Source organism: Parasteatoda tepidariorum, chromosome 9 (assembly GCF_982258835.1).
Source record: "Parasteatoda tepidariorum strain Cologne lab strain chromosome 9, Ptep-v5.0, whole genome shotgun sequence".
Taxonomy (NCBI): Eukaryota; Metazoa; Arthropoda; class Arachnida; order Araneae; family Theridiidae; genus Parasteatoda; species Parasteatoda tepidariorum.
In genome coordinates this window covers 18,629,682-18,701,770 of record NC_141763.1, presented here as the reverse complement: position 1 = coordinate 18,701,770, position 72,089 = coordinate 18,629,682, and the positions used below count along the sequence as shown (strand labels likewise).

At 31.9% G+C, this 72,089-nt stretch overlaps 2 protein-coding genes across 3 annotated transcripts in view; one reads left to right on the top strand and one right to left on the bottom strand.

Moving 5' to 3' along the window:
• LOC147803363 (uncharacterized) overlaps positions 1 to 7,531 on the top strand; it is a 17,455-nt gene extending 9,924 nt beyond the window's left edge. The window contains exons 2-3 of the mRNA XM_087150980.1: positions 4,984 to 5,194; positions 6,509 to 7,531. Coding sequence (XP_087007106.1) covers positions 5,075 to 5,194; positions 6,509 to 7,156 — 768 coding nt within the window. The 5' untranslated portion in view covers positions 4,984 to 5,074 and the 3' untranslated portion in view covers positions 7,157 to 7,531. The remainder of the gene's footprint in view (positions 1 to 4,983; positions 5,195 to 6,508) is intronic.
• Positions 7,532 to 13,706: 6,175 nt separating this feature from the next.
• On the bottom strand, positions 13,707 to 66,379 carry LOC107436605 (uncharacterized protein CG3556). Of its 2 annotated transcripts, XM_043056662.3 has the most exons (11): positions 66,148 to 66,377; positions 60,922 to 61,103; positions 58,151 to 58,340; positions 40,786 to 40,905; positions 35,880 to 36,099; positions 33,697 to 33,944; positions 31,955 to 32,133; positions 27,653 to 27,845; positions 24,892 to 25,063; positions 21,391 to 21,530; positions 13,707 to 13,873 (listed from the first exon to the last, which is right to left on the bottom strand). In XM_043056662.3, exons 1-11 carry the CDS (start codon positions 66,200 to 66,202, stop codon positions 13,806 to 13,808), a joined length of 1,767 nt encoding a protein of 588 aa, XP_042912596.3. In that variant the 5' UTR covers positions 66,203 to 66,377; the 3' UTR covers positions 13,707 to 13,805. The 2 variants fall into 2 exon arrangements, with proteins under 2 accessions (XP_042912596.3, XP_087007105.1); XM_087150979.1 differs by lacking the exon at positions 21,391 to 21,530 and having other exon boundaries at positions 66,148 to 66,379.
• Positions 66,380 to 72,089: the final 5,710 nt, after the last annotated feature.

The following is a 72,089-nucleotide window of genomic DNA, read 5'->3' as shown; positions in this document are numbered from 1 at the left end:
AAAAGGAGAAAAAATTTACAAATTTACATTAGAAACAAAATTCCGCAAGGCCGCAAGACTTTCAATACTTTTGACCAGTTCTGATAAGACAGGTGGCCAACTAATTGAAAGACGTCTCAAATCAGTCTTTAAATTCATTCAGGCACTCGCATAGAGACTACAGTGAAGAAGAATATGTTCAGCATCTTCATCAGCATCACCGCAAGCACAAATTCCACTGGTCTGCAGATGGAAACGAAATAAATATCTCTTAAAATTTTACTTGTAGCTAATTTGGACTTGTAGTGGCTGACACGTTAATATGGCGGTCTGATACTCTAAGCCTAAATCAATGGAACATTGGACTTCAAACACTCAAAAATGGAAAAATTGGCCACCCGGAGGCCGGAAAAGACTCACCAGGAATGCCTTGTGGGTTTACATGTTGAATTTAATTAACTTCGGGGTGAAATAATGGATATTTATCTCTTTTAGAAGATGTTTTTGAGGACTCCATAGAAGTTGTTGTTTCGTTGGTGGAGATCTAGATCAGCTTTTCTCTATGGTATACTGCCATACAAATCTTTAAGGTTACCATTGGCCTATGGTATACTGCCATACAAATTTCTGTGGTTGCCATAGGCCAATAGTGACGTGCCATACAAATCCTTATGGTTACCATTAGTCTATGGTATACTGCCATACAAATCTTTATGGTAGCCATAGGCTTTTAGGGTTTTGCCATACAAATCTCTATGGTAACCATAGGCGTATGGTATCTTGCCATATAAATTTCTATGGTAGCCATAGGCTTATGGGGTTGTGCCATACAAATCTCTATGGTAGCCATAGGCTTATGGTGTTGTGCCATACAAATCTCTATGGTAACCATAGGCGTATGGTATCTTGCCATACAAATTTCTATGGTAGCCATAGGTTGCCATAGATTACCATAGGCTTCTCTATGGCAAATTTTCCTAAGGGAAGCCAGGTCATGATTTCTTTAATAATTAAAATTTTTTAATTCTTTTAGCTTGTTCGGGGATAATTTCATTTTACTGCTGTCATATATCAATATCAAAATCAAGGTTTACATTCTCATTAGTTTTCGATTTTAATTCCACTTAGGTTCTTGCAATGTTTTTTTGCATTATCTTACATACGTTAGGGCTTTATATTTTTATTTTGTGTTTAATATTTGCTTGCCATTAAATTGTTTTTTTATCATGTCTCTGTGTTTTACTATCTTACAACTAATATTTCTTAAGTATCCACATATATTTGTACAATGTTCTGTTACATATTTATACATAGCTTAGGGTCATCACTTAACTAGATTTGCTGGATTACTGGTTGAAAATTATTTTGCTTCAACATCATCAACGGGACAGTCCCTGGCTAAATCATCTGCTGCTGTTACCAAAAGCAGCTTTTAACAATTTAATCTTTCCTTAAGTTTACAACTTTTTCGTCATAGCGATTCCCTATACCCAAATAACTTTTATTTACTATCCCTGACCAATTGTCAATAGCAATAATTAATTTTACCAATTTTAATCATGTCTTAGACATGTTTTGTATTTTCCAATGTTTCTATATTGCGTTCTCTTTTCTAACTGTGCTTAACACAATTATATATAAATTTTCTGAGTTTTTATATCCCTCACTAGTAGGGGATCAACTAATTTAGCCTGTTTTCCATTCTTAGCTTTTCATAGTCTAATACCATCTTTTTTTTATAGATAAAATTTTGTTCACATGCCACCACTGGTTGCATCGTTACAGATTCGGTTTTTGTCCCGTTTGGTCTATTTTAAACTAATTTCACTTCGACCAATAGCCCCACTCTTTATCTTTTGAGTTTTCATAGTATTTTATTGTTTTAGTAGTCTGTTTAATTTTAAGTTTAGTATCACATATCAAAATTTAAAAAATTTTCATACTCGCTCCGACAATTTTTTAAATTCGCTTTCTTTTAGGTTCTTCTAATGTCTGACGCTTATCTAACTAATTATGATCCCAATCAATCAAATTAACGTTTTTTATACTCGCTCCGACCTCCAGACCCACTTTCTATTTTCTTGTTTTTTACAGTTTTAACAAATATTGGTTGCCTGTACTCAATAAATTTTGTTCCTATTCAACATAACCAATATTTTCCCCACTCACTCCGACCACCGGGTCCATTTTCTAACGGTAAGTACTAACCGTTTAAAATTTATTTGAATAAGAACAGCATTCAGAAAGGATTCTGCATGTGAAACAGGGGAAGTTTATCAAAGAAATTTTAAAAAAAAAAAGCTTTCTGGATATATATTTATTCTACAATTATTAAGTTTTGCATTTTTAATATCCCTTGCGAAAGATTCTTGCAAGTAATTATTTTTTGATCTATGGTAAAATATCAACGAGAAATGTTGCCATATGCTGAATGGCAAAGGTGTACCATAGCCTATGGAAAAATATTTCGTCACAAACTGTAGCACATCTTAGTTTTATGGCAAAAATTTGCCATATAAAAAAATGCGATAAGATATTCCTATGGGGTTTTGCCTAAGGTAAAATTTTGCCATACAGTTTTGCCATATACGTATGGCAAAATTATGCCATACATGTATGGCAACAATTTGCCATAGAAAATGCCATTAAATATTCCTATGGGGTTTTGCCTATGGCAAAATTTTGCCATATACGTATGGCGAAATTTTGCCATATAAAAAAATGCCATAGGATATTCCTATGGGGTTTTGCCCATGGCAAAATTTTGCCATACATGTATGGCAAAAGTTTGCCATAGGATATTCCTATGGGGTTTTGCCTATGGTAAAATTTTGCCATACACTTTTGCCATATACGTATGGCAAAATTTTGCCATACATGTATGGCAAAAGTGTATGGCAAAATTTTACCATAGGCAAAACCCCATAGGAATATCCTATGGCACTTTTTATGGCAAACCTATGGCAAATTTTCCTACGGGCCCTGACAAAAAAATTAAATTTTGGTAACACCATTAATTAAAGAGGAGAGTCATCTTTTCAGGCTTTCGAAATTTGTTAACCTTTCTTCCATTTCAAATTTTTTTACATTTTTTAAATATTTTAAGGGCAAAAAAAAGTGAATTAACAAACAAAAGAAAAAGTTTTGAAGTTTCCATTTGTTTAGTTCAATGAAAAGACTTTTTGTTTTTCAAATGTTTGGACAATTTTTGCTGACACTTTTTTTTGCGAAACTGCCTGAATTATAAAGCAGGAAGAAATGTACTGAGTTGAGCTAAAGGAGCACACAGGGTGTGTTATAATCACCACCCTGAATATATATTTCTTCAATTATTGTTAAAAGTGAAATAGAAAAGAATATGTACTCATTATGGTTCGTAAATGAATTCATTGAGTAAGAAAATCACTACTGAAATTTAGGAACCTTTTGATTACAAGGAGAAAAAAAAGAGTTAAGGAGATGATTATTCGAAACACTTGGAACTTTTAAAGCAAACAGATTTTCATTTCTTTTTAGGCCAGCTATCATCCCTAAGAATTCAAAAGACGATAGAGTTTTTTTTATTTATTTATTTTTCCTTGCTTAACCATTATTGTAGGATTTTAAATAAATGCATTGTGGGGTCGTATCGAATTTCCCTGTTTAGTGAAACGTATTATTTATGGGTATTTAGAAACTATCGATTAAAAAAAACTTTGGTTTTCATTCAGTATTTTATAAGTAGAACTTCAACAATATAAACTTTTGACTGAATATTTCATTAATTGTTTTCTAACAATCAGATGCAGATCTTTAAGTTTTAACAATAAAAAATCTAATCAAGAGTTCAGTGTATAAAAAATTTCATTATTGCTTAACAATTAAAATACGATGTAAGTACATGTTTAATAAATTATATTCATTGTTGAAAATTTGCAAAAATACTTTGTAAAATCATTTTTGATCATTCTAACTTGTGCTTTCGTGATTGATTGTGCGCTTTAGAGTTCTTGCTAAACAGCAAATTTATTTGGGAAATTTTTTTCTGCGCTTTGAGAAAGAAGTTTTGAGAAATGGGTGATCATTTTGATGAAAATGATCATGATTTGGGTCAAGAAGAACCCATGCTCCCCGATTCATCCGGGCAGCGGTACCAACACAAAAGAGATGCCATGAAAATTTTAGAGGCTAATCACTTCGTTTGCATCGAAAAACTTGGGTCTGGCGCTTTTGGTGACGTATACAAAATGATGGACTTCTCTGGCCAAGAAGTTGCCGTCAAAGTTGTATCCCTTGAAGTCACTAAAAAAAGTGAAGTTGAAATTTGGCCAAAAATGCGTCACCCAAATATTATCCCCCTCTTGCAATATTTTAGCCTCAATGACCCGGATGTGGGTGTTTTTGTAATGCCCGTACACCGGGGCACTTTGAAAGATGCAGTCCAAAACGAGCACTTTTTGAATCAAACATTTGCCGTAGACTGCCTCAAATCATGGCTTCATGACACTCTTTGTGGCTTGGCTTATTTGCACTCTAACGAGGCATGTCACCTGGATTTAAAATCCGATAACATCTTGATCTCGCAAGATTATAGAGGTGTCATATCTGACTTCTCTTGTCTTGCACCTGCGACGAAGGCAATACCAAGGTGAGCCCTTTAACATTTGTTTAATATTGGTCAAAATGTATTGCCTAAAATGTATTTAAATTTTGAGATTAAATTATGATTCTATTCAGTTTTTTTAGTATTAGTAGATTATATTATTATTAAATTATTATTGTATTAATATAAAATAAATATATTATTATTTATTATATTATTTTATATTATCAAAAGTGCAGTGAATCAAAAATATAATATGTATTTCAATAATTGAACCGAAGTTTGTTAAAAATAAATTACCGAAGTATATATTGTTGAAATTTTTATTAGTTTCACTAATTAGTTTCAAATCATAGATTTGTCCTGGGTTACTTTTGTCTCTGGGTGAGGATTTTACGTAATAATTTAATATTGTTTTTCAGGGATGAACTTGGATTGCCGAGTGTGTATAGACCTCCAGAAGCTTGCCTGTCACTCGGGGGTGTGACAGAAGTTGATGGCAAGGCTTTTGACATGTGGGCGTATGGAGTTATGGTCTTGGAGCTGTTTACCAACAAAGCTCTGAGCAATGCCATAACCTGCGCCGGTAATTGGAACAGGGATATTTATCCTGTTCTGTTCAACATTCTTCAGGTGAATATTTATATATGTCTAGAACATTATTTAATTGTTCTTTAAGGTGGTAAATAATTATTTTTGGTAACTTAAGTAACATATTCTACACCAAATTTGTTAACAAAAATTTTTCTACGATAAATTAACACCCAAAATTGGCTCAAAGTATAAAATTATGATTTGATCAGTAATTCTAAAGATGATGGAAAAATTAAAAATTGAAAACATAATTAATAAAAATATTTTTTCAATAAAAACTAGTTTTTTTTAATTTTCTTTTGTTTAAAACATAAACTTAATTTTATGGTGAGTATATTCGTTAGTAGTGCGATAGTTTTATTCAATATTTGATATGAATGATCTAATGTTACAAATATCAAATGTTGCACAGTTATTTAGTTTTTGTGTAGATACAGTGTGCCACAAAAATTTAGATACGCTCAAAATTTATCGATACATTTCAAAATAATATATATTTTTCGACTTTAAATAATTACTGCAAATAAAATAAACAGGTATGAGAAGATTCAAAGTAAAATAATAGGTCAAAAATTAAATCCGACAAAAAAAGTTACAATTTTTGCACCAAAAGGCAAGGGAACTCCTGGATCAAACTAGCCTTCATGGAGGAATTTTGTTTCAACTAACCAGTATTTGCGTTACATGGAGAGGAAACATGGAGAGGTTACACGGAGAGGAATTTTGCCCCAAAAATTTAGACACAGAACTCGATAAATTAAAAAGTTTTAACATTCCCAGCTTTAATTATGAATCTTTGAGGTTATATTAAAATTTTCATCATAATACCCAAGTCAAGACAGAATTCGGAGGTTAACAACTGCAAATAAGTTTATTCCATGAATTTTATTTTAAATAAACCACTCAAATTGAGTTACATGCAAAATCTCACACCCTGGTAAGAATTACAAATCACAATTATGGGAAAGGCGTAATATAGAGAAGATAGGAAAATTCGAAAATCAGCTTCAAAGCACAATCATGCAACTAATGGCATCAAATTTCGACTGTTTTGATTACTTTGATAGAGATTTTCAAAATTCTTCATTTTTCATATATTTCCTACGTTTTTTAAAAGCTTTTTTACACCCAAATTCAAAAGTATGAAAAAAATAGGAATAAATACCGAATTTTTCAGATTTTTTTTTGATATTTTCGTAATAATGTTCTTTTTACTTATTCGCTTATTAAAGAAACGATTTAAAATGATTCTAAGATGCTCTTACGAAATTTCGCAGTCCAAATGTAATTTAAAAAAATTCTGTTTTATCGTTCGAAAATTCATTCATAATAAAATAAAATTGTATTTTTTAGGAGGATGTTTTCACGAGCTTAATGCTTGGAATGTTTTTCGAGACGGGCATTGCAAATGGGCAAATAAGACTTGCCTTAAATTTTATTCACATCTTTTTGATGCCCGATCGACGGAAGAGGTGGTGTGCCGGAAAGGCAATTGACCACTGCTTCTTTGAAAGTGGTGGCCAGATTGGAGCAGGGCCAGATCTAAAATGGCAAAATTTTGGTAGCGAGGAGAACCAAGTGATTAGCATAGATAGAAATCACGGTGTGAAACGAGTTGCTGACGTTAGCTTAAAGGCCCTGCAAGCAAAAAAAGCTAACACTCAGTGGAAACAACCACTTGAAAAAAACCAACTCATAGAATGTGAGAATTGTAAAGTGCTAAAACGCAAAAATGCAGCATTGGAACAGGAAGTTCTTGAGCTAAAAAAGTTTTTGGCAATCGATGAATTTGCAAAAAATAAGAAACCTGTTCCGAAAAAGAGGGTCATTTCTGGAAGCACTCAAACCTCAAATCGTCCACAAATAATAGCTATTCAGGAGGATTTGCGTGAGCACACCTCAAATAATAACAGCGCACTTCAGAAGGACACGTTCATGAGTTGGCTGCGGAAAAAAATAAATGCTTGCAAAAACAGAATACTTCGATTTCATTTCAATTAATTAGAATATCAACTGAATAACAGAATCGAAGCATATCTGGAAATAGCCTATAGATTTTCACACAATGTGTTCAGATATTCAAAGCAATAGAATGAAAGATTTAACAGGAGTGTGCTGTCAGGGAGAGAAATCTGTCTTAAAATTTGTCTAAGAAAGACTCTCCTCGTTAAAATGAAAAAAAAGTTTTAAGAACAATATATCACGTCATACGCAAAGGCTGCAGACAAATTGGTTTTGAAGGACTAAATGATTTTTATAATTGAAGTGCCGGAGTAACCTCATATCACAAGCTCTGTTGCAAAGAAAATATGATGTAGCAGATTTTGAATGAGAATGCTTGGGACTTAGTGGAAAACAAACATTGAAACAAAGAAATTGAAATGAGAAAAAGTAACTAAATGAGAATGTATGGGACTGTGTAGTACTACTTCAGTAGACATGTTCTATATACAGTAGACTATCAATTGTGATAGGATATCAGATTCAGAAATCAGATTCAGAAATTTATTCAATGGAGGCGATTGTATGCTTCAAGATGCTTGATTCTCTATAGATAACTTAGCAGAGGTTAAAAAAAGAATGTTTGAGAGACTTAATAGAAGAAAATCTTTGGTCTTCAGCAAGCCAATAATAATAATAAAAAAAGGCTAAAAAAAAAAAGAAAAAAAAGAGCTAAAAGGTAAAAACAAAAAAAAAGAGCTAAAAATAAAAACAAAAAAATACCTTTTTTCATCAAACTCTGCAATGAGTAAAAAAAAATTGAAACAAAGCTAAAGCAAAAAAAAATTGAAACAAAGCTGAAGCAAAAAAAAAATTGAAACAAAGCTAAAGCAAAAAAAATAATAAATATATAAATAAAATTTAAAAAAATATCAAATGAGAATTGTTCTTTTGCCTTTACCAGACCATATATTGAGCAAAAAAAAAAGCTAAAAGATACTAAAATAAAGAAAAAATGACTTTTTTTCTCCAGCAGACTATGTATTATGTAAAAAAAAAAAAAAAAAAAAAAAAACTGAAGCAAAAATAAATAAATAAATAAATAAAATAAAAAAAAATGCCAAATGAGAATTGTTCTTTACCCTTTAGCAGACTATATATTGTGCAAAAATGACCTAATGAGAATGTATGAGACTATGTATATAGATAAAAGAAACATTGGTCTTCAGTAGACGTGCTCTATGTTCAACGAACAATCCTATGTGTTCAGTACTCAGGAACGAAAATCCTACCCAATGCATGACAGTCTTTACAGAAATTTGTGCTGATTGTTGATGTTTCCAAATAATTTGATCCTTATCATAAAGCAAAAATGACCTAGCAGAGGTTGAAAGAGAATATGTGGGACTTGGCAGAAAACAAACACTGGCCTTTTCTAGAAATGTTCTATATCCAACAGACTGTAAAGTGTGTTCAGTAATTATGGAAGAAAATTCAGAATGTAGGAGATGAATATCCTTAACGGAAGTATGGCGCATCTCTACACATGATTGGCCAAATAGGCATCCTTACAGACAGACGTTACAATTAGTGCTTAAACTTTAATGGAAGAAGAAACACATTGTATCTAACATTATGTTCTGCGAAATGTCTTATAATTAGTTAAAAAAAAAGCGTAAAGCAATTTCAAATATTAGTACAATCATTCATGTAAAAAAAAATTAAAGTTAGAAATAAAAAAAACCAACCTAAATTGATGTGTCTAGAGTAGTTTTTTTTAATAAAACCAATTTTCATTATTGCAATTCATATCTAGTGTTGAAATACCTTCAAACTATCATATTTAATATTTAATTTTTTACAGGATGGTTAATTTTGTACGTATTAAAAAGCCTACAAAAACCTATAAAAAAATCTTCACAAAGTGAAATTGGCACAAGCTTTTCTTAAATCGAAAAAACCTTTATAACACCTGCCGCTTAGGCTCAGGTAGAAAAGACTTTAAAAAAAGTTCATAATTTATAATTATTATTAGATTTCTTTATAAAAGCTGCAGTTTTTGTAAAGATAAATCATAAATTTTGTAAAGAATTTCTTTAAAGTTTAAAAAACTTTTTTCAAAGTTGCAGTTTTTATGTAAGTTTTCTTTACCTGAACCTAAGCTGCAGATTTTATGAAAATTTATTGCTGTACTGAAATTTTTTGCCAATTCTCTTAATCTTTTGGGAAGGTTTCTTTAAAAGTTTTGTGCAGATTTGTTTTACATATTGGATCCCTTTTTTGGAACAACAGAATGGAGTTATTGATGGCTTAATTATTTTTAAAAACAGAATTAGTTCTTTGTTTCGATATAATCATAATTTATATCACCAAATAGAAATAAGCTTCAATCGAAATTTAAAAACCTTTCCAACTACCTAAACTAAGTTCAGTGGGGCGAGAGCGCAAGGAGGACCAAGTCCAACTGTACCTATCCCAGTTTTCTTGATCTTAGGCAAGAGCAGACGTTTCGGTTTGGTGGTCAACCGAAAGCAAAACCCCTTATTGTTTAGCCCCAGTTCATGTTTGGTACGCATTTTATAGACCAACTGAAAAGATGAAAGGCTGGGTTCACCTTGCTAGTTTCGTTCAAACTACCTAGCTAGAGGGATGATACGACAGTAAAAGTTATAAATGTTGTCTAAAAAGAGGAAGCAACATTTTGCCGATTTATCAAAACTTCAATCGACATTAATAAAAAAATGAATAAAATAAAAAGTTTTAAAAACTACACGTTTCAAGTAAGCTAAGAGAGAGAAATTTTTTTTTCAGAGCTAAAATGAAACATTACTTTTGGAATAAAACTTCTACCACTTCCGACACTTCTCTCGAATAAAATAGATCGCCAATGTACTCTCTTTTCAATCGCCATCCACCTATGTTTTGACTGTTATGACAGCAACATTGCGCAAGCTGTTCCTTATAGTCAATCTTTAAGGAAGCTTTCAAGTCGGCAAACGAGGAAACCAACGCATTCTGATTTTATATTACGACTACGTGTGAGTAAGTTCCAAGATCAAATCCATTGGTAGCTTAAGAACCCATGTTCACAGTATATATATATATATATATATATATATATATATATATATATATATATATATATATATATATATATATATATATATATATATATATATATATATATATATATATATATATATATACAAATACACTATTTATACGGGCTTTTATCTGGGCAAAAAGAGATACAATTATTATTCTACGGTCTCTAATTCATACGCCAGTCCAACTTTTGGGTGGTAGTGCTTAATTATTATCGAAATCTTTCTCCACCCTACTGTATATTTGCATCCTACGTGAATTATTTTTAGTGTATCATAAAAATAACTTTACTGGCTCTTATGAATATCGTATCTTACTGTAACTCTAAATTGTAGTGTTACTGAATAAAACATTGCAGGTGATTATTTTTTAAAAAGTATTGTAAAGAAATTTTTGGCGCTTAATTAACTAGGGACTACCTCAGGTTGTTAAGGGAATTGGAGCAATTAATGCAACACCATTTTACTGAAAGGAAGTTTTCACCTCTTTTGATGTTAAGATACATTAATATTTTCTGCAATATATCTGTTCTATAAATGACACATGTTTCAATGGTCTCCTGACTGTTACAAACAAAATTTCATCCTAGTAGAGAATTCATCATCAATGGAAATTTCAACCATTTTCCGACAAGGTAGATTACTTAATAAATGGATTTCTGTGCTCGTTAAGTTACAATCGTTTCCTAAATTGTGCAAGTGAAAAGTTTAGTCAATTTATCGCCAATCAAAATTAAGTACTTTTTAAAAAAATCCGTATTTCTGGGTTCTGGAGACATACTAGATTTCTGTGACAGTTAAGCTACTATTGTTTCCTATATGGTGTAAATAAAATGTATAACCAATTCATCACTAATCAAAATCAGGTACTTTTACAAAACATTCATATTTCCGTGTTCTGGAGACATACTGAATTTCTATGCCTGTTAAGTTACAATCGTTTCCCAAATGTTGCAAGTAAATGTTTAGTACCCTCCAACCCACTGATTTTTGTTTCATTCTGTTACAAAGATTCCATAAATATACATATATGAGTAGTTGCAGGACACCTTTTATAGTTATCAAACAGTTATTTTGTAAACCTTAGGGAAAAAACTAGTTTTAGAGATAATATTTATTTCTCAAAGGTATTGAATTCCATGCTTTTCTCCGGTGTCTTTTAGCTCAATGAGGTTAATTTTTATTAGAGAACAATTTTTATAGTAAGAACACTTCACCTTGAAAACAGTTTTCTTAACTTTTATTAAGTTCTGCTGTTTGATTCTTAACCTTTCGGATACAACAATTAACATTCAAACATGGCGGTTAGCAGGGTGCAAGAAAAAAAAACATTATACATATTTTATTTATTACCCATTGACAAAATGGGTCTAGGTTTGGATTTGATGGCGTCCACACACTTTTCATCTGTGTTCAAGAGTAATAGTAAGCAGTGCGCATGCGTCGTCATTGCATGCGTTGCTATGGCAACAGCTGATGTTTTTCTTTTTATTTCACTAGCAAGCATTTTTATTGTTTTTACATAATAATAATTTAAAGTATTTTTATATTCCTTTTATTATTAACATATAACATTACTGGCTTAACTGTGATTTCAATGTAAATATGAATGCCGAAGAAGTAAAAGTATTTTCTGACGTCTTGAAACACGCACATAGGCAGGATTTGAAAACCAATTCGATGACAAACATCAATTGAGACAGTTTTTGCAACCCATGATTCGAAATGTTGTGGCGTTTAAACGGTGTCAATCCAGAAAGAAAAAGCATATAACCAATGGGTAACCAGTGATCGTAATAACACGATCACAATTTTCATATGTTTTTTTTTTTTAAATTTTATTTTTATTTGTTTAAAATATGCAATCGATTTTTCTATACAAGCTACAGTTTTTATGCAGGTTAAAAATTTATTACTAACCAGGGTTTTTTCAAACTCTCGCAAGTGGATACTAAGTGTTCCCCCTTCAATGGCACGTCGTTCGTCAAATCCAAAAACATCAACATTGGCCTCCAGGAAAAGCTAAATGAAATAGAAACGTGGTGCCTAGACACAAAATTTAAAGTAAACAGATGAAAATTGAAACTACTGATTATGCAACTTAAGAGAAAAAACATTCTCCGATTTTCTTTTCTTCTTAACTTTAACGAAATTATCTCCATTTTTTTAAAAAGGGAAAAATCTTGGTCTGGTAAAAACAGCGAATTCCATTGGAAAGTATCCTGTCAAATCAATTATCAATAAAGCACAAACAGCCTGTCACAAATTATAAATTCTTCTTCAAAACTTTAAAATGGAACTCAAACGCTTACTCTACATCTATGTTCCGACCCATCCTAATTTACGCATCTCAGGGCCAGTGTAACATCTCCTATTCACATTTAACGAAATTCAAAAGATGCCAGAATAAAATACTCCGAAAAATAACCCAAGCTAGATGGTTTATCCCAGGGCTCGAAAAACCACCCGTCCGCCCGTCCTCGGTGGTCAAAAATTCCCCGCGGACAACGAATTTCTCGAATCTGACGTCCGCGCGGACGACCATTTTCCCGTTAATGTTGGTGATACATTTTCAATTTTTGTTATCTTACAAGAGTCTAGCGCCTCACTTCTAAAATGACTCTCTAATCTAGAAATATAGCAACATACTGCGCATGATTTAATTGATGTTTTCTCTGTCTCCCGTACTGCAGCGGTTGAAAGGGATTTTTCAACAATGAACTTACAAAAAAAAAAAAAACATTACGTACTGGTCTTAAACAAGAAGCGTTAAACGCAATTATGAACATCTACCTAAATGGAAAACCCCTTTCAGAGTTTTGTGCAGAAACCTTTGTAAATCATTAGCTTGACTGTGGAACTGGCAAGCGTCATGTTTGATTCATTTAAAAAACGCAGTACCCTTGGATAAATTGATATTCCAGATAACTTGACATTTGCCATTTAAATTATTTCATTAAAGAAATAAATTATTTTATAAAAGAAATACTGGGTTCCTATTAGTAACCTATTATTCCTTTTATTACTGTATAATGCAATCCTAGTATTTGTAATCCTAGTAACTACTAATTCATGTTGCAATTTATATAAATGTTTGTAATAAATAAGAGAAAATTATATTTTTATTTATTTAGAAGCGACGGGTTAGTTTCAAAGGAGGACGGGTACATTGTTGGACAAGACGTCCTCGGGGACGGGCAAAAGTTTTGAATTTTTTCGAGCCCTGGTTTATCCGAAATAAGAACATACATCGCGATCTCAATAAATGATTTTTTAGACCATCATATTGCACAGCTTAATTTCAAATTTATCGTAAAAGTCATAAACTGTGATACCGCAGGATCTAATAAAAATTTGACATTTAAAAGAAGCCACAAAAACAAATTAATTTTAAAAAAAAATTTTGGTTTTATTCCTAAAAGATTAATTGATGAAATTTTAATTTTGAATTGTCACCAAAGATTAACAAATAGTTTGGGTTCAACATGCATATTAACTAAACTTAATGCAAGCAGAAAATGACTTTTTAATATATTTCTCTACAGTTCAATATTAGTACAATTTTTCTAGCTTAACAAAAAATTAATCGTTGAGATTTTATTCTCTCAGAATTGAGCTTTCTTGTACCACATGACGAGATGCTCTTTATCCTGCATAACAAGTTGATCTGGACCTACAAAAAGAAAATAATAATATTTTTCTAGAAGTTCATAAAAAAATGAATATTTTAGTAAACCTAACACAATGATGATAAATTAAATCCATAATCTTCCTAACAGATTAAGTATTGTTAAACACAGGGTTCTATCAGTCCTTATACATAAATAAGAATAGTAACAAAATGAAGTAAATAAGGTGTAGTTTAATAATTTCGTATTCACCACTACAATTAATATTTCCGAATAAACATATGTAGTCACAGAACTCCACTAATATGTCTAATTTAAGATATTTGCCTTGTTTATTTGAAATCTCATTTTTAAGATGGGTTTCTTATACTCTTAGTTTTCATTTACATGAAAAAAGTGTTATATTTAATGATACAATGCTAGAATTGATTTCCAAATAAACTAGATAGTTCTATTCACCAAAACACAAAGATGTACACAGTAATGTTGAGTTTTGGATTTTAAATTTAGACTTTGTGCATTTTTAAATGTAAAGCGGTAGCTAATAGAAAGATGTTTTATGACTAATTTAAAATATGTGTTTTTCATTTCAAGACCACTTTTCGTTCATTAGTGGGTTAATAAAGCTAAAATGATATTTTCTCCCTCCCGGTGGCTTTACCTTAGTAGATTAAGCAGAACACGCTTTTAGAAGATCATCCCAAGAACGATCTAATGAACGTTTTCTAGGAGAAGATCTAAAATACCCATTTCCTCTGTCGAAATTTCAGAATGCTACCTCAAACTGTTCTGGTCTTATAAGATACACAGACTAACTCTTCATTTTATTACAGATGACTTTCCTGTGGATAGAATCACTGTAAAGGCATCACTGTTTTATAAGCATATAACGCAGGAATCGACGGGAAGTACAAAAATTAAAACATATTGCTCTACGAAAACTGAATGAAATAGAAACCTGGAGCCAATGTGAAAGTTTAACACATTGAATGCCATGGGGGGTTTTAAATACGGTGATATGATCTTTCAGATCTCGGGGTTTCATTCATTACAAAACGCCTTTAACATAAAATATATTTAATAACAAGAAGGATGTTGATGATGTTACAGTGTTATGGAGGAAAACTGTGTAGAAACTAACTGATTTTACATTGCTGCGCAGAGCGCCATCTATTGAGTATTAGAAATAATTAATATGGAGAAATAAATAATATTAACACACTTCCCCCCGATGAACTCTTAGTTCATAACAATTTAGTCATTTCATATATTAATCAAAGTTATTTTTCTCAAATGTAAGGTACCAATATTTAAAATATAATATAATCTTACCTTTTACAATATGAGCCCTTCTTAATTATATAAAGATTATAATGCAATAATATTAATTGAATTCTTAAAATAATATGTTTCATGAGCATTAGTTCAAACCTTTAACAAATAAATGAAATTATTTAAATTTGAGTAAATATCAATTGATGAAATTAAATTATCATATCATGAATAATAAATCAAGCAATTTTCACAACACAAATTCTTTCACATGCAAAATATTTCAATTTTAAACAAACAAACATTTAAACAAGAAAATATATATGTATGCATGTTTTCTTTAAATCAAAAAGTTCAAATAATATCTTAAGATAAACTTAATTTGTAAGTTAAATGAATATCTTAAGTAATATTGTAAAATAAAATGTTCAAATAATAATAAATGTGAATTTAAAGTTCAAATAGAATGTTCATATTAATTTAATTGTCCACTTCTAAATTATATAATAAATTTATAGGACGTTTTATTATTGACGTATCTGTTTTCAAAGCACATGCTCTTATTTTGTTATCACGTCCTTGAAATGTTTCCACAATTTTTCCAAGTTTCCACATGCTCCTTGGAAGTTTGTCATCATGAATCAAAACAATATCATTTACCTTAAAATTTTGATTACCTTTATCCAAATTTACATAATTGACAGCTCTTAAATTTAAAAGATAATCCCTTTTCCATTTCTTCCAAAATAGATTTATAAGTCTTTCTCGATATTTAAATTTTTTAATTATCATTTTTTTGTCAATCATGCAGTCAATACCGGATAACTTGACTGACGGTAAACTTATTAATCGTCTTCCAAGTAGCATGTGGGATGGCGTTAGAGGAAAAGTTTCTGGAGAATCTGTAGTCACGTAAGTAATAGGCCTCGAGTTAATCACAGCTTCTATTTCACATAGAACTGTTTCGAGTTCTTCACTAGTCAAAGATGTTTTCCTCAGTAATTTCCGAAGAATGATTTTCATTGAACGAACCATTCGCTCGTAGAATCCACCCCACCAGGGTGCTCTTTCAACGATGAATTTCCACATTATTCCTTTTGAGGAATAAAACTCACTCACTTCAGAACTGCTCAAAATAGTCCACATTTTTTTCAATTCAAACTCTGCTCGTTTGAACGTCTGAGCATTGTCTGAATAAATTACAGAACACAGTCCTCTTCTGGAAATGAAGCGACGAAAAGCAAGTAAAAATGCTTCAGTTGTTAAACTGGAAACAATTTCCAGGTGTATCGCTCGTGTAACTGCACAGGTGCATAGCATGATGTAAAACTTACTGTCAGAGTCCTTCACAAATAAGGGTCCAGCAAAATCCAGGCCAGTAACTGAAAATGGGGGTGACTGTTCTATTCTGTCTTTAGGAAGAGAAGCCATAATTTCTCTTCCTGATCGAACATTGAATCTCTTACATAAGACGCATCTTCCAATTATTGACTTAATAAATTGCCGACCTTTCGGAATCCAAAACTTCTCTCGTACCTGCGTTAGTGTGTCTGAAATACCAGAGTGTAGGGTCTTTTCGTGTGCTTCCTTCACTATCAGTTCTGTAAATTTAGTTTTTGATGGTAATAGTATAGGATGTTTTTCATAATAGTTCAAATTGGAGTGCTGTAGTCTTCCACCCACAAGTAGAATCCCTTTGTCAGAAATGAACGGATTTAAGTCTCTGATTTTTGAGCACTTCTGTAAATGTTGTCCTTCCTTTAAGCAATCTATATCCTTACTGTAGTTCTTTGCTTGTACGTGTCTCAACCAAAGGTTTTCAGCTTCTTCTAATTCTTCTGCAGTTAAATCATTTTTGATTCTATCTTCTTTCTTCACTCTCAAATTTGTTATAAATCTTCTAATCCAGGCTGTTATTCGGTAAACCTTCTTAATAGAACTAAATTTGTGGATATCGAAAATTGAATCGTGAACATTATTTTCACTTCCATAATTAACTGCAATAAATTTTGATCTCTTTTCTCCATCTACATCTGATCTTCTAAAATTTTCTTCGTTTTTCGGCCATTTTTCTTCGCTTAATGTCAACCATGTTGGTCCATTAAAAATAGTTGCACTTGAGAGCAAATCATTAGCACTGCATCCTCTTGATATGATGTCAGCTGGATTATCGTTTCCCTTTATGTACTTCCAATTAGAAGGATCTGTTAAAGTTTGGATCTCACTTACTCTGTTTGAAATAAATGTCTTCCACTGATTTGCATTTCCTCGAATCCAACTAAGGGCTATGGTTGAGTCAGAATATAGTATATAGTTGTTATTTATTTGAAACACTTTCCTTAAAGTATCCAATAATCTGGAACCTATAAGAGTGGCCATCAGTTCTAATCTTGGTAGACTCAACTTCTTCAATGGTGCAACGCATGCCTTTGAAGTAACAAAGCTTACGCAAAAATTTTGATTTCTTTCATATCGAATATATGCAATCGCTCCATACGCCTTCTCACTTGCGTCACAAAATATAATTATCTTATAATTCCCTACTTCGGAACAGCTATCTTCTTCATGAAAATAATATCTTGGTAGTGAAAGTTCCTTTAATACATTTACTTCCTTATACCATTTTTCCCATTTCAGTCTTAAAATGTCTCCGAATTCCTCATCCCATTCTAAGCCTTGTTCCCATATTTCTTGAAGAAGAATTTTAATTCTAATCGTGAATGCTGTTATATATCCCATTGGATCAAATAATTTCGATGATATGCGTAATACGCTTCTCTTAGTATTTTTCACATTTTCCAAAGAGTCAATTAAAGAACTTAAATCTAAATTAAATTCATCCCTTAAAGTATTCCAAATTAATCCTAAAACCTTTAAAGGTACTGTTTCTTCACTAGGATATTTTTCAAATTTCGTGTCTTGCCATTTTTGGCATAACTCCTTAGAATTACTCTTCCACTTCCTAAGATTTATTGATGCATCCTTTAATATTAATTTAGTGTCCCTGGATAATAGTAGTCCATCTTCAATCGTATTTGTACCAGTAATAAGATCGTCGACATACAAATTTTCATTTAAAACCTTACACGCCAAAGGATGAGATTCTTTATAATTTTTGATATGATACTTTATTGTTCCAGCCAGTAAAAATGTTGATGATTTTACTCCGAAAGTTACGGTTCTATTGCGAAAAACCTCAATTTTCTTGGGAGGGAATTGCTCTGACCAAAGAAATCTAAGATAGTCCCTATCATGTTCATCAATTAGCAATTGTAGGAAAGCCTTTTCACAATCAGCAATTATTCCTATCTTAAACTCGCGAAATTTTAATAGTAAAATTAAAAGATTGGGGTTTAGATTGGGACCCGATAATAAGTTATCATTTAGAGAGTAGCAATTTTTTTCTTTAGCCGAAGCATCAAAAACTATCCGTAACCTTGTAGTTTGTTTATCATTTCTAATTACTGGATGATGAGGTAAGTAATAAACCATATTTGGAACTATTGATTTATCATTAACAGGTTCTATTATTCCTTCCGATAATTGTTCTTTAAAAATACTAGCATAATTATCATGCAAAGAAGGATTCTTATTAAAACGCGATGTTAAACTACTTAACCTTCTTTTAGACAAATTAAAATTGTCAGAAATGTTTACCTCATCTTTAAATGGTAATTTAACTACGTATCTGCCATCCTGAAATTTTATATTTTGTTCAAACTGTTTTAAAGTTTCTTGCTCTAAAGGTGTATTCTGAATTTTATCATTTATGCCTAAGCTTTCAATATCCCAAAATTTCCGTAACTGTAAATTTATATCATCACAAGAATTATTTTCATTAGTTAATTCCTCACAATTAAATTTTTCCTTACAATAACATAAATTTTCAATGATAGAGTCATTTTTTAAATCTGAATGAGTAATCCCAGTTACACTTCCGCCGAGTAATGTTTCGACATAAAACAAATCTTTAGTCAACTCCTTTATGTACCCAGTGTGGAGTTTCCAATAATAATCTGCTCCAATTAATATATCAATGGAATTTATTCCTTTCGAAAGGCATAAATCAGTAAGAGCAAAATCCTCAAGCAGCAACTTTATTTTATTATTATGCGGTGGGAAAGAAGCACGTGTTATGGTACTTGAAACCAATAATTCGAACTCTGACCTTCGAGTAGGATATTTTTTATTGCTTATACTCGCCTTTACTATATCAAATGTTTTTTCTTGCGGTTCACGGCTTCCAAAAGTATAAACTAATAAATTTTCCTTTCTTATTATCGGGAGATTAAGCTTTTGAGCTAATTCTCTAGTAATGAATGACCTCATTGATGCGGAATCAAATAAAATATTTATCTCCTGCGTTTTATCTGCCAAATGTAAATTCGCAACACATGTTTGTAAGAACACTGATTGAAATTCCCCCTTTTGTCCCTCTTCGACATGAGAAACGCTGGCTACAACTGTATTTTTCTCTGCGGTTTCTTGCGAACTTTCGTTTTGAGTTTTCGGAATTCCAAAACAAATTATTTCGTGATGAGATTTACTATTACATTTTTTACAAGGACTAATTTTACTCCTACATTGTGAACTTAAATGTGATTTACGGAAACATTTAAAGCAACGACCTTCGCGCATTAATCTATCTCTTTTTTCAGAAACCGACATTTTTTCACAAATAAATGAATCATGTTCTGATTTACAAAATACACAATTAAATTTTACATTAGTAGCCAATGCTGAAGCTGTGGGAATATTCGATCTGAACTGTTTTTTGTTATTTATTACTTCCCTGGAATTATAATAATTATAGTGTTTATTTTTCTTAGCATTATCATGGAATAATGTAGATGATTCGCGTACTTGAATTTCTTCCTTAATAAATTGAATTAATTCCGAAACATTAAATTCTGATTTTGATTTTCGTTTGCGGTTGTATTCTAAAGTTAAATCTTCTGGTATTAGTTTTAATAATATAGGGCATAATAAATGTCCATATGTTCCAGAGACTACATTTAAGCTTTCTAAGGATCTAATGTTTACTTCTAAATTATCATATAAATTCCGTAATGCTCTAATATCACTAGAATTTTTTACGGGATCAAGATTTAATAGACGATTCATATGACTATTAATCACTAAATCTTCCCGCCCAAATCTATCTTTTAACAATTCTATACTTTTGGTATAATTTTCTTTAGTCAAAGCAAACCCTTTAATAGCATTTAATGCAATTCCACCCAGTAAACTCTTTAAATAAGTAAATTTTTGTATCTCAGTTAAACTTTCGTTTTCATGGATCGCGATTTCAAATTGATTCCAAAATTCAAGCCATAATGTTGTTTCTCCGTAAAATTTGTTTATGGTTAGTTTTGGGAGTTTAACTGCATTACTTATTTCTGGTACAAATTTAGATTGTGCGCTGTTAAATGATTCTTCTCCTCCTCTACTTTCTTTATTGTTTTCTTTCAAAAATCTTGCGATTCTAGATTGCCACTTTATTATTTTTTCCGAATATTCTTCAATTCCAGTAATTTCATTTTCTATTTCCTCACTTTCAATTAGTGGTTCAATTCGATTATTTATTGCTTTCAAACTTTTATTTTTATCAATTAACTGTTCCTTATAATCTATTAATTCTTCGATCTTTTCTTTAGTTTCAACATTATCATCATTCATCAAATTTTCAATCTTTGTTATTATTCGAGTTGTTAAAGAGCGAATTGTTTTTCTTTTGTTTTTCAAATCATCGTATGAATCCATAATTTAAATCAATTGCACTCACCTTTAATCAAATTCTTAGCTCCAGGTTGGTGCGCCAATTTTAAATACGGTGATATGATCTTTCAGATCTCGGGGTTTCATTCATTACAAAACGCCTTTAACATAAAATATATTTAATAACAAGAAGGATGTTGATGATGTTACAGTGTTATGGAGGAAAACTGTGTAGAAACTAACTGATTTTACATTGCTGCGCAGAGCGCCATCTATTGAGTATTAGAAATAATTAATATGGAGAAATAAATAATATTAACAGGGGGTTACCAGTGACCGGCACTGAGTTTGTTCGTACTGCCACGGAGGTCACCGGTGACCGGCGAAGACAAGATAATTAGAAACACATAATTCGAGTAAATTTTTAATTTTTTTAAATAATATTATCGTTACTAAAATGGTTTGAAGAAATTAATGGTAGTAAACTAACGCTTTTTAAAATATTTTGACTAATTCGGAGACATCTCCGAAGTAGTAAATTAGTGTAAATTGTAGTTTATGAACGACTTACTCAAAGTGTAGTGGTTAAGAGTTGCATTAATAGTTTCTTGGCCTTGATAAAGAGTCCAGAAATAGCCTCCTTCAGGATCATTAATTGCTTTATCAATTTGATACACATACATCATGCCAGAAATCTTTTTGTATTTAAATCTGTAAAGAAATTAATACAAAAATTAATATTCGACTGAAATACCTTGCACTAACTTATGCATGTTTGTTTAAGCATAGATACCGGCTAAGATGAAAAAATAATTTTGTTAAAAGAAACACATTAATAAACATGTTATGGTTTTAAGTGGTGGCGAAATTCGACAAATTAAAAATTTATTCGTCTCTTCACTACCACTGGGAAAAATCTTCTGCAAAATTCGGTTTGATATCTCTTTAGGAACTGTATAATTTTTTTATGACCTCCGTGATTTTTCATAACTCTCTCGATTCACGAAGAGTTAAAAAAAAAGTATATTTTTTTTAAGCTGCATATTATCATTGCGGATCACACATGTATTAAAGTGACACTAAATAGTGGTAGTTATGAGCAGTTTATTTCTCCAAGCTAAAGATAAAAATGATATGTTCTTGCTACCAGTACTTAGTCTTTACCGAAAATTAGCAGCCTTAAACCGTAAAATCTGCTCTGCAATCTCGCCCGCCTGTATTTAATCCAAATATGAACACTTACGGTCAAATAAAAAAATGTACGACCCGAGGTCGAAAAACATCTAGTTATATCTCACTTTTGCTACCACTTTAACACGTTCACACCGGGAAAAGTGAAAATACTTTACTTTACTTTACTTTATTTAAAAACAACTGGGCACCTGGGCCGCGCAGCGGCCCCTATCCCATTCATCATGAAATTACAACAATGAGGTAAAAACATTTTGAATATAAGCAGTCGTTGTGGTAGCTTTACAATAATATTACCATGATTAGAGAAAATACAAACTTGAACAGAGATATTTACAGTAATTGCCATGAAAATATGTACAGAAAATATAACGTTGATTTGAAAAAATTACAACTTGAACAAAGATATTTACATTAATTGCCATAAATATGTACAGAAAATTTAATATGAGCATTAATAAATGATGATTATGTATATACAAAAGTCGTGATTCAAGAACGTGAAGATTTAACATAAATTTTCGACAAGCCTTAGTGGCGCCATCTAGTATGCTCAACTTTAATTTGAAAGGGCAGTATGCAGTATTTATTTATAATATGTATGGGAAATTAGAGTTCAAATAAAAGTTCAAATCAAGTAAAAAGAAAAAAATTTTACTGTGCAAGAGTGGCTTCCCCCATAATCCTTTGAAACAGTTGAAGCACTTCTTGATTTTTTAAAAGTTCTTGCAATTCTTTAATTATTGTAACCAGCCTTTGAGCAAGTCCTGTTATTGTTGGTGGTATGGCACGTGTTCCCCTCCTGCGGGGACGGGCTCTGCACCCCGTGTAGTTGGCTGTATGAGAGTCTCCGCAATTGCTGCACTTAGGTTGTGTATTTTTATCTTTTTGGCACTCGTATGATCGGTGTTTGGCGGCGCACTTTACACATCTTGATGGTGAATTACATGATCTTTGACTGTGGCCAAATTCTTGGCAGTTGTAACACTGGATTGGATTTTGCCCGCCTCGGAACCTTTCAATACTGACCGCGATACTTTGTATATTGGTGATAGAGAAAATTTGTCGATTAACATCTGTTTCTGTGAGAATTGTAAGAAAAAGTGGGAGGAGCCTGTAGGTCCCGCACACTTTTCTCTTAAACTGAATTATCTTTTGCGTTATGATGTCTGACTTCGCCAGTTGCTGGGAGATATGATCAGTACAGAATCCAACTGGAAGACCACGAATAAGAACTTTTATATGCTTAATTGGTTGAACTTTTGCTGGAGTTGTGGGTGGAAGTGAAAATACTAGTACAGGAAAAGTGAAAATACTGGTACGGGAAAAGAGAAAATACTGGTAAAAGAACTATTTCAATATTAGATAATATTCGGGAGGAGTTAATCTATTCTCAACAATAACAATTCACTGTAAGGAAATTCATCACGGCGAAGAAGCAATTCAATATAAAATTTGATCTGTTAAAAACAATTGGTAATTACGGATTTTTATTATTCCCGGAAAAAAACTAAAAAATGAAATTTATTGTTGCCGGTTTTTACTCCGGTGCGCTGCTAAGATGAGACAATCTAGCGTGACCCACCGGTGGGTCACCCCGGCGTGAACGTGTTAAAAAGATTTTCAGACAGTAGGAACGTTGTTGGTAGAAATTAGAAATGCATAATTTCAGACCAAAGTATATGCATTTACATCAGTAATATATTTTGGGGGGCAAAAAAAAAATACCTCTAGGAAAAGTTCTACGCAATAACAATAAGGGTTAAAAAGAAGCTGTGCAATCCTTTTCTAGCAATAGATTTGGAAAAATCAACGATTTAAAAAGAAAAAATTGTTGTGTACATAGATTGAACTTCTCACGGGGCAAAAATAAATGGACCAAAATTTAAAATATGAAACGAACTACAGGTTTGATAAATTTGTTTACGTTGCAAGAATGTAGTGGTAGACAACATTATTCAAAAATGAATTTATTAAATCCATAATTAAGTGTTAAATCATAAATTAACCCACATGCAGACTAAAAGAACATCACAAAGATACAGCTGGTGTTACGACGGGATTTGAACCGGCTACCTCCAAAATTTAGATACCTAATTTTAACATATTTTATCATTAAAGCGTTTAATTAAAATGAAACATTAATATTTAGAATTATGACATTAAAAAATAGATCATGAAATTGGAAGAAATTCAAGCATTAATAAATTTTATTTTTGTAGTTCAGGATTTTAATAATTTATTTATTTTTATTTTGAATTTGATTTGTTCACTTTTTTTTTTATCTTCAACATTTTTGTCTGCTCTTCTTTTCGAAGTGACGGGACGGGTATTGATTTAAAAGTTCTTAGAAAACAGAATAAACATATTGTGTTTTTATTTACAGCAGGCTAAATTCTTCTAGATAATTTTCTAATTCCTCAGTTGACATTTTTAGCGTTTTCGGGGGTAACAAAAGAATTAAGTTTTTCATTTTTGTGTTTCAGAGAATTCTTGCAAGTTGCAATCGCACAAGCTGATATTGACTACAAATGTTAAATTTGTGTAATCAGATGCGATGAAAATAACATCATAAAGTAGAAAAAAAAATATATGAAAATAAATCACAAAAAAAGAATGCCGGAATGCTAGTTACATGCGAAACACTGTTTTAATAGTAAGAAGTTGATGCAGCGCCGTGACGTCACTGTCTGAAATGGTAAACGCTTCAGAGGAGTGATCCTTCTGTTCTCTCAGACCATTTAACCAATAAAAAAAGTGATTAATTAATACCCGCATAGTTTAGAGATAATAAAAACTTTTAAAACATTGAAATAGAGCAAGTTTTTATCCCGTCGTCCCTGAAGGAGATAACAGAGAGGACAGAACTTAAAATACTTACGTGTATTTTGGATCTTCTGTTTCAGCTAATTTCATCACTTCATAAGCCGTGTAGTTCTCTGGAACTCTTAGGGAAATCGTATGGATCACATCTTTTTCGTCTCCCACGTAAAGTGAATACTGGACACGCATTTTTGGACCTGTATAGTCTTTTGTTTCAGAAGCTTGGTTATCTGGAAGATTAACAATTGGTTAAAAGTAGAAACATTGATATGACACTGGAATATTTCCTTTCATTTTACGAAATTTGAGAAATATATTAAAAGTAAACAATTTAACGATACCAAATTAAGAGTTATAGTAGTTGGACAAAAATATGCTAACATTTCTACACTGACTCTATGTATATAATCCTTTTTTTAACAGCAACTGTTTTGAAAGATTTTACCTAACAAAGCTGTAAGCTCAAATTCAAAGATTATGCTTGATGCTTTTAGAATTGGTGCTCGTCGCATGCATACAAAATTTGAATCGATATAAAATAGGCGAGGAAATTGACAGGCATTTTTTATGTTTAAATACCAGCAATTTCAAAATCAATCTATAAAATTGGAAAATTTATAAAAGAATGCTTTTTAATTACAGTGGTGATTAAGGGTGGTTAGGTATAGTGCTAATAAAGAAAGGAAAATAAGCTCTTAACTTCCTACACTTGTTTTGATCGATGCAAAGTTTGTATGAATAAAGAGGACACCAATTTTTGCAAAAGCTTCAAACGCGATTTTTGGAATCGTACCAATGGTTTCGTTATGTAAAATCTTCCAAGATATTTGCTGCAAAAAAGAAATAATGTTTACATTGAGTTAGTATAGAAGTGTTTTCGAAATTTTGTCCAAACCCTGTATCTGAGCAGAAATTTGTCTTCTCACAAGATACTTTGAAATGTTATCGAGCCATCCACGAAACCGTATTTAATTTATATTAGATGTCAATAGCTGGTCAAACTCAACTTATGACTGGAAAAAATCATACTGGTTTTGATGCTTTTGTCTTTTCACGTTATCTATGAGTCAGTTTTGCTTCACTTAAATATAAATTGTCATCAAGGTTTTTAAAAAAGCAGATTAAGTGTTTTTGTAAGTACAGGATTAACCGATGAAGAAATTTCTTCTTGTAGTACTTATACCTTTATACCAAGTTTAAAGAGAATTTCTTTTAAATGCACAGACCTTAATCTGCAGCCTAAACAAGCTCGGGCACTTTTTAGCTTTTATATAAAATTAGAAATTATTAAGTAAAATACATTTTCAATGGGTTATTTAAAAAAATTGCTTATGTCATCTACGAGCTGAATGTTTATTTTATAAAAGATTAATTAAATCTTTAATTAAGGATTTATTAAATCTTTGTTTTGATTGCTTTGTTCATACAATTGAAAACTAATAAGTCTTTTTAAATTTGTGCACTTTTCTACTTTAAGCATATAAACTTATGTTTTTCTTTCTTTTTTTTTCTTTCTTTCTAATGCCCGCCTGTGTTAACATCCGTCAATTCAGGCATCTACAGGGCGATTTTGTTTACCTCTCTTACAGGGGCACTATATTAGGTGGGCCAACGTCGCTCCCACAGTAAGGACAGATAGTACAGAACATCCATACCTTGCCCGGGATTCGAATCCAGAACCTTTCTGATGCAAGGACCGTTCCCTGCCCCCTACACAGGCCGGTCGGCAAATAAACTTATGTTAAGATACGTAAATCAAATTAAATATATTTTTATTTTAGTGTGGCGTTTGTTCATACATCGTTTTTAAGAAAGAAATGTACCCTTTGCACCCCTAGGGTGCTTATCTAGCTCAAGTGCCAAATTTAAATTACGCACTATGTTAATTGTTACAATTTTTACATCCTAATGTTTAATGACCACTATGTTTAGTGGTTTTTAGATATTACAGCTTGCGCCGACCGGCCTGTGTAGGGGTTTAGGGAACTAGTCTTGCACCAGAAAAGTTCTGGTTTCGAATCCCGGAGAATGCATATATGTTCTTTCATTCTCTGTACTATCTGTCCTTACTGTGGGGAACAACGTTGACCCAACTAATAAAGTGCTCTGAAAAAGTGGTCAACAAATCTGAACTTCAGATGCCTGTAAGACGAAAGGTCATTCTCCAGGTGGGCATTGAAAAAAAATTATATGCATGGATGCTAACTTTGAAAAATTTCTTCTAGTGATAGCAAAATTTATATTTTTATGAATAATTCTTTAATAGATTTAAAGTTAGATTTGAAGTTATTTTTCACACCACTTCATGTAAATGGTTCAAAAGTTTATAAAAACGCTACTTTCATACCTGCCAATTCTTCCGGAAGATTTAATTTTACAATTTATCTATTAGCCTCATTTATACGTTTAAATTAAGCTTGTAGTAACAAATTTGATTTAGAGTGATTGAAACTACCGTTACGTTTAATACAAACATACATACAGGAATTACAGGACTTCAATTAATGTTCTTAATATTGGGCTGAATTTAAATGAAAAGTCTTCTCACAGTTCAAATTTTATTTTGCTATAGCTAGAAAAAAGCTTCTTGGAAGAGCATAGAAGTTGGCAGGTAAAGTTTTGTCTTGTAAACTTAAAGTGATTTCTTACACCGTTGAAAAAATACGGAGTGCAAAAGATAAAATTTTTGAGTCTTAGTAATTTAAACTTTTTGGTTGATTTATGTTCATATATTTTCAATACAGAAGACACGTTTCTTTAAATCTAATAGTGGCTGATTCGATTGGAAAAAAAAAGAGATGATTAATTAAATATATTACCATATCCATTTCTTCTAGGATTCAAAGTGCAATTAACCTTTGAGATGTCACTTATACTTTTTGCATTGAGAACAGGAAGAGTTAGAGAACTAGAGACAACATCATGAGGAGAAGACAGTTGCTCTAATAGATAATGAACAGTTGCATTGAGCTTCCAGTCTTTTTCATACTCCTGACCACTCGATATTAAAGCCTAAAATGTTTATTACAGGCAGTGTTAACAATCTAGGTAAATGAAGAACTTGGCGAAATATAATGTATAATGATATGCCACGTTTTTATTAAGCAGAAGGTTTTAAAGAGTCCTTTTGATGAAAATCATAGTGCTTTCCATGTCGAAGTAAGATGTTCTGAGTATTGGGCTGTCTGTTATTAGGAAATTTCAGAAATTTGCAATTAGTACCAAACTAGAAACAACGCTAATGAATAGTTTAAAAAAGAAAGACTAAAAATTTGAGAAAGTGGGGTATCAATTAAATACCCCAAACCCTAGGAATGTATCCTTGAGTTTCAATCATGTGAAATTATAAAAATCGCATATACGCTGCCTCTTAAGTTTTGAAAAATCATATTTCTTTGATTATATTAGCACGCACATCCCGAAAATTTTGGTTCTCATAAAGAAGCCACTTGATTGTGGGGATAGAGAAAGAGTGAATCGAGATAGAGTATTTTCAACCTTTCGCTTCTCCTTGTTATTTTAATGGAAGATAATTGATGCTGGAATTTTGAAGCTAAAAATCTTAAAATAAGGTGATTTATTTGGCCGTATTCACACAGAAAAAATTGTTAAGGGAGGACCATATCCATTTCACATGTAAGTTGATTATGGCTTTTTGGAATTACAATATTTTTTTAATTATATAAATGAGCTTTTTGAATGCTCTTCTTTTCATTAAAATATCATATTAATACCGATTATTTCATTCCATTAATTCTAAAATCCAAATTTATACTTTCAACTGTATCTTACAAATATATATGAATAAGATATAAACGAATATATAAACGAATAAGAACCCAATTAAAACTAAAAATATGAGTATATATAATTATTCACTTTCAATATATAATTTTTTTAACGTTAGTGCTAAAATGTAGTAGGTTAAAATTATTTTTCCTTTTCTTTTTCGTTTATTTACGTTTTTTGCCTTTGAAAGAAAAGAACTCTTCTAACATTAAACTATTCCAATTTATTCTGACACTAAACTATTCTTTAACACTAAATTATTAGTTCTTTAATATTATCGTCAAGTGTTTTTCAACTGAAATTGCCAGAGCTCTTTAATGTTAAAACCGCGCTAAAAAAATCTAAAAAATTAAAGCTGTTTAACCTTATCACAGCAGCTCTAATGTTAAAATAAAATCAGTTAAAAAGAAGGAAACGGATTTTTTTAAAAATTGAGATAGAATTTTCTTTTCTTTTCAATTTTTATTTTATTTTTCGTCTGCTTGTCATGTCTGAAATCATTTCTTGTAATTTTTTTCAAACATTTCAAGTATCTTAAAAGATATTCGCAATTTTACAAATACTATTAAAAAATTTTATATCAAAATAAAAGTTTAACGGGTTTTTTATGTACATCAATACTGAAAAATCGATAAAAAAAAATTACTATACAGTGATGTTACAAATAAAATATTATTATTTTATTTCTACAGATATCTTTGAAAACTTCTAAATCAAATTATGATAAGTTTTCTCAGACGATACATTTTTCTGTTATAAATACCATTCAAAACTCTGTTCTTAATTTCGTAAATTTTTTAACAATTTTGAACAGTTTTCACACTTTAAAACAGTTAAAATTCTAAAATAAAATTTAATTTAGTAAAGTCTTGTCAAAAAATTATAAAATATTTACCTGTTCTGCTAATTTTAACGCTCTTGAAACTTTTAGCTTTCTTCCATTGCCTTTATAAGTACAAAACACGAATCGACTGAAGAATGTAAGGCATATTAACTGCCACATGCTTCTCTTATTTCTCCTACAAAATCGTTTGAATGAGAGGGACCTCTGATATTTGAAGGGAGATGGGGAATGTAACAGCGGGCTTGCCCTATTTGTATTACAGCTCTATGCATTTAATATTGAAATAAGAAGTTTAAGATCTTTAATATATTACAATGGACAAATATATTTTGTTTATCTCACATAATATCTAAAAATATGAAATAATTGAAAAAAAGAAAGAAAAGAAAACACTCCTGAAACGCAAACCTTGAGTACTAGAGGTTTAAAATAACTTATCAGGGTAAACTGGTCCCTTATCCACAGTCTTATTCAGAGAATAGTTTCCGTTTTTTTTAAAGTAAACAGTGCTAATACAATTGTTTCATAAATAATATTTATATGGAATAAAAAAAACATCCACACCCACAATGATGTATTGATGATACAACTATCTAGGGTAAACTTTGAATCCATATGTTACAAAGAATTTTTGAAAATAAAGTAATAATTAAAGGGAAAAAAAAAACTTTCCTTTCATTTAAATATAAAAAAACTTTTTTAAATAAACGTATTTATGCCTCTTCCAGAGATGCCAACTGCTCCGGACACGCCAAACTAATTAAAAAAACGGCAAATATTCGACTATTTTTGCTTGCTTTTTAAAATAACATCGTGACATAAATACTATAAAGTGGTGAGTAATATAAGCCTACGAATTATTTAGAAATAGTGGTGGATAAAAATCTACTAAATTGAACTTATTAAACCAAGAATCACAATTGATAAACTACCACTTTAAAATATATATTTGCTGACCGGAGAAAGTTGGCGTCTCTGCACTTCATAATGAAATAGAATAGTAATCGTTAAAACTCTCCAACTGTTACACAATTTGCGTAAGAAAATATTTTATTGAGTGGTAGTAAGGGAATGTATTTATAATGAAATAAATTAGAAATAAAATAATTTTATACAAGATTTTAATAATTTTAATTGTTGTATACAAAATGTAGTAGCTATTCTTCAAGCATTCCAAGAATGACAAAAGACTAATACAATTCTATTCGTTGTAAAAGTTTTGCTTTTATTTATTTGCACCTGGGAAGAATTATTCGCGGAAAAAACAGCAAGTTTTGGAGGGGTATAGTCTTCACTGTTGGCAAATGACATTCAGTTTAATAGTTACGTAAGACGAACTTATGCTTTAACTATTCAGCTATTATTTTTAAACCTAACCATGTGGTAAAGCAGATTTTAACCCTTGTTACGTTTTATTGCTGGCATTGAAAAGTCGATTTTCCTCAAATCTTTGGCTTTCAGAGTTTAAGGTGACAAGGGACTTTCAAAGAAGCAAAAATTTGTCAAAAAATCGATATTTTACATTTTATATTTTTGAAATTTAAACATTTAACTGAACATTTTTAAAGAAAAATTTCTGGAATAAGAGCAAAATTGATGAAGTTATGGCCATTTCAGTTTTGACCACGCCCCTTTTTTTAACCTTTTTTTGTCTGCAGGTAACTGTTAAAATTAGTTTAGTTTAAAATTAATTTAAAATTAGTTGAATATTTTGTTAATTTTTTTAAAAAAATTTAAAGTATATAATTATTAAACTAGTTCATTAGACAATATTTATAGGTATTTATATAAAAAACAAGAAATATTTGTTCAGATGCAAAATTTGCAATGAAAAAGTACTAAAAGTCATTTTTCTCAAAATGTCTTTTTTGAGAAATTTACAATTTTCAAACTGTTCCAGCGTAATGAATTTTCATTCTATTGACCTGAGAATTTAATGCTAAATATTTATGAATATTATTAACATTTTGTTGGAAAAGTTTTTTGAATTACGTGAATAGTATTTTTTTTATACCTGATATTTTATAGAGGTATCATGATTTTTTTCTAAAAATGTAGGTTTTTTATTGTTTTTTTAATGTTACTTGTTTCTATAATAAAAAATAAAAAAAGTACTTCCAACAATTTTTTCAATATTACATAATATGTAATATTTTAAAAGAATTTTGTCATTTTGACGAAATTTCAGACGCGAGGAGTAATATAAAAAAAACATAAAAAATTGAAAAATTTAAATTTTTCAATTTCTTAAATTTTGAAATATTTTTTTGAAATTTTGTATAAAAGTTGTTTTTAGCAATATAAATGTATCCTGAAAATTTCAAGCAAATCCCTTGATAATTTCAAAAAAAAAATTGAAAGCCCTTTGTCGCCTTAATTCCGTTTACTATTTCAGTTTATCGCTATAATTTAGTGTATACCTGTTTTGCAATGAGGACTTCAACATTCTAAAGAATTGTTTTGACATAATAAATGCAAAAATTTCTACCTGGGTTATCAATGAAGTTGTATGCAGATTTCCAAAACTTCCATCAGAAAGTTGAGTCTCCTTAAAAAGTTTAATGACGTTTTCATAATTGGTTTTTAAACTGCTATATTCAACTTTATTCAGCAGTTTCGTTTGGTTCTCATAACACGAAACTGCCATTACAGCAAATGCTTGATAGTCTGTGGAATAAAATTTAGTTTTTATTCATTGCAGTATTCATAACAATGCAGTGAAAACGTAACACTACTCAGAATAACTAATGAATTTAAAATAGAAAGTGACAGCAAATTTATAATAAGATAGAATGCCTCGTTCTTTTATATAAAATCAAAAACGACTAAAAATGAGATTTTGTTCCATTTCCGAAGACAATAAGAAAATCACCTAATTGTAATCAAAGCCAATGTTGTTCATTTAATTGTTGTTATCGGTACTACTGGTAATATCTCCTATTGTTAAAAATGATGAATAGAAGTAGTTGCTATTAAATAGTTGCTATAGTGGCTACAAGTTGCTATAGTTGCTACAAGTTGCTATTAAAACAAAAATTAGGCTGTTACTTTTCCATCATAAAAACATTATTTGTTTCAGTTTTTTACTTAACAATACAGTGTTTTTAGCCTTGCAACTTCATATGAAAATGTAACACAGCTATGCCAATCTGACAAAATTTTCTGAGAATTTTTGATTTTATAAATAATATTAACTATTTCATGTGTCTATTATAGCCCGATTCCCACAATGACTTTTCTCTTCTTCTAACATAAAATTATAATCTGTATCAAGGAACAACAATCGATGCACATTCGCACATTTGTAGAAAGCTTAAAACTAAAAGCTATTTTTAAGATAAAAAAAATCACTTTCAAAATTAATTTAAAATGCATTTAGTTCATTAAATGGTACAAGTTGACAATTTTCAGAAAAAGTAAAGATAGACGTCTCAATATTTTATAAAATATTTAAAACTACTGAAATTTTTTATTATTAACTTATTATAACGAATAATTTTAAATTTTCAAACAATGCTCAGTAACAGCCACCCCATAGACTGCTGAACTCCAGCAGTATTTTATTTCAACTTTTGTAAAATTTCCTGATGCATGGGATATGGGTCTTCTGCACGGCCCAGGTGCCCAATTTTTGTAAATAAAGCAAAGTAAGTCAATCAATGTTACATTATAAAAGTCTTAAATTAACAGACTAAATTTTAGTATAAATTACAATGGGGAAAAACTTTTTTTTATGTTACATGATCGCCACATGAGATTTTTGAACGAATCTTAGACATTTTGGTTTCCTCCTGTAAGCTATAGATTTTATGCAATTTAACATTACATTCCCAACCCAGATTTTTTATTAAAAATTCACCCAAGAGAATGCTAAGTGTTCCCCCTTCTCTGCTACATAAGGAGTGGTAGGAAGAAGGCAATAATGCATTTCACTTTATGTTGGATTAAATTAAGGTCATTTTTTTTGTCTTAAGTGTTATTTTCAAAGGAACAGACAAATATTTATAAGCCTATACATTCTTTATAAACTTTAGCACATACAAACAAAAAATTAACTAATCTAAATATATCTTTTCGAAAAAAATTTGTAGCTTTAGAAACTAAACTAAATTCAGATTTGAAATCACCACACCCGAATTAAGTAAGATTAATTACTTCTATAAATGCAACAATAAATTTTGCATGTTATTTTATAATGCAAACTTGCAATTGGAAAACATGTCGAGTTACCTCTAACAAAGGGATAATCAGCATCGGTGCTCAATATTTTGTTAATATCTGTAAATGCTTTAAGCGGCCATGGTTCTTTAGCATTGCAGAGAGTTAAATATGCTATTGGATGCGTGAAGTTAGTCGTAGACTGCACTTGCTCTTTTAAACGCTTTATCAGGTTCTGTCCATAGAACTGACGAGGATTGTGACACGTCACCAATAAGCTGTTTATAAACATGCTTAGTTGTTGAGCTGAAAGAGGGTTCCTGAAAAATTGAATTATTAGTATTTTAATGTGGTGCATTTTTCGTAAATAAATTTAAAAAACGTAAGAAAATAGCTAGGCAACTTTACTCTTTATTCAAAAAGTATCAATGCTAGAAGTGTAAGAGCAATGAATTTTTATTACTCAAGTATTGAATGTTTTGCAAAATCTTAGAAAATTTATTAGCTGTGAAATTAAATTATATTTAAGCTTTAAATATAAAATTATTATAAAATATAAATTTAATTATAAAATATTACATCTGAAAATGATTTGACACGTTGGCGTTGTTCACAAATTTTTATTTCGTTCAAATATTGATTCGTTAAGAAATATACATGACATGTTTTCGTTTCACGAAGGCTCTTATCGTTCATTTTATTTTCAGACAACATATTTAATTCCTTTGAAGTAACTTAGATGGTTATATTGTATCATAAATAAAAGAATCATATCTGGATAAAGGGTTCAGGTTAAAATTAGTTAGACATCATTATTTCGTCTAAATAAATTTCTGATTTTTTTAAAATTAATTTTACGAATTTAATTGACGAATTTTACAAAAAATCAAAACTAAAAATAGCAAAGTGTATTTTTTGTTATATAAAAATAATTTGTTTATAAAATATTACATAACATTTTTAGTTGTCAAACCATTTTAAATAAATGAAATTTTACTGACGTTTCCTATTTACTACGATATCTGGTATTCTAAAAAAAAATAAACGTATCTTGACTAATTATAGAATCTTCTTCAATAGAAGTTGAATATCAAAGTGAAATTACCTCTATAGTTTCTATGGCTTACTTTCGTGAAGGTTATAAACTCTTGAATTTGCTTTAAACGAAGAGAAAGCCATGAAATATCAGGCGGTAGTGGAGTGCCAAATCTCGATCCTTCAACCAATATGATTATTTTTGTGTCATATTAAAAAATGTATAAAAGTTATATAGTACGTAATTCCTTTCGAGGTTTGTAGCATTTATAAAATTTATTTCATAAATAAATAAAAATAAAAGTCAATAAGTTCCTAATAAATACACAAGTGGGCGACCTTTGTGCTAAAATGCAAACATAATTTTTTGTGCTCTTTAACGTTGTTTACCTTAATTTGAAGTTCCTAATAGGTCATGTTAAATATATTTACCACTAAAAAAATGGTATTTTTATAAACTAAATGAGTTTTTCGTTCTTATATCAATTACTATTCTTAAAACAATTTCAATTCCAAAAATACTTTAATTTACCTTTGCTAGAAATAAATGACCTATTAAAGGGTTAAAGTGCAGAAACAAAAATTGTCTGCTTCTTAGTAAAAAATGAGCTCGTTTAAAGTGTCGTATCTGTAAAGTGTTAACGTTTTTCTCATTCTATTAACTATTTTGTTGATTTTCTTTTTACTTGATTCTTTACATATCTAAACTAAAACTAAACTCAGTAGCTCGACAGCCCATAGAGGGCCAAAGCCTACTGTGCCCATCTCAGTTTTCTTGACCTTGGGGCTCTGGGGTGCAGGAGCAGATGTACCGGTTAGGTGGTCAGCCGTACGCGAAACCCACAGTGTTTAGTTCCCAAGCATGCTTGGTACTCATTTATCGACCTACTAAAGGGATGAAAGGCTGATTCAACCTTGACCGGCACTAAAGAGTCATTTTGAAGTACGATGGCTTGTGATGGCTTGAAGCTCACTTAGTTTCAGATCGATGGGTGCCATATTCTAGCCGTTGGTCATGAAATTGTAGAACCTAAACCAACGTGACACCTTCGGCTAAGAACTGACGGTAGCAGGAATGTTTACTTTTTAATGTTAGAAAATAAAGAAAAATGTGGCTAAACAAAATATTTTTTTAAAAAGTATATTGTTATCAAATTGAAAATATCATTATTTGCAGTTTTGAGGAAGTGTTTTTTTTTAAAAAGATATTTGACTATTACTTAAGCAGAGAAATAGAAGTCTTAAGCTCTGTTTGTTTTGCCATTAATTCTTCTTCATGGATTGTTCCGTCAAATTTGACTCCTCCTGATAAGAAGAGAGAAAATAGAACTCGTGGAGTATTTTCATGCCATCCCCAAGAAGAAGATCGCTTGCTTTTTATCCATGTTATTTCTTTCCTACGTGCCTCCGTCACACCTTTAACATTTAATATACCTGTTTCTGTAACATAAAACAAATTATATACTACGCATAGATATACAAACATTGTTATAGTAAGTAAATTAGGAGAAATATAATCTAACATCATGATAAAAACTATTGTTTATTATATATTGTATATAAAGCGATTGAGATAGTGACAATATTTAACTTTTTTACGTAACTGAAATTCACACACTTCGCACAAGCTCTAGAGCAAATTGAAAATTTTCCCACACCGTATATCTAAGAAGGCAGCTGTGACTTTTTAAAATTTGAACTATAGTTTATTCATAAGCAAATCCTTAGGCTAAGGCAGTATATACAAATCTTTGTTCCATCCATCATCAATTTACGATGCAATAAAGTAAAAACAATGAGGCTACTGGAAGACAAGGTAGCTTAATAAGCATATTCAACTTTTACAGAATTTCCGTCGTTTCATAATTTTTTTCTTCTATTGATAGGAAAGATTAAATTTTAATAAATTAGATTTAAAGGAAGTTTTTCCACCACTATTAAAACATAGTTTAAATTGACCTATCAAAGGTCAAATGCCTCTGGGCGTAAATCTGGTAAATCTGATAAGCCGACCGGTCTGCATAGAGGGCAGGGAGCATCAGAAAGGTTCTGGGCTCGAATCCCGGGCAAGGCAATGATGTTCTTTCCTTCTCTGTACTATACGTCTTTACTGTGGGAGCGACGTTGACCCACTTAATAGGGTGCCCTTGTAAGAGAGGTCAACAAAATTGCCCTGTAGATGCCTGAATTGACGGATGTTAACACAGGCGGGCATTAGAAAAAAAATCTGATAAAAAAATTTATAACAACTTGCGTATTTAAATTTTTGCTCAAGCTCTCTACCACAATAAGAAATAATTTTAACAAACCTTTAATGTTGGAGGGTACAACAATTAGGGAAGTCAACATGCTCCACTTTGAAACTAATATTTTTTAGTGGTAACGAAAGTTAAGTTAGATTTTAGTTTAGTACTTTCCATTTCCAGTAATTTTTCCGCCACTACATATCAAAGAATCAAATGGAATGCAACTTTATGGCAGTTATCTCGTGGTGGCACTTTTAAAGAGGGGTTGTAAATATCCTTATTCAGCAAGCTTTACTATTTAATTCGCTACCAATTTATTAAAGCTTTTGCAGAAAGCGGAGTAGTTGGTATCTACTGGTGCATAAATCAACTCTTTCTTTCAAATTCTCCAAAAACACTAGTCAAATGGAGATTGGTTCTTTGAGCCAAGCATTGCCTATGCTCAGTCATCATGCTCGTAACAGTCAGTGAGATGGGTAAATAATATGAAAAATATTGTCTACTGCAGAGATGCCAACTGCTCCGGACACGCAAAAATAATTAGAAAAAGGGTAAATAACTTCAAAGTAAATTTTGCAAATATTTGACTATTTTTGCTTGCATTTTAGAAGGTATAGCATGACTAAAGTACTATGAAGTGATGAATCATATAAGCCTACGAATTATTCAGAAATAGTGGTTTATAAAAATCTACTAAATTGAATTTATTAAACCAAGAATCACAATTGATAAACTACCACTTTAAAATATATATTTGCTGCCCGGAGCAAGTTGGCATCTCTGCTACTGTAATGGTTGAAAAGAACAGGAATGTCACAGGCGACTTAAAAAGCGAAAAAATGGTAGAAATTCAATTCACTTTCATTTATTTATTACCTTTTTAGTAATTCAATCGTAACTACTTAAAACCAATCCTAAATCAATATTCCCACCTCAATTTAAAGAATAAGAGATTAATCTACTTACAATGCATAAGACCAATTTTAAACCTTTTATTTTCATTAATTCTCATTTCCACTAGACATTTTTAACTTCCCCAATTATACATCGTCTCCTTATTCCGACGAATCGGTTTATTGCCGCCATCGGTGGCAAACACAGAATTCATGCAATCTTCATGAATCGTGAATCTTTACATTAACTTTCAATAGAAAACGGAAGAAAATATGCTATTAAAGTTCCTAATTAAAATTTCTTTTAATGAAATTTTGAATTGCATTAGTCATAACTTTTAGTCACCCGTGGTAACCCTAGAAGTAAGAAAACAATATACACTGCTCAAAAAAATTAAAAGATATCTTAAGTCTTGTATAAAATAACGGTGTAAGCAAATTACTTTTTTGAATAAAATCTAAGACACAGATGCAAATTTTTCATCTGTTTTTTCAAACTTTGCAGTACGCAAATTATTAGTTTGACGTCAAAGATGACGCTTTAGTGGCAGTGAATTTGATTTGGCTTTCAACGTTATATAAAACAAAGCTAAATATAGTAACCAACGTTCAGTAAGCGCATCGTTTCAATGAGTGTGAGGTCTAAATGAAGTCATTTAGCCGAATCAGAATTTTGGAGCGTTGTTGGCAGTTAAGATGGGGAGGGGGCAAACACAAGGCGGACTAGCAGAAGTTATAGGAGTGTGATTTCACGAAGTGTGACTGGAAATGCATGCTGAAAATCAGAGCAATGACGTAGACGTGCAACAACTCCCAATGCAGACCGTTATCTATCGCTATAGCGATAAATAATGACTCGAAGACAACGAATTAAGAATGCCACTCTTCTTCAACAGCACCTTCGCTCGGCTACTGGCACCACAGTTTTTTCACAAGGCTTTTCTAAACCACCATCACTCTGTGAGTGTGTATGTTCACCGTCCAATGGTGTGTGTCATGTTAACACCAAGGCACACCGTCACGTCCGCCCGTAGGGAGTGGGCCACAGAGCATATGAACTGGAGGAGAAATGAATGAACTCAGAATTATTTTCTCAGATGAGTCCTGTTTTTCTGTTCATCCGGTTAATGGGCGTATTTTCATCTGGAGGGAATGTAGTACGAGAAACAATCATGTGTTCGTGCACGAAAGTGTAAGATTTGGCAGTGGAGGAGTGATGGTGTATGCTGGCATCTCCATTGATAGGCGCACAGATCTCCATATCATTCGAAATGGAGCTCTGACCGGTTACCGATATAGGGATCATATCCTGAGACCTATTGTAATCCCTTACACAGCAGCATTGGAGGTCCTGCTAAAAGACAACAATTGCATGTCACGCCGTGCTCACTCAATGAATGATTTCCTTTAGGAGGAAAGAATAATACAAACGACCGGACATGAACGCAATCGATCATATTTAGGACATTTTAGGCAGACGAATTGCTGGATGATTTGATTTCAAGTTATTTTTTACACCACTAAAATCTCGAAAGGCCATCTAAAATGCAACTTTGGCCACCTATCTAAGGCTAACAAATTTAACAACTTTTGCAAGATAAACTTTGTAATTCCCAGCCTTTTTAAAAGATCTTTAACAGAAAGCAAAGTAGTTGATGCTGGATATTAAGGATATCTCATTGTTTGGCGCGAAGCGCCACTAACTGATTCGTCGAATCTGTGTTACCATATGCTAGGAAGTCATATGTATCAAAAAAGTTCTGAAGTAAATTCAAAAGGTTTTAGGTCCTCAGTAGAGTACAGCATGTGTTGTGGTAAGATGGTCATCATTCGGAGGGGGAGACCCCCTTGAGTAAAGATTGAAGTAAACTGATCACTTCTTGATTTTTCAGGAGCTCCTGCAGTTCTTTCACAAGTGAGACTGGACGGTGAGCTGAAGTTGCAGGTGTATCCTTAGTCTGTTGTCTTTTTCGATTGGGGTGGGCCTCGCACCCAAGGAAATTTGAGGTGTGGCTTCCCTCGCAGTTGCAGCACATGGCGGGAGAAGCTGGTATGAGTAGTGCATTTCTGCACACTTCATATATCTTGGCTGGTTGGTACAGGTTCACTGAGTATGGGCGAAGCCACCGGAAGCATAGTAACGGCCAAAGTTGACAGTTGACATCTTTTCCAGAGTTTGTAATGTCCTCAAACTTTTAAAAAAAGCGGTAATAGAATGTAGAAATAATATATAATTTTCAAGTTTATATCCAAGGCAGCCTACTTTCTTCACTTTTTATAAAAATTTATTTTACTGGTAGCTAAGTTAATGCTTTACTGAATTATTTTTTATTCTTTTACATTTATTTTCCACATCACTACATATAAATGTTTTAAAAGTTTATATGCAAAGCCACTTTGTTATAGTTATTTCGTGGTAAGGTTTTTAAATGTCTACCACCCTCATGGGTGAAAGCCCTTATATAGCAAGACGGAAAAGAGAAACACTTGGTACGTAAAACATTTCATTGCAGCATTTTTTTCGAAAAAAATGAAATATCTGTAACAATCAAGATTTCTTTTATAATTCTGTCATATATATAAAACTGCTTCTTTTCCAAAATAAAGTAGATATTGTTGAAAAATTTAGAAAAAGAATAAGTAAACTCCTCCCCAAAACTAGCTATAACTGAAATGGTTTTACTACCAGCCTTTCCTCTTTTCCGTCTCGCTTTCACCCCTGACCACCTTATAAAATATTTTGCAAAAAGCGTAGTAGTTGGCAGGCTTGTATATTCACCACTATATTTAATTTTTTCAATAAACAAATCTATTCAAGAAATTAGAAGAAGAGAAATTTTAAATTTAAAGTGAAGGTTAATAAAAATAAATAACTTTGAAATTTATTAGAGTATTAACATCAATTTTTAATTTTTTGAAGGACTGTATTAAGCCTGTACTTGAACAGAAAATTATTATTTTTAGAAGAATTATGATATTTAACTTACCACATCCAATTTCATCTTTCCCATTTTCACAATCTTTAACTCCATCACATTTTTCATTCATAGGGATGCAAAAGTGATCAGAGCAGTGAAAACTGCCGTTATGTAAGCATTCAATATCTCCTGCAAAATACAGAACAAAATGTTCTTTTACTAAATTTATTGAATTTACATACATTTGCAGGCATGTGTGCTCTATTTAAGCTTATAAACCTTTGTCAAATAGAAAGACAGATAGTACAATACAGAGAATTACAGCACGAAGGTACATCCAGGGTAACAGCGGGATTCGAACCCGCTACCTCCACGCTTTGCACAGCGTTTCTCGGGCAATACCGCTCTGTCAGGGAGGCTCTACTAAATTTATGTAAAGAGACAGAATGCTTAATTTACACAGGTTTAACACTGGGTTTACAGACGTTTCTTATAAACCTATCTCTACGAACATGCGACAATTTGACGCATGAACGAATACATATAACAGCACTTACAGAAATGCCAAATTGCTCCGGACAGCAAATATATATTTTAAAGTGGTAGTTTATCAATTGTGATTCTTGGTTTAATAAATTCAATTTAGTAGATTTTTATAAACCACTATTTCTAAATAATTCGTAGACTCATATAACTCACCACTTAGTATTTGCAAAAATTGCAAGGGCCATTTAGGCCTTAGATGCCCAGTTCTACAACAACGAATAAACGAACGAACAAACGATTTGCAAAATTTACTTAGTAGTTATTTACCGTTTTTTAATTATTTTGGTGTGTCCGGAGCAGTTGGCATCTCAGCACTTAGAAAGCAATGTAATTATATACTATAAGAAAAAAAAATGAAAATATGATATATATATTTATGAAATATTCCAGTATTTTATTTTTCAGTACTCGAACTAAGCAACTGAAACCTTCAAAATCTAACATCAATTGACATTCTGTGTTTGTTCTTTCTATTTTTGCTTTTCGGCAACAGTTGTTTATCGCTTGTTTCATTTGAGATAACGATATCGGACAACGGATCGAAGTATTGTCGGTACATTCCTATTTATTATTGATGTGATGTTCGCATGTTTACTCAAAATTTTGTCTAAATTACGATCGCGTCAAATTGACTCATATCCGTAAATACCACAAAGAGAATTTCAATATTTCAACGCCTTTGAAGAAAATAGACTTTGTATATTTACCTCGATCAATGGATAAAAGTCATCACAAGAGATAGAATAAAAATGCGAACGGATTTTGTAATTTTCCTTATGAAATTCGACATGCGTCAAAATGACGCGTCCCGTAAACCTAGTGTTAATTTTCACTAGGTAGATTACTGATTTCGATAACTCTTATTCCTCATTTGTGACAAATGAATTCAGCTATAATTCGCCAGCTTTCGAAACTCTCAACTGAATACTAATGAGAAATTTTCAATTTCAAAGTTTTAATGAATTATTTCTTTGAAACACATATTTTAAGACAATAGATAAGAACATATAGTACAATGACACAATCATTAAACACACACAAGATCATGTGTAAAAATTATCGGATTAGAAAATAATGAAATATTTGCCATAGAATCTTAGACAAAATGACAAATTACTTGCAATAAATTATAAATGTGCCAAATCGTGATTGCATGAAGGAAATAATTTAGTGTTGCTGTAGTAAGAGATCGCCCACATAAATCATTACTATTTTTAAGCTCTGGTTGGTTACCTAAGGAGAAATTACGCTTTTAAGGGCATCCGTGTTAGGATTGAGATCTAGTGATATGGCTGGGTTATTTATCTTGCCATTTTTATAAAGTCTTTTACCAAATGAGCACTATATGGCCAAGCGTTTTTATCTTAAAATCAAGTCTAGCTGCACCCTTTAAATGGCAAATATCAAAGCTTTAAGACATCATATCTATACCGCATATTTTTTCAAGAGCTTTTTTCAAAGACAAGGAGAGAGGACCGACGTGACGCCTTCATAAACCTCTACATTAAAAACGATTTCTATAACTTTTTAAAATCAATTTTCGTTGTATTTCTACATCTATCATCAACTGGGGCTTTTCCGCTATTTCCATCACATTTGCTAGTTCTCCTAAATCTATTGTGAAACCCCAAGTTTCTCCTTGATGTAACTTGTTTTATTTTATTTTATGACCGCCGTTGAACAGTCGACCCAATTTTTGGGTTTACGACTACAAATGTTCAACGCCGTAGCCTTGTAATTTTGAACCAATCCAGAACACAAGGAAACTCCTGGATCGGTACCCCCAGAGGTATTGATTTGTTATGGGAACATGGAGGACTTTGAGACTCGACAGATTTAACGTGCATCAGTCACCATTTACTACACGGGGAGTCTTCGACCAGCAGGGACCGAACCCACGAATTCTTGGACATGGGCCCGGCACCCCACTGACCAGGCTATCCCGGCCTAGTAGCGACAATTTAATTTTACATAGATTAACTAGCAGCGTTACATTACAGCCACAAAGAATGGACATCGACAATAACAGTACAATATAAAATAGCTAGCCACGTCACAGGTATTTTTTTTTTTTTTTTTTTTTTTTTTTTAAACGTTTAACATAAATGGCCATCACGGGTAGCTGAAAAGCTCCGGACTCACTGTCTGTCCCCAGGGACTGGGAGCAGGGTCAGTGGTGAGGCTTGTGTGGTATGTATGTTTTGTTTATGTTGTGTTGCGTGTTTTACCTATTTTTCTTATGAGTAGTAGTTGAGGCAGTGTTGTGGCGGATCATGATATAGATTACTGTTTTTTATTGTGTGTGCGTTTATAGACAGTTAAGCCATCTCTTGTTTGTGTGGATCGAGCTTGAGTTGTTTTTTTTTAATTTTTTATTTATTTTTTATTTATTTATTTTTTTTTTTTTTAATTTTATTTGCCTCACGGACAACAGCTTGTGTTGACTGACTGCCTGCCAAATGCTTGCTGGTCAGGGGTGGGGCCAGAGTGTGTTTTTATGCTGCAGCAATGGTTCGCCTGGAGCCCTGACACCTCAACATTGTATTTGCTGCCAGTATTTTTACAAAGTTATTATAAGGTTTATGACATATTGTCTGTGATGTTTCTGGTTATGGCTAGAATATTTATTAGTTTTTGCATAATATGCTTGTTTTTGAAACTGTCTGCAAATATCGTTCTGCCTTGTTCATTGGGTTTTTTGAGGTGGTATGATTCAGTTAGTGGGCAGTCATGTAGGTAGTGACTTGGGGTACCTGTGTCATCGCAGGGGCATGTGTCTGTGTTTATTCGCTGCATCCTGTGTAAGAATGAGGGGAAGAAGCCATGTCCTGTAAGGAATTGTATTGCTGCTGGATGGCCTATGAGTCGGTCTGTGTCTACTTTAGGATAATATGATTTTGTTGTATAGCCTTTTTCATTTTCGTCCCAGTATGCTTGCCAAAGTTTTTGTGTGATGTTTTTAAGTTTATTTCTCAGGCTCGATGGTGGAAGCAGAACACTGCTGGGAATCCCGTGACCTGCTGCTGCGTCTTTAGCCGCTAAATCCGCTGCTTCATTGCCTATGTTACCTGTGTGCGCTGCCACCCAGTGTATTTGTGTGTTGCATTTTCTGACTAGGTGTTCTAGTTGTCTTTGTGTTGTTGCCACGTGTGGGTCTTTTTGTTTCGTTTTTCTAATAGCGTGTATACTAGCCAGACTGTCTGTGAAAATTGTTGCATCTTTGCAGCTGTGTGTCTCTAACCAATTGATGGCTTCTTTGATGGCTAAAACCTCTGCTTGAAACACTGTGTTTTCTTGTTTTAACGTAAATTTGTATGTATCTGTATGTTGGTTGTTGTGGTAAACACAGAATGCAGCTCCCACGCCATTGTCTGTTTTGGAGCCATCGGTGTAGATTTGTACCGTCGTTGTTTTGCTAGTACTAGTACTTGTTGGTAGGTTAGTGTATTTATGGCTAGTCTTATGGGCCGGGTGGACCATATGTGTTTTTATCTTTTGTTGATAATCACCCGCTTTTATATTGTATTGTGTGTTTACTTGATTGAATCTTAGTGTGTTAGCTAGTAGTGCTTCTTTTTGGATTTGCAGGTGCAATGGCGGTAAACCTGCCAGAACATTCAGACCTGGTGTGGGTGCTGTTTTGAATGATCTTGTTATTCTGACTAGTAGGGGCCGCTGCACCTTGTGCAGTTCTTTGATCGCGGTTTTATTTAGTTCCGTACCCCAAGCTGCTGCAGCGTACGTAAAGGCCTTTTCTGCTACAGTCTTGTACCAATGCTTGAGCATTTTAGTATTAATGCCCCAGGTCCTTGGGGCTAGTTTTATGAGATTGTTGTGTAGTGTTGTGGCTCTTGTTCTTAGTGATTTAATGTGTTCTAGGTAGTTTAGATGATGATCCAATACTATACCTAGGTATTTGATGTGATTTATTGGTTTTATTGCGTTACCGTCTATTTTGATTATTGGTTGTCTCTGCTTGAAAGGATTATTAAAAGTGATGTAGTTGCACTTGTTAATTGACAGTTTTAGGCTTTGTGCCTTACAAAAGTTGCTGAATTGTGTCATTGCCTCATTAGCAGTTGATTCTAGGTGTTTGCTTGTTTTGCCTGAGACAATGAAGCTGTAGTCATCTACAAAAGCTTGTGTTTTAACATGGTCGTGTTTGAACTGTTGTAAAAAGATATCCGCAATGATAAGCCATAGTAGGGGTCCTAGGCAGGAGCCCTGTGGACAACCCTTGTAGATATCGATTTTAGTTATATCGGTACCACCGTTGAACTCAACTGACCGGTGTGAGAGGTAGCTGTTGATTATGTTTGTGAGCTGAGTCGGACAGTTTATAGAATTTAATCTGTGTATTATGTGTGTCCACTGTATGGAGTCAAAGGCGCCGTTGATGTCGACCGATATTAGAGATTTATAGTATTGCCGTTTACAATTTTTATTCTTTTTGGCTGTTTTGGCCTCGCTAATTACAGTTTTTAGAGCCGACTCAGTCGATCTGCCTTCTCTCAAGCCAAATTGGCAGTCGCTGAGTTTGTTGTTTTTTTCCAGGTGATGGATCAGTCTCTGATAAATAATTTTTTCCAAGAGTTTCCCTATTGTTGGTAGAAGACATATGGGCCTGTAGGCATCTGGTTGTGTTAGATCTTTGCTTGGTTTTGCGAAATAAACTACTGTTGCTGATTTGATGTTGTTCGGAAAATGGTTAAGCTCCAGACATTTATTGACCCAGTTAGTTAAGATTGTTGGGTCGGCATCAAAGACCCTTCTCCATATCATGAAGTCCAGCCCTTCCGGACCTGGGGCTTTTGTTGTTTTGAATGCGAATAAAGCATCCTTTACCTCGTTTTGCTCGACCCTGGGTTCTGTGTTAGTGTTGTTTTGTATTCGAGGAGGCTGGTCTGATATGTTTGCGTCTTTGTCAGGGAAGTGATGTTTTGTGAGGAAGGTCATTGCCTCTTGTTTGGTTGGTTGACTAATGTTAGGAATATGTAATTTAAGGTCGGTTGGCTTGAAGAGTTTATTATGGGCCATTTTAAACGCAGCCCCGTAAATATTTGTTTGAGTATTGCAGAATGTCTTCCATGAGTGCTCTTTTGCTTTGTTGATTTGTTTTTTGTAATTTGCTTTGCTTTTGCTTAGTTCCAGTTTTATTTGTACTTTTAGTGTGGGGTCCTGACAGTTGTTGTATCTCTTACATAAGGCTCTTAGTCGGTTCCTATCGATTTTTAGCTTGCTATTAAACCATGCTGGCTTGGTTGGAGCCTTGGAAGTTTTTAGCTTGTAGATCTGCTTTGAGATTTTGGTAACATTATTTATTAGTTGTTTGGTGTAATTATCTAGTTCTGTTGCTGTTGCAGCTGCTTCGCATTCCTTGTTGAGACTGTATGCATTGTTTTTAATCAGTCGTGTGAATTTCTTATGGTTACCGAAGTTTGTTTTAAGTCTGTTGGTTGTTGGTTGAATAGTTTCTCGGTTTACGTTGAAAATGATATATCTATGGTCACTCGCAGTATGTTCGTCACTTATGAACCAGTCATTGACTAAAGTTGCACCCTCGCGGTTACCAATAGTAAAGTCCGGGTTGCCTTGTGCATTGGTTGCATAAAAGGTAGAAAGGTTACTGTGTGTGTTTAGCCTGATCAGGTCGTGTTGGATCATATGATCGATTAGGATGTCGCCTCTACTGTCTGTATGTTTGTAGCCCCACTGTGTGGACCTGGCGTTGAGATCTGCACATAGAACCAGGGGATAGCCGATTATTTGATCTTTCCACTCATCCAGTGCTGCGGACAGGTCTGCGTGGGGTCTAACGTACTGCGAGCCAATGACAAGATTGCCTGATTGTGTTGTTATATTAGCAAAGACAGCTGTTTGGGTGTTCGGAAGAAAATTGAGTGGTATGCATTTTGTGATTACCAGCCATGCCTCCTTATTTTTAGAGTGGTACGTTTGCCATTGATTAGGATAGCCATGTAGACGGTTGTTTTGTTTATATGGGTCCTGTAGAAAAGCTATTTCTATGTTGTTGTCCTGTATGAACCTGGCTGAGAGAGCAGTTGCTGCTCTGCAGTTGTTTAGGTTTATTTGTATGCATGTGATGGACTTATTGTGCATTTTTTGTGTGTTGTTTGCCATGATGTAAAACTAGAGTGAATTTGTAGTGTTTGGTTTTTATGGGTTTGCAAGTAGCTTAATGCAGATTATGGGACTGGATGAACTTGTGTGCTATTTAGTGCTTTGGAGGATTATTGATGGGACATTAATTATTATGGAGAAGCTGGTATGAGTGACTGATCTTAGTCAATTAAGAGTTGAAAATGATTATCTAGCTAATGGGGCAATTAAGGTAAAATGATGTAATAATAAGGGATTGCAATTGATCAGGATTAAATTGCCAGCAATAGTAAACAGTAGTATTAAACTTGTTTAATACTAATTAACTTTTTAATGAAACTAGTTAATTAAATTATTGTTATTGAGAGGACTATTTAGGTTAACAATTTAAATGATTGAAGTAGTTACTTACCCATTTAAGTAAACAAAATCATTGAAGACCACAAGAAGGGGAAAAATATATTGCTGTTATTAAAAATAAGAGTGGGTCAACATGTGGAGGCGTTCATCATAGAGATTGGCATTATAGTGTGTTATTTTAGTTATCGGACTGATGATGATTAATTGGTAATAGTAGGCCCTGATCTGGGAAAACAAAGTTAATTGATAAAGGATTAAATAAATTAGAGAACAGTAATAAAGGAGTAATGATTTAGATTGATAAGAATTAGTGTGAGTTGATTGATAACGAGTTTAATGAGGAATGACCATTATGTCTTGATTATGGCCAGTAGCCATATTTTGATTGTATGTACGTTGGGCAGCGGTAATCGTTTGCCTTGTGGTTTATGTCAAGGGGTATCCAATCTCTATTCTTCTCGTTCCACTTATTGACGTAGTAGCAGTTATAGCAGAGACAGGACTGGGTGTTCTTGCAACCTTGGGTATGGTGCCCACGAGCACAATGCATGCAAATGGGCTTGTAGTTACAGTCAGCCTCTCTGTGAGTTAAATTTTGACAGTTATGGCATCTTGTGATGTTAACGAATTTGGAAACCCTTGCTTTGCTTAGGCCGAAAAAGAGAAACCCTTGCTTGCACAGAATGCTGGCTGATACCTTGGTTACTGAGACTATCCAATGTTGCAAGTTTGGGTTCGTCCTGTGTTTGTTAGTCTTATATAATTTAACTGGGAAGTGCGTTTGATTAGTGTTGAGTATTTGATGTATTTTATCTGTAAGTTGCTCTTGATTTATGTAGACAGGCACATTCGTTACAATTATGTTCTGTCTCCTCTGCTTGGGGATAACAACCTGGAATTCGTTGTCGTTTAAGTCTTGTATAAGCTGTTGTTTGTCTGAGCCTGAGCTACAGTTAATTGATATAGAGTTTTGTCTAACTTGGATGTTATTGATAGCAGCAGTGGTGTGCAGAGCGCTCAGGCTGTTTATGACGTCTCTTTTATTTTTTTGAGGTGGTATTGGGAGGTCAATTTTTGTTGGGGTTTTTGGAGTTGGGAGCAGTGCTTTCCTGTTATTTTTTGCAGCGTCTGCATAGGTTTGCGGGGTGCAGTCGGCCTCTGCGCTTTTGCTTAGAGCTGCAATTAGCTCGTTATTTCTATCTAGCCCTTTTTTCAGCTGCTGATGTAACTTGTTTGTTATTTTTTTTCACATCTCCGTGTTTCTCTCATTCACTTCGAATTTCAGCACTGAAAAATGCTTTTATTTATGACACCCCTTAGGAAAATTTGCCATAGAGAAGCCTATGGTAATCTATGGCAACCTATGGCTACCATAGAAATTTGTATGGCAAGATGCCATACGCCTATGGTTACCATAGAGATTTGTATGGCACAACCCCATAAGCCTATGGCTACCATAGAAATTTATATGGCAAGATACCATACGCCTATGGTTACCATAGAAATTTGTATGGCAAAACCCCAAAAGCCTATGGTTACCATAAAGATTTGTATGGCAGTATACCATAGACCAATGGTAACCATAAGGATTTGTATGGCACGTCATCATTGGCCTATGGCAACCACTGAAATTCGTATGGCAGTATACCATAGGCCAATGGTAACCTTAAAGATTTGTATGGCAGTATACCATAGAGAAAAGCTGATCTAGATCTCCACCAACGAAACAACAACTTCTATGGAGTCCTCAAAAACATCTTCTAAAAGAAATAAATATCCATTATTTCACCCCGAAGTTAATTAAATTCAACATGTAATCCCGCAACGCATTCCTGGTGAGTCTTTTCCGGCTTCCGGTTGCCCAATTTTCCTATTTTTGAGTGTTTGAAATCCGATGTTCCATTCTTTTAGGCTTAGAGTATCAGACCGCCATGTTAACGTGTCATCCACTTCAAGTGGAATCTTTCGCTAACTTTGGCGACTTATTTTAATATTTTTTCAATCTCATTCTTGGTCAAAAACATTTTATTGCAAACGCCTATTCGATTATTTTACTGAATTTATTAAGTTTTTAATTTCCGGCAGTCTGGTACTTTTATTATCTGTATATTTTTAAAATATGTCGCGATTGGGTATAGGTTTTCGCTATGTTAAATTTTGCCATTTGTTGCCTTTGTACACTTTAATTAATATCTTGCTGTTTATATTTTTATCTAAATTTTTTATATTTCTTTCCCCCAACTGTTTCTGATTAAACGACATCTTTCTTTTTATTTTTTATTTTATCCCCTCCCTCTGATTTTATATAAATTTTTAAAGTCACATCACTTTTCCATTATTAATAGTGTTCTATTCCCCATAGCAATTTGTAAACTATCTTCATGATAAAAACGCGGTTAAGTGCTTATGATCAAGTCAGATCATCATTTCTTTAATAATTAAAATTTTTTAATTCTTTTAACTTGTTCGGTGATAATTTCATTTTATTGCTGTCATATATCAATATCAAAGACAGTGTTTACATTCTCATTAGTTTTTGATTTTAATTCCACTTAGGTTCTTGCAATACTTTTTTACATTATCTTACATACGTTAGGGCTTTATATTTTTATTTTGTGTTTAATTTTTGCTTGCCATTAAATTTTTTTTATCATGTCTCTGTGTTTTACTGTCTTACAACTAATATTTCTTAACTATCCACATATATTTGTACAATGTTCTGTTGCATATTTATACATAGCTTAGGGTCATCAATTAACTAGATTTGCTGGATTACTGGTTGAAAATTATTTTGCTTCAATATTATCAACGACACAGTCCCTGGCCATATCATCTTTTGCTGTTACCAAAAATGCTTTTAACAATTTAATCGTTCCTTAAGTTTACAACTTTTCCGTCATAGCGATGTCCTATACCCAATTAATTTTTATTTACTATCCCTGACCAAGTGTCAATTTGTCAATAGCAATTATTAATTTAACCAATTTTAATCATGTCTTAAACATGTTTTGTATTTACCAATGTTTCTATATTGCGTTCTCTTTTCTAACTGTGTTTAACACAACTCAACATCAATTTTTTGAGTTTTATATCCCTCACTAGTAGGGGATCAACTAATTTAACCTATTTTCTATTCTTAGCTTTTCATAGTCTAATACCATCTTTTTTATAGATAAAATTTTGTTCACATGCCACCACTGGTAGCACCGTTACATATTCGGCTTTTGTCCCGTTTGGTCTATTTTAAATTAATTTCGCTTCGACCACCGGCCCCACTCTTTATCTTTTGAGTTTTCATAGCATTTTATTGTTTTAGTAGTCTGTTTAATTTTTACCTTAGTATCACATATCAAAATTTAAAAAAATTTCATACTCGCTCCGACTATCGGACCATTATTTAAATTTGCTTTCTTTTAGATTCCTCTAATATCTGACGCCTATCTAACTAATTATGATACCAATCAATCAAATTACGTTTTTTATACTCGCTCCAACCTCCAGACTCACTTTCTATTTTCTTGTTTTTTACAGTTTAAACAAATATTGGTTGCCTGTACTCAATATATTTTGTTCCTAATCAACATAACCAATACTTTCCCCACTCGCTCCGATGGCAGGACCCATTTTCTAACGGTTAGTACTAACCATTTAAAATTTATTTGAATAAGAACAGCATTCAGAAAGGATTCTGCAAGTGAAACAGGAGAAGTTTATCAAAGAATTTTTTTTAAAAAAAAGCTTTCTGGATATATATTTATTCTACAATTATTAAGTTTTGCATTTTTAATATCCATTGCGAAAGATTCTTGTATGTAACTATTTTTTGATGTATGAAAAAATATCAACGAGAAATGTTGTCATAGCTGTATGGCAAAGGTGTACCATAGCCTATGGAAAAATATTTCGTCATAAGCTGTAACACATCTTAGTTTTATGGCAAAAATTTGCCATATAAAAAAATGCCATAGGATATTCCTATGGGGTTTTGCCTATGGAAAAATTTTGCCATATAAAAAAATGCCATAGGATATTCCTATGGGGTTTTGCCTATGGCAAAATTTTGCCATGCATGTATGGCAAAAATTTGCAATAGGATATTCCTATGGGGTTTTGCCTACGGTAAAATTTTGACATATTCTTTTGCCATATACGTATGGCAAAATTTTGCCATACATGTATGGCAAAAGTGTATGGCAATATTTTGCCATAGGCAAAACCCCATAGGAATATCCTATGGCATTTTTTATGGCATACCTATGGCAAATTTTCCTAAGGGCTGTAGCACATCTTAGTTTTATGGCAAAAATTTGCCATATAAAAAAATGCCATAGGATATTCCTATGGGGTTTTGCCTATGGAAAAATTTTGCCATATAAAAAAATGCCATAGGATATTCCTATGGGGTTTTGCCTATGGCAAAATTTTGCCATGCATGTATGGCAAAAATTTGCAATAGGATATTCCTATGGGGTTTTGCCTACGGTAAAATTTTGACATATTCTTTTGCCATATACGTATGGCAAAATTTTGCCATACATGTATGGTAAAAGTGTATGGCAATATTTTGCCATAGGCAAAACCCCATAGGAATATCCTATGGCATTTTTTATGGCATACCTATGGCAAATTTTCCTAAGGGCTGTAGCACATCTTAGTTTTATGGCAAAAATTTGCCATATTAAAGAATGCCATAGGATATTCCTATGGGGTTTTGCCTATGGCAAAATTTTGCCATTCAAAAAAATGCCATAGAATATTCCTATGGGGTTTTGCCTATGGCAAAAATTTGCCATACATGTATGGCAAAATTCTGCCATACGTATATGGCAAAATTTTTGCCATAGGCAAAACCCCATAGGAATATCCTATGGCATTTTTTTATGGCAAACCTATGGCAAATTTTCCTAAGGGACTGAAACTAGCCTAAGATTTTTTTTTTTGGTTTTATTCATCTGAATTTTTTTTATTTTTATATTCTCCAGTTGTGCTTGAGATATGCATCACGCGCAGCATGACACATATTTCAAGGAATAGAATTCTCGTCATTTGATGCTTCAAATTATAAACATTCGTATCTGAAACAGGTTTGCACTTTTAGTACAAGGATGCCAGTTGCGGCATTTTTTACAAAATAATTTATAAAGTGGTGAACAATAAAAAAAACTAAAGCAGGATTCCGGTTAATTTTGCCTGCATTTCCCTTAGGAAAATTTGCCATAGGTTTGCCATAAAATGCCATAGGATATTCATATGGGGTTTTGCCTATGGTAAAATTTTGCCATATGCGTATGGCAAAACCCCATAGGAATATCCTATGGCATTTTTTTATATGGCATATTTTTGCCATACATTTATGGCAAAATTTTGTTATACGTATATGACAAAAGTGTATGGCAAAATTTTACCATAGACAAAACCCTATAGGAATATCCTATGGCATAATTTTTTATATGGCATATTTTTGCCATAAAACTGAGATGTGCCACATCTTATGAAAAAACATTTTTCCATAGGCCATGGTACACCTTTGCCATACAGCTATGGCAACATTTCTCGTTGATATTTTACCATACATCCAAAAATAATTACTTACAAGAATCTTTCGTAATGAATATTAAAAATGCAAAATTTAATAATTGTAAAATAAATATATATACAGAAAGCTTTTTTTTCCTTGCAGAATCCTTTCTGAATGCTGTTCTTATTCAAATAAATTTTGACTTTGTTAGTACTAACCGTTAGAAAATGGGTCCGGTGGTCGGAGCGAGAGGGGAAAATATTGGTTATGTTGATTAGGAACAAAATATATTGAGTACAATCAACCAATATTTGTTAAAGCTGTGAAAAACAAGAAAATAGAAAGTGGGTCTGGAGGTCGGAGCGAGTATAAAAAACGTTAATTTGATTGATTGGTATCATAATTAGTTAAATAACCATCAGATATTATAGGAACCTAAAAGAAAGCGAAGTAAAATAATGGTCCGATGGTCGGAGCGAGTATGAAAATTTTTTAAACTTTGATATGTGATACTAAGGTAACTCAGAAAATTTATGTTGAGTTGTGTTAAGCACAGTTAGAAAAGAGAACGCAATGTAGAAACATTGGTAAATACAAAACATGTTTAAGATATGATTAAAATTTGGAAAAATTTATAATTGCTATTGACAAATTGACACTTGGTCAGGGATAATAAATAAAAATTAATTGGATATAGGAAATCGCTATAACGAAAAAGTTGTACACTTACGGAAAGATTAAATTGTTAAGAGCATTTTTGGTAACAGCAGCAGATGATATGGCCAGGGACTGTCCCATTGATGATATTGAAGCAAAATAACTGTCAATCCAACAAATCTAGTTAAGTGATAACCCTAAGCTATCTATAAATATGTAACAGAACATTGTACAAGCATAAGTGGATACTTTGGAAATATTAGTTGTAAGATAGTAAAACGCAGAGACATGATAAAGAACAATTTAAGAGCAAGCAAAAATTAAACACAAAATAAAAATATAAAGCCCTTACATATGTAAGATAATGTAAAAATGCATTGCAAGAACCTAAGTGGAATTAAAATCAAAAACAAATGAGAATGTAAATACTGACTTTGATATTGATATAAGAGGTACCGATAATAAAAGTACCAGACAGCCGGAAATTAAAAACTTAATAAATTCAGATAGATAATCGCATAGGTATTTGCAATAAAATGTTTTTGACCAAGAATGAGATCGAAAAAATATTAAAATAAGTAGCCAAAGTTAGCGAAAGATTCCACTTGTGGTGGATGACACGTTAATATGGCGGTCTGATACTCTAAGCCAAATTCAATGGAACATCGGATTTCAAACACTCAAAAATGGAAAAATTGGCTACCCGGAGGCCGGAAAGACTCACCAGGAATGCCTTGTGGGATTGCATGTTGAATTTAATTAACTTCGGGATGAAAAAATGGATATTTCTTTCTTTTAGAAGATGTTTTTGGGGACACCATAGGAGATGTTGTTTCGTTGGTGGGGATCTAGATCAGCTTTTCCCTATGGTATACTGCCATACAAATCTTTATGGTTACCATTGGCCTATGGTATACTGCCATGCAAATTTCTATGGTTGCCATAGGCCAATGGTGACGTGCCATACAAATCTTTATGGTTACCATTGGCCTATGGTATACTGCCATACAAATATTTATGGTTGCCATAGGAGAATGGTGACGTGCCATATAAATACCATGCAGGCCTCTATGGCTAACATTGGCCTATGGTATCTTGCCATACAAATTTCTATGGTAGCCATAGGCTTATGGGGTTTTACCATACAAATTTCTATGGTAACCATAGGCGTATGGTATCTTGCCATACGAATTTCCATGGTAACCATAGGCTTATGGGGTTGTGCCATACAAATCTTTATGGTAACCATAGGCGTATGGTATCTTGCCATACAAATTTCTATGGTAGCCATAGGTTGCCATAGATTACCATAGGCTTCTCTATGGCAAATTTTCCTAAGGGTTTAGAATCTTCACCACGAAAGTTAAGCGATAAAAGTGACTTTTATATAAACTTTTGAATCATACACAAGAAATCGTAAGGACTATTTACTAAAAGTAAAATTACGAAAAAAAAGGTAAATTAATAAAAGTAATTAGTAAGGTAAATTTACTAAACAAAGAATCATACATTAAAACAAAGTCTACTACCATTAGAAGAAATTTATCAGAAACGTAGTTAGTTAGCAGGACTGTTTTCATATAAGAAAAATACTTTTTAATCTTTTCAAAAAATAAAAACCGAAAAAATATTCATTTAATTAAAATTAAAAGAAAAACACTTATTCTATTGGAGCCCTTAGGAAAATCGAAACAACATCGACGAAACAACATCTCCTATGGTGTCCCCAAAAACATCTTCTAAAAGAAAGAAATATCCATTTTTTCATCCCGAAGTTAATTAAATTCAACATGCAATCCCACAAGGCATTCCTGGTGAGTCTTTCCGGCCTCCGGGTGGCCAATTTTTCCATTTTTGAGTGTTTGAAATCCGATGTTCCATTGAATTTGGCTTAGAGTATCAGACCGCCATATTAACGTGTCATCCACCACAAGTGGAATCTTTCGCTAACTTTGGCTACTTATTTTAATATTTTTTCGATCTCATTCTTGGTCAAAAACATTTTATTGCAAATGCCTATGCGATTATCTATCTGAGTTTATTACGTTTTTAATTTCCGGCTGTCTGGTACTTTTATTATCGGTACCTCATATATCAATATCAAAGTCAGTATTTACATTCTCATTAGTTTTTGATTTTAATTCCACTTAGGTTCTTGCAATGCATTTTTACATTATCTTACATATGTTAGGGCTTTATATTTTTATTTTGTGTTTAATTTTTGTTTGCTCTTAAATTGTTCTTTATCATGTCTCTGCGTTTTACTATCTTACAACTAATATTTCTAAAGTATCCACTTATACTTGTACAATGTTCTGTTACATATTTATAGATAGCTTAGGGTTATCACTTAACTAGATTTGTTGGATTGGCAGTTATTTTGCTTCAATATCATCAATGGGACAGTCCCTGGCCATATCATCTGCTGCTGTTACCAAAAATGCTTTTAACAATTTAATCTTTCCTTAAGTGTACAACTTTTTCGTCATAGCGATTTCCTATATCCAATTAATTTTTATTTACTATCCCTGACCAATTTGTCAATAGCAATTATTAATTTTTCCAATTTTAATCATATCTTAAACATGTTTTGTATTTATTAATGTTTCTACATTGCGTTCTCTTTTCTAACTGTGCTTAACACAACTCAACATAAATTTTCTGAGTTAGCTTAGTATCACATATCAAAGTTTAAAAAATTTTCATACTCGCTCCGACCATCGGACCATTATTTTACTTAGCTTTCTTTTAGGTTCCTATAATATCTGATGGTTATTTAACTAATTATGATACCAATCAATCAAATTAATGTTTTTTATACTCGCTCCGACCTCCAGACCCACTTTCTATTTTCTTGTTTTTTACAGCTTTAACAAATATTGGTTGATTGTACTCAATATATTTTGTTCCTAATCAACATAACCAATATTTTCCCCACTCGCTTCGACCACCGGACCCATTTTCTAACGGTTAGTACTAACAAAGTCAAAATTTATTTGAATAAGAACAGCATTCAGAAAGGATTCTGCAAGTAAAAAAAAAGCTTTCTGTATATATATTTATTCTACAATTATTAAATTTTGCATTTTTAATATTCATTACGAAAGATTCTTGTAAGTAATTATTTTTGGATGTATGGTAAAATATCTACAAGAAATGTTGCCATAGCTGTATGGCAAAGGTGTACCATGGCCTATGGAAAAATGTTTCTTTATAAGATGTGGCACATCTTAGTTTTATGGCAAAAATATGCCATATAAAAAAAAATGCCATAGGATATTCCTATGGGGTTTTGCCTATGGTAAAATTTTGCCATACACTTTTGCCATATACGTATAGCAAAATTTTGCCATAAATGTATGGCAAAAATATGCCGTATAAAAAAATGCCATAGGATATTTCTATGGGGTTTTGCCATACGCATATGGCAAAATTTTACCATAGGCAAAACCCCATAGGAATATCCTATGGCATTTTTTTATGGCAAACCTATGGTAAATTTTCCTAAGGGAGCTTTTTTCTATCACAGTTTATCTAAAATTCAGGCGTTAATGGACTAACTTTATTTTGTAAATTACGTTTATTTTCTAAAGAAGAATAAAATTTCGATTTTTTGATGAAACAAAGATATAGAAAAGCATTTAGAGATACTATGAGGCTTCTTCTCATTATAACTGGAATTTGGATTGAACCCAAAACGGTTTTGAATTTTGAAGAAGCTGTCCGATTAAAAAAAGCATGGTTATTAATAATAATGAGTATTATTTTTTATATTTATAAAATTTTTTTTTTAAGATTATATTATAGCATAGGGCGTGAAATTTCAGTTTCAAAGATGTTAGCATATCTAAGAAATTTGGTTGCGACACATTTGCTTTCGTGAAAAATTTGGAATTTTTGTTCCTAATACGCTTTTAAAACGTATTAGGAAGAACTTTAAGGTGTGTGAAAGCAGAGCAAAAAACTAGTAAAAAGTCAATAGACTATTTAAATTAGATCTAAAGTTAACAAATAACTAGCAGAATTTTTAAAAAAGGAAAAAAAATATGAAACTCATTCTCTCAGATGGAAATTTCACTCCCTGATATTGTATTATGAAAGAATTTTGAACATTCATTTATTTTTAACAAAATTGTGATTTTCGATTCCTTAAAACGTTCAAGCTGTTTCTAATTGTTATCTTTATTTTATATTTTTTTAAGCATAATTTAGGTGCGAAAAAACTATACTTACTAATAGTGAATTTCAGTTTGAAGCTCGGATCAAGATATTGCGAGCGATAGTCAATCTTTCGTTTACCAATAAAATAAACACGAACGTCAGTTACAGCAGTAATAGGGTTTCCAATTTTGTCTTTCTCGCAGAAAATATAGTTATCGGTAGATTCTTTGCTAGTGATTTCTAGCTTGTTGTTTGTGCACTCCTAAAAGAGAGAAATGGTTATGAAAAATTGAGTATTAACATGAATTTGAAAAAAACACGTGATCTTAAAAGTAATTATTTAAAAATCATTTTAATAGGAATTTTTACTGTCTAACCAAAACATACCCTTCAACTACTAAGGATTATCCGTAGCTTCTAAGAATATACTGCCCCTCAGTAGACTGATCATTAAGACACGGTCTCCAGCAGATCATCGAAGTCAAGCATCACTGGCTGCGACCAGCGTGCGGGTGGGTGACTACTTGGATTAGTCTGCGTTGGAACCGAGGGTGTGTGATATTGGTTCTTATTAAACTGTTCTACCGTAAAGTGCTCGACTTCGCATGCAGGTCGTTGGACTACCGAAGCGGAGGTGGAATTCCCTCTGAAGTGGTTCAAAACTGCTTCGGATCATTCTCACACATACATTGAGGTTTGTCTGCTCAATTACATAGGTATGGCTTAGAAGCCTTTGTCAAGTAAAATAGAGATAGTTCAATTCTGCAAAGGACAAAGGTACTTATGAAAGGATTCGAACTCACTACCTTCTCGATACAGATGATGCTTGGCGAGATCACTCGGCTAAAGAGGCCTCCCCCCACAGATTCTTTTTAAACACACTGCTCAAAACATTTAAAAGATATTGTATATTTTTTTACAACCTTCATTGAACAGTCGACTAAATTTTGGGTTTACGAATACTAATGTTTAACTCCGTAGCCATGTAAAATTGAACCCAATACAAAAGACAAGAGAACTTTTGAATCAAGTTTTGGGAGAAATTTGTTTTGATGGAACTAACCCACATTTGCTTTACATGGAGAGGAAGACCATGAGAATTTTCATGGTCAGCATGACGGCAAGGGGACTCTAGCCCACGACCCGTCAACAACTGAGGATTTGCATTATATGGACGAAGAGTCACAAATGCAAATGTTTCTTATTTTTAAACTTTGCAGTACGTAAATTTTGAGTTTCACGTCGAAGGCGATTCTTTAACGGTACAGAATTTGATTTGGCTTTCAACTTAATGTAAGACGAAGTGGAAAAAAATGATCGACACGCAGTAAGCGTGCTGTTTTGATGAGTGCGAAGTTTCTACGAAGACATTTAACCGAATAAGTAGCTTGGAGAAAGTTTGGATAATGAGAGAAGGGCCAAACACGAGTTGAAGCAGGAGAAGCCATTGTTTAACGAAGTGTGATTTTCAGGTTCTGGAAACGTTTTTTAGAGCCTGAAAATGCAGGTCAAAAATATAGACATGGGCTTAGAGGTGCAGCAATGCCCAATGCAGACCGTTATTTAACTCTAACGGCTAGGAGACATCGAAATATGAATGCCACTCTTTCTCACCTTCACTTGGCTACTGGCTTTTCAGTTTCCACACAAACTGTTCAAAACCGCCTTTGCACTGTAGTTCTGTATGCTCATCGACCAATGGTGTGCGTCACGTTAACGGAAAAGCACCGTCGCTGCCGCACGGAGTGGACAACAGAGCATGTGAATTGGAGAAATAAATGGCGCAATATTCTTTTTTCTGACAAGTCTAGTTTTTCTGTTCATCCGGATAATAGAGGTATTTTCATGTGTAGGGAACGCGACACTAGAAAAAATCCTGTGTTGTGCACGAAAGGGTAAGGTTTAGCGGTGGGGGAGTAATGATCTATGCTGGCCTCATCGATCTCCATATCCGGATGGGCTCATCGATCTCCATATCATTTGAAATGGAGCTTTGACCGGTTGCCGATTTAGAGATAAGATCCTGAAACCTATTGCAGTCCCTTACGCTTGAGCCATTGGCGATGACTTCATGTTAATGGGCGACAATTGCAGGCCACATCGTACTAACTTGGTGAATGATTTTCTCTTGGCGGAAGGAATCATACGAATGGATTGGCAAGCGTGTTCTCCGGGCATGAACCCGATCAACCATGTTTGGGACATTCTAAGCAGACAAATTGCAGGGAGCCTACCACCCCACAAACTCTCCAAGAACTGGAAAGAGCTCTTCTGGAGTTGAATAATCTCATGAATAACCTCATTGAATCGATGCCTTAAAGATATTCAACTTTTCTATCCGTCATGGGAAACCATACCCTTTACTAAAAGCGATTTTATTTTAAGGAAGAACCTTTTTTTATTCGATTTTCTCATTTGCACAAATTGTGTTTTTTTTCTTCCTTTTTTACCCAAATGCTCAATAGAACCCTTTTTTTGTGTGCCCAAAACCCACAATTCAATGTCCTTTAACTGTTTTGAGCAGTGTATAAAGATAACATCAGTGTTATTTGTTAGATATTAGCTCTCTTTTATCAAAAAAGGAGTTTATAGCACGTTATATTTAATAATTTTTTATTCATTGTCAAAATATTTTTCGTTGTATCAAATTATAATTATAAAGAACTATTAGCTAACTTAAACATTTTAAATGCTGAACTGTTTATGTTATTTACTATACATATTAATTACAACAATCTATTGACCCTATTATAAGTGTAAGTCAATTATAAATTAAAATATCAAAAATGTCTTCAAAGATAGAGGCTTTACTCTTAAATTTATTTGATTGTGTAATATATTACCGTAAATTGAAATGTAAGCTCTAAAATATTCAATCGTATAAATTGATTTGGTGGTACATGTATATCTATGCATTCTTCAAGAATATCTCTGTAATCAGGTACTGCAGTACTAGACACTTCTCCAGATATTCTTTTCTCTTCTCTACAAGATTTACGACGATTCGGAAAGTCATAATAAGACGCTGTAAAATAAAAGAAGAAACTGTAAGTAGTATAATTATCGTTAGTATTAACCTTATGTTCATTATTTAGTATTCATCTTACATACAGAATACGCATTTATGCGATACGATCTAAGCACAGATTAAGAATTTTAAATTGATTTATTCTACGAGGTAAATCTTTTAAGTAAATGTTGACTGCTTTGATTTTCAATGCAGTTTTTTTTAAGAAAAGAATTCTCTAAATGTTGGTTACATATATTTTGACTTTTATAAAATTACATCTTTTTCTTCTTAAAAAAGAATTATGAAGGAACTTGCTGATGCATTTAAAAGCATTTTGAGTAGTCAACTCGATATTCAATGAAATGTTATACATTGAATTAATTATTCGCCTATAATAAAATAAGTTAAATATATTTTTTTTATAAAATGTTATATATTGAATTAAATTATTGAGTGAAATTATTTTTTTACACATTGAATACAAATATGTTAAATATACTTTCATTCCTTTAACTATATCTTGTAAATATCTATATTCATTTAATATTTCAATAATTCCGTATTCATTTAATATTTCCATACAAATTTTTCCTGCTTTCTCTGCTTTATTTTTCATACATTTTTATTTTCAAACTATTCACTGAATGTAAGTTATATATACTTAATTGACTTTTCTAAAATTTATCCAACTTTTATTGTACAGAAAACAATTTTTAATGAAAAAATGTTTAAAAGCATTCTGAGAAGTTAATTTGAGTTTCAATGAAATGCAGTTCTTGTATATATTGATTTAAAATATTTTTATTCATTAAATAACTAGATCTTGTAAATATCAACTTCTTTTTCATTTAGTGAATCATCATCTATAATTGCTAATGATTCAAAAATAATTCTTAAACATTATATGTGATAGAAATCTTACGTTAAAATGAAAAACACGAATGTCTAAGGAATCGTTATATCCAGCGTGGTACATAGCCGTGGACGCTTGGTCGAGTGTCTAAGTCAAGATAAATACTGTTATACTAATGCTGTAATGATGTAATACTAGTCCTTGTGAAATACAGTTTCAATCCAGTTATTAACTTGATATAGGAAGACACAAATAGTGTTAAAAATCCCATCAAGTTTTTTTTAAGATGAGTATTGAAGCTGTAACGGCTACAATACACAATGAATACAATAAAGTTATTTTCTTTACAAAGAAATATTTCCTTTGATTCTTGTGAAATATGTTTTTGCCAATTACTGATATATGTGCACATTATTTAAATATATCGTAAATTTATTCTTATTCGTCATACCCATAAAATAGATGTCTATTTGTCATTAAATTTTTTACTGGAATATTAAATAGTTAGGCGCTAAAGTTTTTATTTTTATTTTCAAATCTGGTGATCCGCGCAACTAAAAAGGTTGGGTTTAGAGCAGAGGTTCCCAATTTTTTTCGGCAAAGGAACCATTTATGATCTATTTTCTTTTGACGTCTGCCTAATAAATTAAGTTTATTAGCAGTTGTGAATACATAATAACGATAAAAAAATTACTAATTAGTTTAACTCAAGTTTTTTAATTGGTTAAGAAATAAAAATTTTAAAATAAGGTTTCATGTCAGGCAGTTGAATTCATGAGTATTGGAGTGGTTCCTAGTTTTAATTCTGAATTTGTTTATGGTGCATGCATAAGCTGAAAATAAATGAAGTAAGCTGAATTATAGTTTTCGAAAAAAAAGTAGTTTTCAGAGAAACTGTTTTTCTTATTTCTGTTTCTCTGAAAACTGTTCTTAAATTTGGTTAGTTTACTTTAAGTTCGATGAGAAAAACTAATTCATACTTTTATAAATGCATACCCTTTTTGTAATTATTAAACAAATTGTAGGATTTTTCTAAAAAATACACTGTTTTTTTCCCATTGGAATTTTACTTTAATAATTTCACAAAAATAACCAAAATATTAAACAAATTAAGAATTTTTTGTTGATATAAATATACTTAGAAATTTCACTAACCCTTAATGATTGAAAAAAAATCCTAACTCTAAAGAACCCTGTAACACTTTGGTGGAACCTTTGGGTTCCACTGTGCACCCTTCGAGAAGCACTCGTCTACAGTGTTAGTTCTGTAAAAAACCGTAACTTTCAGAATGACAAGCGACTTCAAAATGTTCAAAATGAAACTACCAACTCTTTCCCCCCCATACGCAATCTCATTTATATATTTAAAGTATAGTAAAACTTCTGTTTTATTTTTAGTCAGTTATTTTATTTAGTGCTTGGAATAATAAACAAGTATGAAAATAAGACGGAAAAAAGGGGAAAAATTAGTAATAAACTTTAATAATAGCTGGTTTTCTGGCAGGTGTTTTAAATAAGCTTTTACATCATGAATTATTTCTCAATACTCGCATTTTTTCAAGTAAGAAACAACTGTATATACTTGTCAAAACTGATAAAATTTTTTTGACTGTCATGAATTTATTTTTCTTTCCGAGGAACTAGAATGAATACTCACTCGTTTTTGCTCTTAAATTTTGTCTTAAATGTTGCTTTCAGATCTGTTTATAGCGTTGATTAGAATGACTTTAATTAGAATAACTTTAATCAGCAATGTTATATCTTTTATTTTTAACAAAGATATATAGATAAAATAAGGCGATAAAATATTTTCTAAAAAACGTGAAGAACAACAAACTAAAATTTGCATATTTTTGGTTATTTTTGCCAACTCTTTAGAAGGGCTCACACTGTTTAACTGTAACAAAGTGGAGTAAGGCTTAGAATTATTTAGAAGTTGTGGGGAATAAGAATCCTGAAAATCAAATTTAATAAACCAAGAATCATACGTTAAAAGAATACCACTCGAATGTATGTATTCACTATTCGGAGAAAGTTGCTATCTCTGCTATCTACACATCTAATGAAACAAAGAATTTGTGCGTGTGTAAGTCTATGCGTGTGTGTCATTATACCGGTTGGAGGGAATACCGTAGGCACAAAATTTACGACATTTAGCATCAAGCAAAATGAGTACAATTATAAACGAACTACGAAGACAGTTTTCAATTTTTCATCCAGAGAAACTAAAAAATAGAATTTTTTCATTGGTTTATAGGAAGGCATTGACTTGAATTAATTTTTCAAAAATACAGTTCTGTGAAATATTTTAAACGTAACATCAATGATTGCTAGCTTATAGCTCTTTTAGAAAAGTTGTTTAGTTCGCGTTCTGTAATACGCTGCTCAAAACAATGAAAAGATATAGTAAGTCTTGTAAAAAAATTAAGCACATTTTTTTGTGTATGAATTGGAAGAAGAGAGCCACAAATGCAAATTTTTGTAATTTTCAGACTTTGCAGTCGGCAAACTTTGAGTTAGACGTCGAAGACGGCACTTTATCGCCAGCGAATTTGATTTTGCTTTCAACTTGGTGAAAAAAAAGTGGTAAAGAATGATCGACATTCAGTAAGCGCGTTATTTCGATGAGTGAGATGTCTCAACGAAGTCATTTAACCGAATCAGAAGAGTTGCTGACCGGTTAGAGATTGCCAACGTCTTTTGGATCGGACGAAATTGCATTGTTTAAAACCTATTGTTATATATTATACTTTTTCTAAAAGCTTTTGAATGGCTTCATCGATTGGCGTGATGTTTTCTGTTTCATTGCTAATATTTTTTTGATCATTTTGAGATATATTTACCTCTCTCTACGTTGAACTACTCGCATACAACGTTGCATTGTCATGCAAACAGCAACGTTACAAAATGTTTAAAAAAAATTAAGACGGCGAAATATCGAGAAAAATTGATGGTTGGACTTCAACAGTGGCAAGATGCATTAAACGTAAATTATATTTATATATATTATTATAATTATATATAATATAATATTCATATATAATATTATATTTTTCTTTAATCAATAAAATTACATGCTTGCGGCCTAGATCAGCTATGCTGTAATCAGTTGTGTGTATCAGTAATCCAGGGGATAAATATTAAGAAAAGGAAATTTTTTAACAACAAAAATCATCTCCTTTCAGTTTGATCCAGGTTTAAAAAGTTAAATAAAACTGATTAACAATCAAAAGTCCATTTTAATTACAAATTAACGCTGCATAGGATGCAAACCACATGAACACGTAAGAGATCGAAAAATTAATCATACTATCTCTTGAACAAAATGACATTTATAATTACACATAGTCTTAATTTTTGACTGTAAGATTTTAAATCTCTAAACAATTAAAATTGTACATAATTAAAATTTACAGCTGATCACCAGAGGCAGCTAGTAAAGAAATAAAATTACGCCAGATTAATAATTGTATTGGTGGTTCGTTCGAACGCTGATAAAATTTAGAATTTAAAGTAGAAGAAAAGAATTTAATAAATGAATCATATAAGTTTGTAAGTCTACAAGATAGATACTTTTAGATGAAATATCTTCAACTCGAAGAAAAACTACGTGTGGAATAGATGTGTCTAAATAAAATGGAATCAAAAACAATGCAGTTGCATTAAATATACTCATATTGATGAGATCGCTGTATGTTATTTTATCTGGTTTATATATACTTCATAATGAAAATTCTTGTTTCAATCATTAACTTTTTGCTTCAACAACCAAATATGTTTTGAATTTTTCACTGGAAAAATTTGTCACCAAAAGCACAGAACTTCTATAGAGTTATTCTAAATTAATCGATTTACAATTAGAGAAATATTAAAATAAACAGCAATGAATGATTAGATGACAAAAAAAACAACAATCTTTTAAAGTGCTAACAAAATTAAAATAATTCTGCTTATCTGTTTTACTTCATTACCAATTTAAATATTATGAGTTATTAAAGCATTAATGTTTAGTAATCAGTGAAATATATTAAACGTTTCTGTTATCAAATTATTGTTATTTGTTTTTACTTTCGTGTGACTAGTCATTAATTTACCATCTGGGAAAATCTAGAATCTTTTAAACAATTCAAATTGATGCATAGTGTTTAAAATGACAATAGGATAAAAAAAATCTTTAGAAGTGTTGGAAACTGAAGAAATACTTACACGTAACACAAAATAATGTTCCGAAAACAAAGAAAGCTAAATTCAGTTGAATCATTTTCGATCTTCAAAATCTCAACTTCGAAAGGGATAAAAATGAAAATCTTTGGTAACTGTCCTCTTACTTAAACATCACTGGAGATATGGAACATTTTTAATCACTGAGACAATCTAAATTTCGAATATCTACATTCAGAGAACATATTTACAATAGATCATGTGAAGTAAGGAACCATTAAGGGGTAGAGGTCAAATTATATGGTCTCTTACTATCATTTCCCCTTCTTTGATTGCCTATCTGTTGGGAAAAAATTGCTGGCAATATCTATAAAATAAATAAACCAGAGAGATACAAGGCAATAAAAATTGGAATTGATTAAGAATGAATGAAATGATTGTTTAGAAATTCAGTTTTTTGCTTGTAAGATTTCAGCAACTTTTCACAATAATCTATTGCTTTATCATTTATTATTAAACAAAAAGTTTATGGATACATTACGTTGGTCAATACTTTCAAAGCATAGCAAGCATGATGGAAAAAAAAGTTACTTATGAAATTAGAATTAATAATATGTAATTCAAACACCCGGTGCGTTTTTTTTAATATATATTTTATTAAAATATATTATTTTTAACGAAATAAAATCAATCCTGTTTATTAGATTAATTTTATTGGCCAGAATATAAATTCAACGCGCTATAAAAATATATATTTAAAGGACGTTTAAAAGAGCTTTTAATTATGTTGCCTAGTATCTTTTGAAAAGAACGCTTTCATTTTATCAATTAAAAAAATTATCGACCGAGTTTTTTATTATTAGGTTTTATTTGCGAATCGAATTAATTTTATCAAACACAATATAATAATAACATGAATAATTTTAATTCAGTGCAAAAACGAGTGCATTTTAAATTTAAGATGATATGTAACAGTAGCAAATATAAGTTTGAAAAGTCAAATATGTAGTAACACTTTTTTACTTGGGAGTTTTTCATATATCTCCCTTTCTTTCTAACTGGGCATTAAAATGTTAATGCTATTTATTCTTTGGAAGAAAAAAAACCATTTTTAAAAAAAAAAATGGATGCTAGGCACTAATGTGTACATACCAACCTTTCCTTTCAAGGTTTTCCGTAGAAATAATCAAATGACAGTGGTAGACACACTTGTTTCCTTACCGTTAGAATTAACCCAATGGTGACATACGATCAGTGAGACTACTGGCTCATTTCTTTCTAATAAACACAAAATAGTAGTTTCAAAAGAATGCTGCTTTCCATTTATTTCAGAAAGTAATACTGCATTGACAAGTGTTGACATCATATTAATGATGTTGTAGATAGTTATCATATTTGGTAACTTATAAAGGAGAAATCAATCCTCTTAACCTTTTCATATTAAATGTTACCAACTCCTTGCTTAGTTGCTAACTTTTAAGCATTTTATTTATAATTAAATTTATACATTTAAATTGAAAGTAAGATTTATGCTCCCTTTAACTCTCTTTGGATTTATAAATTTAGTTTTAAATGGATTAATATATATGAAAGTGCATGTTAATTATGCGTTATTACTTTTCAAGTCTGTGCCAAGTTAAAAAGATATTTCTGCTTGTATTTGTAATTAAATTTTTATTTTACCAATACTAGGGAAAATTATTCTTGGAAAAAATTAAACGTTGGCAGGTATGCATTTAAAATGTATTAGCTAATTGCTTTTGAACGTTTAGCAACCATTGTTCTTAAAACCAAAACAGAGCTGAACTAAATCACTTCACTTAGAAAGTACGGTCTAAGATCGCACTTGCTAGCGTATTGCTAAGAATTATGAACCGAAGTTTTTAGTTTCGGAAGTGGTTAAATCAAAATCTTACTACCAGTTTTTAATTTATCTGTTTCTATTTAATCTGGTATTTTAATTAATCAGATTCCAAGTAGTTAAAACATGGTGCAGCAAATGGCGCGCAAAACTACACCCCGACAAAGGTCAATTCCTAATCATAAATAGTAAGAAAAAACAACAAAATACTCCCCATATCTATCTCTTTATTACTGAGATCAAGCCAGTGAAACACGTTAAATACCTTGGCGTCACGATCTCATATAATTTGAGCTGGAATACTCACTTAAACAACACAATCAAAAGAGCCAGAGGAGCGTTTTTTGCGCTCAAAGTCCTACTGCATAAGAATTCAAAGCTTGATCTATCAAATAAAAGAACTATCTATTTACAAGCGATTCGACCAATTCTTACGTATGCTTTCCCAAACCTCACTACTATAAGCAACAACCTAAAAGAGAAGCTATCTACAACTGAAGGTAAATTTTTACGCACAATGACTGGCGCCCCAAGGGCGATTAGCAATAGATTACTCAGAAAAGACTTAAACATTGATGATATCAATTGCTTTATAGCTAAATTGACCACAAAAGTTTATGGCGACGCAAAAACATGCACCACATCAGATTTCAATAAGTTGTTCGATATTGATATAATCCGTGATAATTCGAATTTACCGCCTTTTTATGCTCAGATTGCATACTATCAAAATACTATTAACTTTATCACACAACTCTACTCAAGGGGATCTATCTCCCCATCCCAATGATGATTTTCACTTCTAAATTCAAGATTTACTTCTTTAGGGACTTGATTTATTGTTACAACATACTACAACTTCATTGATATTTAGGACCTGCTAGAATACGACAAAACAGATTCGATGAATCGGTTAGTGGCGCTTTACCCCAAACGACGAGATAACCCCAATATCCAGCATCCAGCATCGGATTCCAAGGCAGAGATGCTACGGACGAATTAAAATAGCAAGAAGTGGTAGACTCTCGTTTCAATTTAATTTATTCAATCTATTTAATAATTAGTCGAAACTACCTCCATGATTTACACTGCAAATTATTTTATCTAAAACGAAAACAATCTTCGCATTTGTCTTCAATAGAGCAATGCTAATAGAGCAATGCTGGAAAAGATGAAAATTATAATACCTTTTTAAATACCTTATTACTACTTTCTCCAGTTTTAGTAACCCCTGTTTTCCGAATTAAGTGGAAATTCCACCCTCTTTTTAACTACTTTCAGTGCTCAAATTTCATATAGAGTTTTGTACTTGGTTATAATATATCAAGTTTTGTACGTGATGATTCTATTGAAGTGCTGTCTGTTCGCTTCAAATAGAATTTATCGTCAAAGGAAATTCATCACAGTGGAAAAACAAGATTTTTGTTGTACAAGTACTTGATTTTACCCAAATTTGGGTATGGATGATTCAAATATGAAATCAGTTCTGTTTCACTCTCTATAGATTTTTTCAAAAGGGTATTTTTAGTTTGGTTTATTTTTTGTCTTTAAATACAAATTTATGTGGAACCTATATGCAGCAAAAAAATGTGTATAAAAATGTATAAATGTGTCTGCTCCTTTCAAAATATCACTTTAGATTTTTTTAAAAAAAGGAAGAAAAAAAACGACCTTATCGTATCACATCATAAAGTGAAATATATAAATGGTATCTGTAGTTTGGTTTATTTTTCGTTTTCATGTACAAGTTTACAAGTGACCTATATGTATATATACAAACATATATATATATGGCTGATTCTTTGAAAATATCACTTTAGCTAAAAAATGATCTTAACTTATCACATCATAAACTGAAATATATAATCTTCTTCCTGCAGAGAAATGGGTTTTCTATTTTAACTCGAGTGAATTTTAAAATTCAGATGAGTAAGATATTATTTAAATTGCATAAAAAGTGGATCTTGTATCAGTGGAGAATACAAAAATTTGAAATCAGTGACTTGAAATTATCCAAGATTCGTTCAAAAATCTAATGCAGCAGAAAAAAAAGAGATTGTTTCCCAGTGTCATCATTCCAACTTTCAAACACTTGTCGCTCAGCTACAGTGTTTGGGATTAAACTACAACTCTGTTCTGGAACACTATTATATTTTAACTCTTAAATTAGTACAAGTAAATTCAAATCACCTAATGTAGCTTATTATTACTCAAATTTTTCGACCACCTTCCAACTAACTAGAGTTCTCAAATTTAAACTAAAGCTCTATGCTTGATGCAATTTTTTCAAAACGTTCCAAATGTAATATTCATCATTTCGCACACAAACAGACATAAAACTAAAAAGAAAAGAAAAAACAATTAAATAAAGTATTTTTTTCCTTTAAAATTTTTTTTCTTAGAAGGAGACAAAATATAAATTTTTTTTATTTTTATTGGTTTTACAATTTTATTTTTATTTGGCTGGATTATTTGTGTAATAAATTTTTATCACCATCGAAAATCCTCCCCCTACACACTATTACTTGAAAAAGACAGCTTCCGATACATTTTAATTTATTTTATTATTCTTTTTCATTTTTTGATGAAAAACTTGTTTCCAAGTAAGAGACAAAATAAAGGTTTATTTTATTTTAAAAAAGTACAACTTGTTTTTGAAAGAAAAATATCTCTTCCCGTTGAGATGAATATGATGAAATAAGAAACAGAATTGAATACAATATTGTTCTTAAAAGAATGAATTCATTCATTTTGATAAGCTTATGTTTTTGATCAGCAAAAATGTGTTTATCATTTTAAACATCCTCAGTACTTGAAATTATCTTCAAATGAATGATACATGTTGTCTGTTTTTTTAAAAAAAAGGGGGAAATTCCCTTTTATTGTCATTGACCGTTGGCAAGTTTGACCTCGTCGATCTTATCGTTTCTATAAATATTTTGTTCAGCAGAAATACATAAAAATGAGTTTGTAATTTTGGTGGTTTATATTATAAGCTATCTGATATGCATAAGAGCCTTTTTTTTAGTATTTTTTAGTGATTACATAGTGAAGTAGGAATGGTTGAAATTAATTATTTGTTCTTAGGAATATTACTTGGTCAAATGTGTGAGTAATGAAACTCAAAGTCATATTTTTGGCATTTTCTTCTACTTTATCAAAGAATTTTATGATAATTTTTTATTATTTACTTTCATCTGTATAAAGAGAATTCTATGTGGTTTAATTTAAAATAATCCATAAGAGTTGTGATGAATCGAATTTATACTTAATTGGAATTATTCACATCAGTTCCTCAATAGAATTTTTTAAACAGAGTTTCTATAGGTTGCAAGTTCTGTAGGCAAATGCAGGTTAGTTCCAACAAAAAGTCCTCGGCAAATTTCGCCCAATACTTGATCCAGGAGTTCCCTTGTCTTCTGGATTGGGTTCAAAATTACAAAAATGCGGTGTTGAACATTAGTAGTCGTAAACCAAAAAATTGGGTCAGCTGTTCAGTAAAAGTTATAAAATAAAATGTAATCCTCAAGGTTCCGGTATTGAAAAAAATGATTAAAGTTTGCTATGTTGTCCTTTAGAGCTTTTTTCAAAAATTTCTGGTTTAACTTGACAACGTGCTTGTTGCATCTTTCTATCTAAAATCTTTATGGAGGTCTTTGTTTCGTAGGAACCATCTTGCTTTAGTTAATTTTCTCAGAGCTTCATTTAAGAAAGTGACAAGTTTAATTATTTGCGTTTGTGAAGTATTGTACTATGCTGGCAATGCATATGCAAATACTTTTTCTTATTATTGAAACATTAATTAGATTGGCCAATAGTTTCGCTTTGTGCAAAAAAATTTAAAAAATTTCTAGCGAATAAAATGGAAAAACTTGTAAAATAAGGATAACTATGCATATTCTTTAAAAAGTGTCACCACGAGACAATTGGAATGAATTTTCATTTCATAGATACTTTGAATTTTTGATATAGAATGGTGAAAAAATTACTTGAATCGAAAAATAATACGCTAAAAAAGCTTAAATCTCGTTACCACTAGAAAATATTGTTTTACAAAGCGGGGGCAAGTTGGCATCTCTGCATTAATAAACTGATTTAGTTAAAAATCTAATTTTGATGTTAAGAG

What these genes read in the sequence shown, in the direction of transcription:
- LOC107436605 (XM_043056662.3), bottom strand. Translation starts at nt 66,202, where the DNA reads ATGATTCAACTGAATTTAGCTTTCTTTGTTTTCGGAACATTATTTTGT. An exon ending in GAAAGATGAAATTGGATGTG is followed by an intron (nt 36,100 to 40,785) that starts GTAAGTTAAATA and finishes TTTATGTTACAG; the next exon opens with AAACAGGTATATTAAATGTT. An exon ending in ACTTCTATTTCTCTGCTTAA is followed by an intron (nt 33,945 to 35,879) that starts GTAATAGTCAAA and finishes TCAATTTTTCAG; the next exon opens with GAACCCTCTTTCAGCTCAAC.